We start from the raw sequence: 54833 nt of genomic DNA, 5'->3' as shown, positions 1-54833 counted from the left end.
CCCTGGATGGGAGACCTGGGAAAAACTAAGGTTGCTGCTGGAGGAGGTGTTAGTGGGGCCAGCAGGGGGTGCTCACCTTGCGGTCCATGTGAGTCCATGTGGTCCAACTGAGATCCTGACTCTCTGTGGTCATTAAAAATCCCAGGGCGTTTCTTGAAACGAGTAGGTGTGTAACCCTGGCGTCCCGGCCAAATTTCCCATTGGCCCTTACCAATCATGGCCTAATAATCCCCCTCTGAATTGGCTTCATTACTCTGATCTCCTCTTCACTGATAGCTGATGTGTGGTGAGTGTTCTGGTGCGCTATGGCTGCCATCGCATCATCCAGGTGGATGCTGCACATTGGTGGTGGTGGTGTACGGGAGTCCCCATTATCCGTAAAGCGCTTTGAGTGGAGTGTCCAGAAAAGCGCTATATAAGTGTAAGTAATTATTATTAATCGGTGTTGGCATCGTTGACTGCCGTTCTAAGCATTCTCCCGATTTAGTGCTTTTATTTCCAAACATTACCTGTAACGCATTGTTCTGTAGTTTTTTTTTAAATTAGTGTTACGTCTGCAGCTTGTCTGGGTAGTCTGTCATGACTGAAGTAGTCATGTCATGTTTTGATATGAATATACCATCCCTAATTTCCTTAAGTGTGACTGGGGAAAAAGCCATCAGGCTCCAGCAATTGTTTTTTAGATTCCCTAGCTTATGTAGTATCTCACTGTCAAGAGTAAAATCGCCTACAGTTCAATCAGTTATACGATTATCAAAATTGCTCAACGGTCCTATACTGTCTATTCTTTTACTTTTATCTTGGTTATCTGAAAAGATTAGGTTAGATTAGGTCTTTCCTAGAGAATGTGTTTACAAACTGAGTGAACAAGAGATCAGTAACTATTTTAACTCTATTTCTGCTTATTCAGCATTAATGTCTTGTGCAGATAATGCACTTTGATAGTTGATAAGTAAAGTAACTAACTCTTTACTTTGGAACAGACTGTGCATAAAACTAATTTCCCATGTGTCCACACTGTTACCACAGGATGTTATTCAGTACGACTCCAATCGGTACGATGCACAAAGGGAAAGGAAATGGAGCTGATGTAATTCTGAATGCGTAGTGTTTTCTTTCAGATGAGATTTCCCTAACTTCCTTTTGGCAAGGTCTCTTGTCCTGGGAAAGTCAGTTGTGTTTAAAAGGTTTCATTTTATCTTCACATTTCATTTCTGGCCTAGGGAATATGTAATTCCTGGGTTTTCTATGGTATTCCCCGATGACAGTGTCTGCTAAGATGTACTGTGATGTTTGCGATTCTCACAAATCAGAAATAGCATTTTGAAAGGGTCCCCTAAACTGATTATGAAAGAGAGGAAAGGGATGTTTACCACTATTACTTGGGCTGTACTATCCAGAGTTTGACTAGTGGCTTCTTGACTCTTTCTTTCCTTTCAATGTTTTTTTCAATCAATTGACAGTTATTTTTGTTAGTGAACATTGTAGTAGAAGCAGAAACAAATCATAAAGAATAACCCAAAAAGGACATCAACAATATAAGACAGTATAAATAAACCTTTACTTAGTGAAGCTGCATCTTGTCTGATATTCTGAGAGAGTAAAGCACCAGTAAAATAGTGTGTGTATGTAAAAGTATATGTAACACATTGATGAAAATACAAGAAATCATTAACTGTATACCATGTTGTAATGGTAAAATGCGTACCCAGTTACATAACTAGATACATACACAGTTAAAGAGGGTTTAAGTGCTTAAACTATGATAAAACCCTACAGCCTAAACACTTTAATAGAATAACTAAATTTTATGTAAGCAGAATACTTGATAACACAGATACAATTTTCAAATTATACTGTATGTTACAGTGCAAACTTTGTTCCCAAATAGTTTAAAGTGAATTAAACATCTTAAAAAGCACCAAAGAAACAAGGTGCAACAAACCTTGTTTTTTGTAAAATTACAGGTAGGAAACTGAACATATAAAACTAATTTGGAAAAATCAGTTTGCAAGAAAGTTGACAAGCCATTCTACTAGACCAGTGGGAAATTGTTTTGCAATGGTGATAACACTTATTTTTATTTTGTGATGCAGACTTGTTTTTCCCATTTGGTCTGGCTTGTGTTCCACCTTTCCAACTATTTTGTCTCCTTTTAGCCGATTCAAAGTCTTTTCCATTGACTAACACAACATAATTCTTACTGCAGAGCTTCATGCTGCTGTGACTTTTTCCAGCAGCAGAGGAATTCTGGATCTACCAGATGGCAACACATCCACTATCGGCCATTTCCTTGTACGTGTTTCGTTTAATAAAACAATTGTTTGTAATAACTCATAGCTGAACCTTGTGGATATAACCATTGTATCATGTTTCCTTTTATTTGGGTGCAACAAGAGCAGCAACATTCAAGATCTCATTACAAAGAGTATTTTTGTGGGTTGATAAAATACAGAATTCTCAGAGGTCAAATAGCTGTCTGCAGAAGGATATTTCATGAAGTATTTACTCTGAAACAAAGGAAATGTAAAAATTAAACAAGGTCAATAACAATGGCAGTTGCAAAAAGAAAATCCATGCCACATTGGGTGGATATGACAAGGCATTAAGAGAATGTCACTTACAGGTCACATTTTATTAGCAGAGTAAAAATCAAGTTTGTTTCAGAAAACCAGGTGATGAAGGAATGAAACAGAGCTTAAAAGCAATACAAATTGATGTAATGTTCACCAAGAAGAAATCAACATTTTTTTCAGGATATGGGACAAAGCTCGATATCAAATAATACTAGCAGATGCGTCAGATGTGCTGTTGGTAATAGAAGCTCTTAAGATGAATATATCTCCAGGGTCTTATGGTATTCTACCAATTATATTTAAGAAAACAAGAGATGCAGTTCTTAAGTCACTGAAGACCGTGGTAATTCAGTACCCATTAACTGAGAAATTGCTAATGATAGGCCCATTCATTAAAATGGTAACAAAAGTGAAAAATTCTGTTATGCACAACATTATGGAAATGATAATTAGTATTAAAATAAAGGATAATCAATGTGGAAGTAGGATCCTGGGGGATATACAACGCAGGTTAAGAAAAGGTTTTTGTGGTAGGATGGTCTATAGAGGGGAAGCAGTATCAACAGACCTGCCACTAGAGGCCTCCAAAGGGCCTAAAAAATGATAAAATAGCTTTTCATGGTCTGTTATTATATTACCGGTTAGAGCCATGACAGCATTCTCAGATGGGGTTAATTAGTGATTTGTTAATGTAAGTATATGCAAATGTGGGTATTGGTTGGGTTGAAAGTATTGAGGTTAAAATGCCAGCTTAGTTTAGGGGTGTTTTTTTTAAACTGCTCAATGGACAAATTCTGGCCAAAGATGGAAATTACGGTACAAAACCTGAGTGCTGTCCAAACATCCTGGGACACTTTGGAGAAGAAAAGAGAGTCATTAATGCGTTAGAACCCAACCCTGCAGCACAAGCAATGTGGCGGTGCATTGGGAGATCGGGTGCCCTATAAAACTGCCACGACCTTTGGATATTGTGTGAAAGGGGCAGGGGTCTTGCTCGTCACTGGTTTGAGGCAATTGAAAAGCATTCAGAATAGCGTGGAGTTGAAGTTGCTGTGGCGGGACTGGAGTGCCCCATGACTTCTTCAAGACAGCCTGCAGTAGTACCAGACGTCCCCAGCCCTGAGAAGAGAAGAAGGCTTGCCTGTATTCGCCATTCAAGGGGGCAAGGGGTAAGGGGTAAGGGTTCCACTGCTCACGGACTCCAGTAAACAAATCTCAGACCACTTTCCTCTTCTTGCGAGGGGTACTTGCACCCTAAAACATTTTCCATCTCACAGACAAGGACAGAATGCTCAAATTGGAGAGATGCAATTAGTGGAGTACAACAGGCGTCTGTATTAGGACCACAGCTCTTCCTAATTTATATACGTGATCTGTATTCTAATACAGTTAACAAACATGTGACATTTGCAAATGATACAAGAAACAAAAGGATTAACAATTGCAGTAGACCTTGAAACGGAAATTCAAACATTTAAGATTTAAAAATAATTCAAGACTCAAAAAACACCAAAAACATAACATTTAAAATACAGAGTACTAGAAAAAAACATAAACTATAGCTTTATAGTTATTCATTATATATATTTCTTCAATACAAAATATTAAACCTGGGTAAATTACTTCTAAAAGACTTAATTGTTTACAGTATGTTGACTTTGAGATAATGCGGAGAAGCAAATAAAAAGGTAAATGGGAGATACTGGGAAAATCATAGAATTTAAATCAAGGCATGGTATGCAAAATTGTACATCACTATTATGACTTCCTTTAAAATATTGTGCTCACTTTTAAGGACCGTGTTATAAAAAGAGATTTTGTTGCTTTCTCCAGATAAAGAACAACCAGACACATTTCTGGGCTTAAAGAAATGTCCTTTTAGTCTTTAGACAGAGATGACTATGATGGGACAAATGTTCAAATCTACAAAGGCATTGACATACAGTAGTCAACCCATATGGCTTCTTGAGAATTAACAGTGAACTCCTGTATGAACCAGAGGACACAGGTGGAAACCACCTGAAAGTGAATTTAAAAAAGAACACAAGCTTTTACCCAGGAGAAAAATAAGAGTCGAGGATGTGTGAAACAAGCTACTGAGATGTTATTGAGGCTGATTCCCTCACGTCTTTCAAGAAAAGGCTGAAAAGTATATTTCAGAGAAGGATTTTGGTCTTTCGAGAAGTCTCTACCTTACAACACCAGAGTTAGAAAACCTGAATCAGCAAATTTCAGATTAGGAGTTGAACTATAAGCATGAAAGAAACACAAAAGTTACGCTTTTGACTTTCTTGTCTGATTTATTGAGTGATTATGCTTTATATGTAAGCAATTTATTTAGTATAGGAGTTACTTAGTGATACAAAGTATTCAGTACACAAGCTGCATAATTCTGGACATCCTGAAGCTTTTAAGGCAGCCTTATGACCTTATTTTTTTAAACTTCCCTATGCACTAATGACCTTGAGAGTATGATATAGCCAAATCAATATCATAAAGTACATTCTTGTACACATTTTTATCCAACTCATCTGGGACAGGTGCTGGGGAAGCTTCTGATCAATCCAGAAACCAAACTAAGGGCTGGTAAATCAATAAGATAAATTAACTCCACGTTAACAGATAAACAATAAACAGCCACATAATTACATGCACGATTAAAAGAGAGCTGGAGAGTTTCTAGAGGCCTTATATGTAATAAAGGCATATCTCCTGTTATGCCACATTCTCTAAACTCCTTCAAATCCAGACTCAAAACCCTCTTCTTCAGAAAAGCCTTTACTTGCCTTAACTGGTTCCATTCTTCACCCCTCTGCTTTTCTTAGTACCACCATCCACAGTCTCCTCTATATATAGTAATTGTGTTTTATCTTGTGTATTCTTCTTATTTATTGTTCTTGTCATCCTGTAAATCACTTTGAGAAGCCACCTTTAAAGGCACTATATAAAATAAAGTTTATATTATTATTAATTATTATTATTATTATTATATCAAGAAGAAAGTAACAATCTGTATTCAAGTTCATATATTTAATTCATTTTGGGACATAATAATTGGACCCTTACCTCACAGGAATTCCTGACCCATCCTCCTATTTTCAAACCACTTCCATCCAGTACAGGGTTGCGCGGGAGTCAGGTCCTATCCCAGCAAGCAACAGGCGTAAGAAGATTTACGCCCCAGACGTGTTGCCAGTCCATCACAGAGAATTCCTTATGCTAAATTAAATTTTACAATAGACAGAGAATGGAGATTTGAAAATATTGCAGTGTTTTTAACAAGGTTTCTAGGACTACTTGAACTCAGAGAAAACAAAAAAAACAACAGTAACCTTTGAGATATGCTTATCTGCCATTAAAACATACTTGTATATAGATAGTTCACCTTAGAATGAAAGAATGGGCCTCTAATTTACCTTACATCACCTTATATTTTGTAAGAATGATGTAAGTGCACTGTCTGGCCTCCACTTTTTTGCAAACAAATTTTCAGATGTTTGTTTTTAAATATATGATTTAATTGGTTATTTTCAGAAACGAAAAGTCTACAGCCCTAGGATTTTTGTTTCCACATTTTTTAACAATGCAATACTTTAAAAAACACATCACCAAGTCTAAGACAAAAATAATGTTTTTAAAATAGACATACAGCTAAAGTTATGAAATATACCAAATATTGTAACCATGTTTATTAACGTTCTTTTATTTTCCATTTTAATGTATTATATTGGAAATACATTTTGTTAATTACATTCCGCATAAATGGCAAGAAATGTCGCCGTGATAATATGTGCTTATCAGCTCCTTTTGCACTTAGAGGAAATATAAATTCCTGAAATGGTACTTTACATACCGTTCACCGGATGCGAAAGGAATTTTTAAATTATTTTTACTTGTTTAAGTATAAAACTACATTTATCCCTGAGTCCTTCTTTATAATGAAATGTAAACTCTGGCGAAAAACTTGTCAGACATAAGCTGTTTTTGAGTCTTGAGCTACTCGTCCGGTTTGGCACAACTGTTTCTCCGAATTTACTTGAGACCGCTTTAGGGCGTTTTGTCTGTTGATATTCCCCAGCGCAGATTCTCAACGTAATAGCCCTTTCGAGAACAGAGGAGGAGGAATGCTACCTATCTAGCGAAGGAAAATGAAAGATTACGTAGCAGAGTGAGTGATACAAAAGCAATTCTGCGATTAGAACAATTGTAACAGTAGGTTCGCCCTATATGGAAAAAAGGAAGTTTTCTGCACAGAAGGGGCTGTCCAGCTGAAATAATTGACGCTTTTTCTACCCAATAGCTGTACGCGACCTAGTGTGGCCCCTATGGCAAAATGGAGTGTTCTCTCAAGCGAGGCAGCCAATGTGACAGCTGGAGGGGCGCGGTTTGAGCACGGTACAGGTTATTCCTGTGTTTGGCCAGGGTTACACCTGGCTGAAGAGAACAGATTTCCTCAAAGTTATCAACATGTTGGGTTTGGGAAGCGGAGGTGTAAAATCTTCAAAGCCTTCGTTTGTTTCATATGTCACCCCGGAGGTATGCATTTATTCTTTAAAAATACGTGTATCTAGATTGTATTTGTAAATGTGATTGTAAGGGAGGCAAAATAAGACAACGTTCGTCTTATTGATATTTTATTATAGTTAAATTCTACTTTTGCGCGGGGCTGCATTATAAAGTTACCATCTGCCAGTTGTTTTTTTAAGAAAAACTGAGACCTGCACTCAAAGTTACGATATCGAAATTCAAAATATAAAGCTCAGGGATACATCGCCCGTAATAACCCAAGAGTAGGTTACTTCCCTCATGTTTTGATGTTTGCTCACAACATGGCTTTTGTCAAACTGCATGGCTATACGTACTGTAAACTACCTAATCTAATACTTTTTATAAAAATGTGAATTAGTTTATCCTTGTGCTGTTCTCTCTTTATGACCGCAACTGTAGATCTTTTAGGTAAGGTTAAACTGAAATTATTGTATAATTGTAGACATTAAATGCCCCCATAACCTAAATATTAAAATGTTAATCAGGTTGTACTGTGTCATCATGAAGTTGGATAGTGTAAAGATGACTTGAGCGTCTGGCTGTGTAAACGTGATATTTGTATTTAATTTGGGATTGACTAGTCTCTCTCGTTGTGAGCCGGACGTACAGTAAAGTTGTACAGTGAAACCGTAATGTAAAAAGGAAACTTTTTTTTGCAACTGAATTTTTGTACTGTGTTTTTCTGTATGTTCTGCGTGCGTTGCGGAGCCTTAATTAGTGTATACTTATTCAAGGACAAGTATAGAGATTTTTCACGTTGTTTAACCTTAAGGGAAAATATTTCCACAGAATTCGAGCATTTCTATAGGAAGTTTCTCAAGGAAGTAGGTCGAGAGATTCTTCATGGAAATAAACCAGTTTCTTATTCATATCTTTTAAGGGTTCAGGAGAAGAGGACGCGAATTCTCATAAATGTGATTATCATGGCTTTGGTCGGATACTTTCCTGCGGTTTGTTAAAGTGTGGTAGATTCATTCTATTATGTTATGTAATTATGTTCATTTAGTAGTTAAGAGTGTTTAAGACTTGACCTACACAGTAATAGTAAATATAATTGATAGAGGAAAGAAATCGAGTGTATTTTACTTATGGTAAGTTGTTTGAAGCTCAAAAATGTTCTGGGCAGTAACCAAGAACCCTAACCACTACTCCACTCTGGCACCCTTTACTCAATTGAAGAGCATGCTCTGTAAAACGGGCTCTTAATGAGTGGTGAGATTGTATTTGTAGTCATGGGATTAAAAACCTCCATTTCCCGAAAGTTGAATGTTTGAGATCTGTAAATAATCCTGTTCAATCAGAACTTGAGATAGAAATATTATGGTTTAATTTTTTAAAATGTGACTTGTGAAGGTCCTGGGTGTCCTTTGCAGTTCTGCTAAATGACTGAAAATAATTAGCAGTGTATGTACCTGATCTTTGTCTTATGAACATGTAACCTGTGTTGGAGGGTATATGTTTCATTTCTTCTGTTCTCGAGAAATTCTCAATATAGTCGCAACGTTCAACAGAGGAGTTCCCCATCCACTCTGGTCCTCGTGTTGGCAGGGACATTGCAAGTTTTTAATCATTTTTTAGGCCTAATCAGTAACTCAGACTCTAAGGATGTGCTGCCAAAAACAAAAAGTCTGCCCAGTGAAAACGCAGGAAATGAATTCATTCTCGGTGCATTGTTTTCTTAAAAAGAGTTTATTTTTCCTTACTTGTGCATTCAGGGTATGACATCGACCCTGAGCATATTGAGAGGAATTTAGAAATGCTAGATAAAGGTTTTTGTTATCTGGGACAGAAAAGGGGAGATTGTCATGCCATACAGTATATGGGGACATAAAGGGTGCTTTGAACTTCATTGTGCTTCAAGTCTCTCCTTTTGAAAAAAATATAGAACTTTTTTTTTTACTTTTTTTTACACCCACTCGATAAAGAAAACCTGTTTGAGCACCAGGTAGTTTTTTTTTCCTCTGCGGATGGACGTGGTTTCACTTATAACCTCTATTCCCCTTCAGGGAATATTAACTACTGTAGCTCAGTTATTTAATAAAGAATCAATTTTCTTTATATTAAAAAGACAATTTAATATAAATTTAATTTAATATAAATTTAATTATATCAAATTTATTTATTGATCCTGCTATTTAATAATTAATAATAATTGCTTACACTTATATAGCGCTTTTCTGGACACTCCACTCAAAGTGGAAACTCCCCTCCACTACCACCAATGTGCAGCATCCACCTGGATCATGAGACGGCAGCCATAGTGCGCCAGAACGCTCACCACACATCAACTATCAGTGGGGAGGAGAGCAGAGTAATGAACCCAATTCATAGATGGGGATTATAAGAGGACATGATTGACGCCAGAGTTACACCCCTTCTCTTTTCGAGAAACACCCTGGGATTTTTAATGGCTACAGTATACAGTACAGTGTCCCCATCACTATGCTGGGGCATTAGGACCCAAATGGACCGCAGAGTGAGCACCCCCTGCTGGCCCCACTAACACCTCCTCCAGCAGCAACCTTAGTTTTTCCCAGGAGGTCTCTCATCCAGGTACTGACCAGGCTCACACCTGCTTAACTTCAGTGGGTTACCAGTTGTAAGTTGCAGAGTGATATGGCTACTGGCTTACTGTGTACTGTGAGGGTTGTTCCTGGCTTAATCAGTCAAAGGAGGTACAATGTGAAATTAAATGTGTTATCAGCGTTTTTTAACTAATTGAGAATAGCAAATTGTTATTATTACCCCCCTCTGTCCTCTGGTTTGGAATAGCCAATCAGTTTTTTTTCATGTCTCAGCTTGCAGTTACTCATGACTGCAGGCAGGGGAGAATGAGGAAGTGCAGGCAGTCTGCTCTAACACACAGGTTACAGCCCCATACCAGAGGTTCAGTGTCAAAATTAAGGAAAGGCTTGATCAGCACCACAGGCCTGCAAACCTTCGTGAGGCCATATACTGACCCAGGCTCACATACTGTATTTGGACTGGTGAGTGCTTTTAGTGGGTTAGCCACACTGGAGGCCCAAGCACTGTAATTTCTACTAGACTATTTCATTTTGTGTTCTGTGTTGCCAAATTTGTTTTTTGTTTTTAAATTGACTGCAGTTATCTCCAGGATACCAGGATATAAGCTCTTGTATGGTTTTTGGACAGAAGACCAGCACAGCGGTGTTGGGAATGTTGCTGTGAATGTGTTCCATGAACTGTCATTTAAAATATATTAACCCTGTGGTTGAGCCATTTCAATTTTTAATTATCTTGAGTATTGAATTACTGAAATTTGGATTATTTTCTCCTTTACTTGGTGAAGTGGAACATCCAAAACTAAAGCAAAGCTTACTGTAGGGGTCATATATAAGTTTGGAAAACTGCCTCACTGATTTTAAGGGCTTAAAAAACATGTCTATGAAAGTCAAGAAAAAGTCCAGAAAAAGTCTGGATTTGTACTGGTATCATGGAGTATGAAAACAATCAATACATTCTATAAATGTGTTTTTTAAGGTTTATCTAAAAAATGTTCATGTTGACTGGTGCAAGTGGCAACCTGAAGCATCATCATAAAATAATCAATTGGTAAAGTATTAAGCTATTTGGAAGTCTCTAAAGCAGCAGGTAATGCTTGCTGTGTTCGATTTTGACAGTGGGGAAAATGTAGTCTCTGATGTTTGCTTGTGGGTGGTTCCACATATAGAGACTGGAATCTCCACAGACACCCGAAAGCTAAGGCGAAGTGCAAAAGTGGGTCAGAAAATAACTTGTTCTGTCTTGAACAAAGCAGAGGCTTTTCTTTGTAGCCTTATGGAGGCAGAGATGCAATGACATTGAACTCCCAAGTTCCGATTGGTACTAAATGGTCTTGATTTTAACTCGTAACCTTTTTATTATAACCATTGCCTGTCACAGTGTTGCTGTGGCTGTTGTCTGCCTTCTGAGTTCTGAAGTGTAAGTTGTCATCTTATTTGGTTTATGTGTGAGGGACAGATAAAAAAGATTTAATTCTTGGTATGGTAGTGCTGAATTTGTTCAGTTCTTCCCTCCATTTGCTACAGTGCAGCACAAGATGGGAAGCTTTCAGTTAGGAGAATGCACAGAGGAATGGTTACTAAGTCACTCTCTTAGCTTAAATAAACAAGGGGCAACAAAAGCACTGAAAGTAATAATTTCCTCTCAGTAATTGTTATTTAATGCTTGGTAATTTATTTGCTGCAAGTAACATTAAATCCTTGTAATAAGCTGAGAGTTCATTACACTCTTAATACATTATTTGCAAGGTTCAAGTTTCTTTAGGAATATATGTTAAGTTTCTTTATGTAGCAGCTAATTTCGTACTAATATTAAGTTTCATTCAAGTGTGTCAACTTTGTTTTAGTTGGAAATAAGATGTGTAAAAATATTTTATTTTGCCTGTAATAATTTTTTAGTTTAGGTAAACAGGGGGCAATTAAAGCACTGAAACTTTTATCTTTTCTCTCGATATTCTTTATTTACAGTTATGTGCTTGTATTGCTAGGACCCATAATATTTGCAAAGACAGCCAAACTCTAACTTACTGGCAAGTATTGGCCAGCAAAAGTAATGTGTTTTTAAATAGTGTAATAGGAAAGAAGTGCACTTACTGTATCTTTGTTCTCTAGGAGGACAGCCCCGTGCTCAGATTAGCACTCAATACAGTAGAAAGAATTGCTGATGTACAGTATAACAAGCTTTAACAACTTGCTTATGTGGTGTATCCTAGTATTGTGCTTTTCTGTAAGCCTTTCCCAACTTCTCTTCTACTAATATGCCTTTCATTAAAGACGTGAATCCTAGAAGATACACTAAATGGAGAAATCTGTAAATAAACGTGTCTGAGCTTCAAGAAAAAGTTTAATTTAACAATCTGAATTGCTTACAGAAATATAGAAATTAGAAATATGCTGAGTGCACACTAGAAGATCTGTCTGGTAGAAAAAATAATTAAAATGATTAAGCCTCTTTGATTTCTAGGACTTAATAGTTTCATTTTTTAATTTATGGTAGTAATGGACTTGATACTTTTGCCCAATGTATTTTCCAGCTGAATGAGTCTTATCAGGCAGCAGTCTCAGGAGAAATGAAAGTAGTTTTAAAAATAGCCTCTTTCGCATTTTCATATAGAATTTGTATCCTCAGTGATTTTAATTATCTAACACATGGTAAAGAACTTTATAATTAACTTTTTGATGCGTTGGCATTTAGCTTTGCTTGTCTTTTCAGTGCTTAGTGAAGTTTTACATTTTGTACTCTTATACTTTTTGAAGTATGGCTTAAAATGCACTTTTCTGTGTGGTTTTGAAACTATTTGTTTTTTGTCTCTCAACATTTATTGCTAGATGTGTTTGGCATCCAATTAACACTTTTCTTTTGCTAATGCATGATCTTACTGTAGAGTATCAAGATTACGAACGGTACAAATTTGAGAACGCTGAGAATCGGTGCACCTGAATATCTTGTCAGTTGGAGGTTATTTTTTATATGATTAAATCTCCTCCATTTTGTCATTATATTTCTGCAAAAAAAATTATACTGGCTTAAAATGTCCATTTCAAGGAAATTGATTCATTTGTCTTGATTTCAACAGTGAATAAAGATTAAAAAATAAGCATCCTTTAATAAGAACACCAAAGTGCTTTTGATATATTAGCTGTATTTGTCAATGAAGTGGTTTGAGCATTGTCTTGGAGCCTGTGATTTATTTTGTTCTTTATGTTTCTGTGTGTTGTTATGAGTTATTTCACGAACACTTTGTTGGAAGAAAACAAATGAGTTTACAACTACTGTAGGTGAAATTGTCATCTTGGCTGCTGTCAAGTTGGCAAAGGTTCTGCTTTGCAGGAGCTGGAACGTATTGGCCAGCAAAAGTGTTGTGTTTTTAAATAGTTTGATAGGAAGGAAGTGCACTCACTGTATCTTTTTTTCTCTAGGAGGACAGCCCCATGCTCAGATTAGCACTCAATACAGTAGAAAAAATTGCTGATGTATAACAAGCTTTAACAACTTGCTTATGTCTTATATCCTAGTATAGTGCTTTACTGCAAGCCTTTCCCAACTTCTCCTTTTGGCGTATTAGAAGAAGGGTCTCTTGTTGGTGAACAGATGCTGGTGATTTCAGGAGAGTGTTTTTTTCTTTTAGAAAACATTTAGACGGCTAAAATAAGGCTCTGTGTTTGAGAGAAACAGCTCTCTTATTCTGGTTGTGTGTAAATGTACTGTAGGCTCAATTCAGAGAGGGTCCAGCTGGAACTGCACTTTGGCACGTAATCAGACCTGTCTGTGGCTACAGCTGCTGTGTGGCTTCATACAATATGTTGTATTCCAGTATCTGTACATCAGGAGCCCAAACCCAGCCTTGTTATCTGATGACGTTCATAGTTTTCCGCAGTCAGTTGTAGCTATAATGAAAGATTTTTGTGTAATATTGTACTCGTAATGCCTACAGAAACTATGTGAATGTATCCGTCGATCCCAAACAATATTGTTCTCTGTGCAAAGAGAAGATGAGAGACTAATATCGTTCATTTGTTTTCACTGTAATTCACTAAAAACATTTCCTCCTTTAAAATCTTTACAATTATTATATATAAGGGTTTGTACAGAGAGACTGGTGGGAGTGTTGGCAGTTCTTCACTCACATCTTCTCATCAGCTCCCCTGAACAAACTGCAGCCCATTTAAAAACAACGTACAGATATTGTTAATTAAGTTGTCTTATAAATGTGCTTGCAGTAAAATATATCCTTCTTGTAGGTGGAAAGCTTTACTGAGTGCAGTGTGTTGACTGGGTATTCATATACTCTAATATTTTAAATGTTTTTAAATTAATTAAAAAAAATTTAAAGATGTAAACTGTGGGAAATGCATAATTTTACATCTAATTAGAAAGTAACTTGCATTATCCATGTACCCTGATAGATGAAATGTTCACCACTGCAGTTGTATAACATTCCTAAAAAAGGAGAACATTTCAGGCTGCCATTGCCTGAAATTACTGCCATTTTCAAAGTGTCTGCTGTACATTATAAAAGAGAAGAAAGGTATTGATTGGCCCAGCAATGCAGAGACATTCATCTAGGGAATACAGTGAAAAATATTTTGTACATAAGAATTTCCATAGTCTTGAATGGTACCTTGTGCATGCACACTATCTATAGCATTATTATTCTTAAATGAATATATTGAATTTACATGTAGATGTTAAATCGAAAATATAATTGTAATTTACTGTTGTACAGTATCCAACTGTACAAATGGCTTTGAACTATGGGCAGAGATGAAGACTTCATTTTCTTTCATCTCTATCCTCTTAGGTTAAGTCAATTAGTATAATTGCTAAGTTCTGTGAATCCTTTATAAACTGATCAATGATTGTCTCTGATTCCATTACAAAGATAAAAGATTTGTTGCCAACTATGTTCAAGATTGTATTCAATGCATGGGGATTTTCATTAGCGCACCTTCGCTGACGTTTGTTCTGAATAATAAAACAAGGAAATGTGTTTTTAATTAAATTAGAGACTTTAAGGTAATGAGTGAAATGAACAAAAGTACAGTAGATTCCATTTGTCAACTTGACAGTTAATTGATAGCATGGCTGAATGAGATTTTGCAAGATCTGGAGCTTAAAAGCATGGGGTCTTGTAATAATTAACAGCTTTATTTGTTTTTCTGAGGGGAATGTCATTTTATATAAAAAATAGAACAGCCACAATGGTTAGAAAATTAGAACACTTCTCATACGTTTCCTCTAGCTTTTTCCCAGTGCTCTACATGTCTCTCAGCAGTGGAGTTTAAATTAATTTTCAGCCTCTTCAGAGAATTCTGAACCACTTTGCATGGTCCCATTCTAATCACTTCTTCCACCACATAAACAGCACTTCCTTGTCAGATTTGACTTCTCCCTACCATTTCTCTTATAGACATATTACATTGGCTGTATTGTCTGTACTGCAGGCTCACTGGAACTGTAGGCTGCAGGGATTTTGTAGAGTTTGTGAAGTGAAATTTTCCAAATCATTTTGACTGCTCCAAGCTGGACACCTGACACTTATTGGGATATTTGAAAGTGAATCTGGTATTCTAGCCAAATGTCTCAGGTACTTCTTATACACAAGAATACTTCACATATTGACTCATTAGAATCCTTGTAGACATACAGTATATGCAGCATTTTGTGAAAATCACAGAAGAGACTGTTTAAAATGATATATTTTTAGCTGCTTCTGTGTAACTGAAAAAAGGAGCATTAAAGATGCTTCCACCATCTGCCTGTAAGAATCTATTTTTTCACTTTTCTGTTAGGAAGTGAATTGATTTTTCTTTGGTGGTTAGGCCTCAGACATGGTTGTGTGAGTCTTTCACAGTTTTGCACAGTACTGTATTGTTTCCAATACACATTTTTCTTAATGTCATGCCCAAGAAATGAAAGTTTGCTTCATGGCTCTGGAATGTAGTATCTTGAAAAAATATAAGGAAGTAATTTCTTTAACCAGGTTTTTATTGTCTCAGCCTTAAAGTATATTTATTAATAAACTTCTTTAATCTGTTTCTTCTCTGCTTGTGTGCATTGAATCAATCCACTGATAGATTTCTCTACTAGCATAGTGTGTTATACTTTGTTTTTTGTTATTGTAATCTGCTAAGTACATTATAAAGTATTAAGTACAAATCTAAAAAAATGTTTAAAAAGTACATTACTTCCAAAAATATCAATATTGAGAACTTCATGCAGTATCTCTACAAATTGGAGATCAAAATTTAGTCCCTCTTAAAAGCTCTTAATATGTGACCAATTCATGATGAATAAACACAGATGGGAATGACAACATACTGTATCAGACATTCCCACAGTGGGGTTTTTTATGCTTAAGTCTAATTGGCCACACTTCAGCTTACACACCTGAATGAGGGCACTTTTGAAATTCACTAAATAGTATGTGGTTGATACCAATGGCCCATCCCATTTAACATTTTAAAACCCTAAAGCTACATTTTCATGTGGACCTTAAACAGACAAATCAGTTGTCAGGTGATTAAGAAATTGGCTGGGATTGAGAACTACTGTTTTTGAGGTTTCTGCTATATGTATAACACCAAGAAAGAATGAATAAACTAAAATCAAATGTAGTAGTTTTACAAATGTTCTGGATTATAATAATAATTCCTTACACTTATATAGTGCTTTTCTGGATACTCCACTCCTAGGGCATCACAGGTAATGGGGACTCCCCTTCACCACCACCAATGTGCAACACCCACCTGGATGATGCAACAGCAGCCATAGTGAGCCAGTACACCCACCAAACATCAGCTATCAATGGGGAGGAGAGCAGAGTGATGAACTCATGGGGATGGGTTTATTAGATAGGGATTATTAGGAGGCCATGATTGATAAGGGCCAATGGGAAATTGGGCCAGGATGCTGCGGTTACACCCCTATTCTTTTGGAGAAATGACCACAGAAAGTCAGGACCTCGGTTTTATGTCTCATCCGAAGGGTGGCGCCTTTTTACATTATAGTGTCCTCGTCACTATACTGGGGCATTATGACCCACACAGGCCACAGGGTGAGTGTCCCCTACTGGCCCCACTAACACCACTTCCAACAGCATGTTTTGCCCAGGAGGTCTTCCTTCCAGGTACCGGAGAGGCTCACACCTGCTTATTTTAATCCTCCTTCAATTTTGTCTTCATTCTTTTTTTAACTAACTGACTAATGATACACGTTATAGTGTTCTTCATAGAAGACCATCTTTTACTAACCGTTGCAATTACTCATAGGGCACTGAAATGTATAATATGAATGGGATTACACAGTCCTTCTAAACTTGTATCTATTTGGTCTGGTTTGTGAGGTCCCAGATTTTTCACCTGCAAGGCAAAATAATTCATATTAAAGTAAGACTGAATGAAACTCAAGCATTGTACAGTCAGGCAGCCTTTTGTGTTTTTTTTTATAAATTTGAATTTCAGACCTCAAACCTTTTGTGATTTAAGACTTGAAGCTTAATTCAGAAAACATGAATTAACATGAAGTTAGTCACATTAGTGTCTTATTAGAATGTATTTAAGATTTAGATGTGATGTAGAGTAGTGAGCAGGAGAGATAGCCGTATGAGTCAACATTTGACTTTTCCAGGGTAACTAATATGAGTTAAAGGATTTTTTTCTTTATTTTCTAGGAAATTAAACCAGAAAGAGAGTCTTCAAGAAAAGAGAAACATCCAGACTTGTTGCCAGGTAAATATTTGAAAAATGTTACATTGTTAGTGTTCCTGTGTTTTAATACAAGCTTATTTTTTGTGTGAATCTTAGTAAGATGCATGTTTCAATCTTTGCAGATGAATATATGGGAAAATCGTGCTCTGTTTGTTTTAAACACTCTTTTTTATTTGGTATTGTGTTAATGTTGATGCTAACAGTATTCATTTTTTCAGCTTCACAAACAGAAACACAAAATACCAAAAGAAGGGAACAGATAGAAGTGAAAATGAGGGTTAAATTGCTTTTTAACAATCACTCTTGATCTTGCAGGAGAGGTAGTTTTCTGCAGTGCCACCCATGTCTTGAAGTACACACAGGATGATGCATCACAGCGAGGAGTATATGGGACCCTCGTCTGCACCAACTTCAAGATCTCCTTCGTTAGTGATGAGACCCCCATGGAGGAGATGGTAAGTACTCTTCAGGAAAAGAGCTGGTAATCCTATATGATCAAATATCTTTGTGTTCTTATCTGTAAACTCTCTTTTCATTAATTAATGTGCCATTGCACAACTGTCCTGGTAAAAGGTGTACAAATGAGTGTGCCATCACAATTCAGTTAACTTCCTCATAAACCGCTTTTGTGTATATACAGTATATGTATTCCTAGAATAAAGGGTTATCGGGACACTTGAGTGGCTCAACCAGCAAAGGCACTTGCTTAGAGTGATTTCTCAGCTTTATAGCCCAGATGTTGCCAAGTTTGAGCCTGAGTCATGTCACTAGCTGACTGTGACTGGGAGCACACAACTTGCAGAGTGGCACCCGGAGTACGAATGGGATTAGTCGGCCAAACCTCTCCGTTATTCGTGAAACTTTAAATCCTGCAAGTTTCTGGCCACCTGCAGATTTGGGTGATATCAGTCAGAAGCACCATTCCTGTACCTGACTCCAAATCTTTTGTCAGATAGTATGGAGCTTTGACTGTGTTAAAATATGAAAGGGTTGATGGGTTGGGGGTTGGAGGAGGCTCTCTACACTTCCTTAATGTCTCTGTGCAGGACAGGGTTAATCCTGTGGCCTGAGCCATAAAGGAACTGTTATTGATTCCATATTGGCTGGGTATAAATGTAAATACAATAGAATAAATAGAATAAAGGTTATTTGTTCAGAGGTACAAATATACTGAGTGAAGAACAAAATGCATTGTAAAATGCAGCATTTCCAATTAAAATGACTTCCTTTAAAATTCTGCATAGGTCAGATCGAGAGCTCTCAGTGGTCACAGACTAGGAAATATTTTCTTTGAAAAAGCGTTGCAGAAGAGACTATAAATTGTTTCGATGTTTTAACGGAACTTGCTTATTGGTTTTGCAAGATATGCTAGCTTGTGGTGCTGAATTCTGCAAACGCAGGCTGTGGAGACATCATAACTCTCCAGTTACTTCCAATTAATTACAAAATGCAAATGAACATTAAAACTAACTTCACAAAGCAACCGTTGGAAATATTAAATTAGGCCATCATAAAATAGTCATTTTTACTGCTACATTGGGATATTACTGAGAAAAGGTAATTTGTTAAATTAAAATGGATTTTTGCGTTTTAATGAATCTTTACCTCTTTTAAACACCTTCATTCATACTTCTGAATAGAAAAAATCTCTCTAGAAGCCTATGTATTATCAACCCAGCAAAGGTTGCAAACGGTCATTTTATAGAACCATTATGCATTTAAGAGGAAGGAAAAGGAGGCCTGTTGACACACTAAAATCGTCAAAAACATGGTGTCAAAATTTCTTTCACATGTTCAGCTCAGTTGCAGTATGGCGCACACTGCTGAAACTTCCACTTCTTGACAGCTTTCATGCCACGGGAAGTGCCTCATATTACATTTTTGTTTCGATGTAATCACATGCATAATAGAAGTAGATTAGTGTCTGATGCTGACAATGCTCAGTAAAGACCAACTGCTTATCTTTAAAGTCTACCAGTATGATGTGTTTTTGATATTCGTGAGCCTTTTAAAAGAAACTTCACAGTGGCCTAGGAACTTGACATGCAAACTTTGGAACAGGATGCAGATGCTAGTGACAAACTCGGTAGAATGAAGCGATACATTTTGATGTACCTGAAGGATTTGCCAGGTTATGTGTTTTTGTCTCAGTATACACCACATGTACAGTATTTCACCTTGTTAAGAGTATTCTTAGAACACATGCTTCTTTTGCATTTTCACTGTGGTGCTAATAGTTTTACAGTAGTTGGACATTTTATTTAGCTACTGTACCTTGTTTTATTTTATGATTTTACAATTGATTGCTGCCGAAAAAGCTGCTAGCTCATCAGAGATTACATCCTTATAATGCCGCAGCGTTTCTGTGAAAGAGCAGACTTTGGGTTTCCAATGACTTTGTTTGTATGGGAAGATCCTGGCTAGATTCAATGATGATATCAATAGTGTAGTCATGCCTATTCATTGTAATTGTTAGATGAGATGTAGCAATTGCACCTATTTCAATGCAAGTCTTGTAGCATCTGATATGACCAGCTTGACAGTAGTATGAATCGGATTTGTCTGTTTTGGTGGGGTGACAGCAAGACAGGTTTGCTAAGTACATACTTTTGATAAACTGATTATACTGCAGCATTCTAAAATTCAGTTTTGCTCTTGCAATTCATTTATGTCACATTTGCATGTTTTTCTTACGTTTGATAACAATGCCACTGATGTGAAAAGCATTTTCATTCATTGGCAAATGAGGGCAGAAAACAGGTGAGGAATCATAATGAGAGCTTATGCAGCCTGGGGCCTACAACACAATGCCACATCTTTTGATCAGGTGATGCATTATCATGACTGTATTTAATACTTGTTTAACTTGTTGATAGCCTATCTAACATTTAAATATTAAAATGCAAGCTTTATGCATATTTACAGTGTACAACAAAAAAATAACAGAACTAACTATTCTTTAGCTGAAATATCAGCTCTAAGGGGCTTAATTTCTATTTTAATGAATAATGTTCTACGTTCAGCCAAAGCAGACAGGATGTGGATTTTCTGGTTCCTCAAATGGTCAACGAAGCTGCTACTCTCTAGACCCATTTGTTTTGCTGTGGATACACAGCATTTATAAATAAATATAATTAATTTCTGTGACTTCTTGTTTCCTGTCAGCATCTCAACAGTGTAGTGTGAATTGAAGCCTTCTATTTTAGTACTATAATTTTTGCTGCAGCTGAATAGAACAGGATTAAATTCTAATTTTGACATGGTTGGGTCATTGACATGTCATAGTTCTGTAATTGAGCACAGAAACTTAGTAAATCTCACAGGTTCCTTTTCTGTCAACTTTTGGAAAGGCTGGCTTGCTTTACTATTTTTGGGAGTTTAAGGAACCTGACAAAAGAGTTATAGTTTGTACCAAATAAAATGCAGAACATAAAAAAGAGCCAACAGTTCCTGAGTCCACTGTGATAGACTTCACCACAGCGCCACAGCGGGTAGTTAAGTGAGATTGCTCTGACTGATTTTCTTCTGAGAACAAAGATTCTGACGTAATTTTTCTGTCGATGAAAAGGTGGCACATCTGGGAAATGGGGTTTGAGGACAGACTTCACTTTCCTCCCTCTGTGGTTTGGTAAAGTTTGAAGTGTGTCTGAAAACACTATAAAATGAAAGGCAAGCCCACAGTGATTACAGTGAGTTGTAAATGAGAGCATGCACCACCATGCTAGAGATTCTAATAGCATTTCTTTTCTTCTCAGGGGTTCTTCTTAGAGGTTGAGAGCCAAATGGATGCTTTTTGTAATTAGTTTTTTCTCTCAATGTTTAGGTAAAAAGTGGATAATATCAAATATAATTTTATTTTCTAGCCTCAGCTCTTCAAGAATAAACTTTATGGAGAAAACGACATCCCTCTGACATGTGTGGACCAAATATATGGAGGTCTGTCTAAATGTTGCCCAAAATCATTACTTATGTCTATCCATTTAATGCTTTGGTCCTTCTTATTATTGGCAGATGTAATTTTTACCTGCTTAAAACTCAAAACACCCACCCCGAGTTTACAAACATTCATATGTTTTGCTATAACAAAGCAAGCTTGTCATTACCTGTTCTTCTTTGTTACAGTGTTTTTCACTACAATGAAGACATGTCCTTTGTCCTTTTCATAGCATAAGCTTTCACAACACGGGTTTTTGGTGCATCTGTTTTCTTAGAATTGTTGTACATTTGATCTACTTTACTAGGGTAAATAATAATTACAAAAAAGCAAAGGGGTTCGTATTCTGACGATTTCGCTCATTGGTTTAATCCAAGTAATGGTGGTAATGGTTTTATGTGTAAGGTAATGAGCATTTTGTTTTTACAAATTTTCACCTTATGAATAGTTTTCAAGGGACAAATTACAGCTGTAAATCAAGAGATGGGTGTATACTATATCAAAACGTTTCAGTGATTTTGAGCATAGTTAAAGGCTGAATCATTTTTTCAGGAGTTTCATGATTTCCTAATGAAGGAAATCTGAGCTTCACTTTGTGCCCTTGTCTTTTTTCAGTGAATGATGAAAAGAAAAAGCTGGTAATTGGTGGCCAAGTAAAGAACAAGAGCCCATCAAAGCTTGTTATTTACTGCAAAGACCTGCGAGTCTTTCAGTTCTGTTTGACGTATGCAAAAGAAGAGGAAGCTAAAAAGGTATTTATTCAACTGCTGACCACGGTTTGTTTTCTTACTGTGCCTTATATGCTTCACTGGTGTATTACATCTTTTTTAAATCACTTCCCCATTTTTGTAATTATTGCAATTCTATGTCCAGAAATTAAAATGAATGAATGTAATTATTTTACTGCTTTGTTTTAGATCTTTCAGGGAATTGTTCACCACAGTCTTGAGCCCAAGTCACTAAAATGTATATTTGCCTTTTCCTATTGTGAAATGACAGCAGCAGCTCCAGGTAAGAAGCTACAAAGAGATTTGATTTGCAGAAATGGTTATGGTTGTAATAGAATTTCACTGGGAACTCACTGAAAAGAAGGTGAATCCATATAAGTGCAGGCTTGTGCTTTATTTGAGCTTCCTTTACAAAGGGGGATTTATAAAAAATAATATAATGCACTAAGAATGTTAAATGTACAGTAAACTGAGCATTAGAATAAACATGCATGCTTTTCGTGAAAATAGTTTACAGATTTATGGATACTGATTACATGTTTTGTCCTTATTTTGATTAATTGAGTCTGGGATTCTGATACTCTTGAGTGTCTTTGACTGTTTCATATTGTAACGCTTACGGCCGACAGGCACTGTGTAAGAGCCGGCGTACCAGAGCAGGTGACGTCACCGCCCTTCCCTGTGATAGCAGGACTACAGCTACTGGGCTGTAGAGAGATTTCTCTTTAGCTCACGGGGCTAGGTCGCTGCAGAGAGACGCGGGAGTCCCGGGTTCGAGCCTCCAGTCGGGATGGGGCCGACCAGATGCGGCAAGGGCGCCCGCCTGAGCCCCCGTTGCGTTACATTGGTGTCAGAGCGGGGTGGGATAGCCCTTCGCCAGGGACGGCGATTTAAGTGGTGGAGAGTGTAACGCTTATGGCCGACAGGCACTGTGTAAGAGCCGGCGTACCAGAGCAGGTGACGTCACCGCCCTTCCCTGTGATAGCAGGACTACAGCTACTGGGCTGTAGAGAGATCTCTCTTTAGCTCACGGGGCTAGGTCGCTGCAGAGAGACGCGGGAGTCCCGGGTTCGAGCCTCCAGTCGGGATGGGGCCGACCAGATGCGGCAAGGGTGCCCGCCTGAGCCCCCGTTGCGTTACAATATGTACAGAATCACCTCTTAAGTTGATTAGGCATAGTTCATCTGGTGATTTAACTTGATGAATGTATAAGTCTGCTGAAAATCACAATGGAAAAACACAGAAAGGAACCTTGCTTGGCACCAGTAGACTGAGACTTACTAGCAGTAAAGTCCCGTTTATCAATGATTCACCATATGTCACCTTTATGGAAGTCATTTTATGGACTATTAATGGTGAGGTCCAAGGTTCATCTGGACAGGAGTGATTAGACTCTAGAGAACCATGGCTTTCTTGCATGATGAGAATGTGGCAGAGTTAGGGTAGATTGCCTACTCACCAGACTTGAACCCATTGAACATTTGTGGGATGAGCCGGGGAGACTTGTACCAGTTAGGGCTCAGCGACCAGTGAACAGGAAATACTATTCTATAGCATATGGTACAAGACTAATGTTACGGAATCATTCAAGACAGAATCAGAAAGCGTGTCAGTTTGCTGATTGGCAAAATGTTCATTTGTGTAATTTACCTGTGCCATTTCAGTTCAATACAAAGTCAGTGCACCTCCTTCAAAAAGTCATTTTCCTGATGTACTGTAAATTATGTAATTTATTCAGATGTTCAGTATATATGTTATAATTTACATTAAAATAATATCCCACAAATAAAATTGACACTTTTTTGCCTAAAATGTGACCATTTGTAGTAACTGGGTTTGAGCGTTTTTTGTAAATTCTGCTGTACATTACTATGTTTCTTAAAGTTTACATTACTATGTCAAAGAAGCATACAAGGTTTACTGCTGAAAGAGGTTCTTATTAGAAGGTTTTAAAATGTAAAACATTTAATTATTACAGTGTTCTTCAAATACTGTTTTCTGTTGTGCTTCTCACACTTTTGTTTTCTAGAGCAACCAACAAACCAGAAAACCATAATGTTTGAAAGTAAAGATGAGTGGGAGATGGAAATGAAACGTACTAAAGGAAATTGTCGATTAGCGACTGCCAATGAAAATTATAGCATCTCTGAAAAGTATGTTCAGTTTTTTATTCTTATGGTTTTGTTTCTTAATGGGAATGAATATTGGAAGCACAAATGTATTGCTTTTGCTTTGAGGCTACTGTATTCCAGGGTTGTGTACTCAGGTTGACCATGTTTTTGCAGCTTGGTAAACATGTCCTTTTTGCTTATAACCACCCATTGATTTTCTAATTGCTTCTTTCAATTTAGGGTCATTTGGGAACCAAAGTCTATCCCAGAAAGCAATGGGTGTGAGGCAGAGTACACCCTGGACAGGATGCCAGTCCCTCGCAAGGCAGACATACAGACACAAACTTACTCACACCTAAGACCAATTCTCTCAGAAGCCAGTTAACCTAGCAGTACATTTTTGGACTGTCAGACTGCCATGTGAACACAGGGCGAACATACTGACTCCACGTAGATAGCACCACAGGTCCGGATGTGAACCATAGGGCCCCAGTGCTGCGAGGACTCAATGCTAACCACTGGTCATCATGCTGACCCATTTTCACTTACAGTTGTTCAGAAATGTCCCTGCTACAGGTTACATTTCAGTAGTTGATTCCTGGAATAAGACGGATATTATGAAAAAGTAAAAAAGATCACCTGGTTACGGTATATTCAACTTAGAAAATAAAACTTTCTGCCACTGAGACAGTATGACATAGCAGCAAATGGACCAACTTGTGTTGTGCAGATTGTTAGAAATGAGTGGTGGCACCCCAGCTACAGTCCTTTGTCTAACATGCATTTTCTGACCATAATGTAGAGTATGTTGTATTGTTGAAGGGGAATAGTTTAATTTTGCATAAACAAGTTTGTATTTTTAACACAAGAACTATAAAGACCTTATAAAGATTATGTTCTCTGTTCCATAGGCTGCCACAGTTTTTCATCGTCCCTTCAGCTGTATCGGAGGAAGACATTGTAAATTCCCATGGGAAAGGAATACCAGTACGTATTTAAATGTTGTATTAATAATATCTTGATCATCTTCCATGTATGTTGATAAGGTTTTTGGTCAAGCTTCAGTTGTTTTGATAAGATAATCTTTTCTCAAGGAGATCTTGGTTCTTGGCTCACTGAAATAATTTGTCCCCCTGATGCCTATTAAAGACACTAGTTCCATGCCTTTCCCTGCATTAAGCAGGTTGGTCTGTGTCCTCCTCTGGAGCAAGAGATGCAACTTCAGATTCACATGGCTGTGTTAATACTCTGTCAAAAAGAATATATTTTAAAACTTATGCCAGAAGATTTCCATCTTTCCATATTTCTTGTACATCGTTCAGTGGTGTCAAGACTTTACCGTCAGAGAGGCAGCCAACAGCACATATGTTCCTCCATTTGAAGGAAAAGCTTTGAAGTGTAAAGTATGTAGTGCTTTGAAATCCAAAACAAAACAAAGTATATGTAATGGCTGTGTAAGAGAGCTGGAGGGTGGTATGGTGGCGCAGTGGTTAGCATTGCTGCCTTGCAGTGCTTGGGCCCTGTGTGTTCTCCTCATGTTCACGTGGGTTTTCTGGCTTACTGGTGGGTTAATTGCATTCTGGAAAACTGTCCCTTGCAACTGTGTCCTGCAAAGGACTGGCGTCCTGTTAAGAGTGTATTCTGCCTTGCTCCCGTTGCTTGCTGGGATAGGCTCTGGCTACCCCATGACCATATATTTGATAAAACAGTTGGAAAATGAATGGATCCTTAACTAATGGTAACTAAAAGTCTGACATAGAAGGATAGCCTTTATTTTGTGGGAAATTATTCATGCTAAATGTAGACTCAGAATGGTAATTTCTGATTTTGAATCATCTTCCGTTTTGCAGATCTGGTGCTGGTCCCATCATAGTGGCTGCGCACTCTTTAAAATGGCATCTTTACCTTTGCCTCAGGATGACAGTGTTGCACAATTGCACAAAAAGTACATGGAAAGGTTAGTAGACAATCTAGAAATTAATTTTTAAGGCAATATTATGAGGACCTAAAATGCATATCAAATATTCAGGTACAACCTGTGGTTTAACTTAATTTTAGCCTATTGTAGTAAAGGTCATGCTGCTAAACTTGAAAAAAATCTGTAATGTACAGTATCTGTTATTGTATCTTAAAAGATGTAATATTATTTCTATACATTTTCACTGTGAAAAAGTTTGGTTTTCAGTGTGATAAATACAAACCCAAAGTGTTAAAGACTTGCTTCTAACACAAAGTCTGTATGAGACTGCATAAGTAGTCAGACATGAACGCTATTTGTTAGAAGTACCTTTACATTTGGATTTGTTACGGGTGTAACACTTTGCACTAGGTCAAAAACTTTCAATTTTGGCTTCCAATTCCATATAAGCCCCCTTTGTGTCATGATTGGGAAGTGGTTGGCCCATGGACACTTTCTCCAATCGTAGCCACTGCAACTCTTTCAAAGTTAGCCTTACTGTATAGTGGCATCCTTACCAGTTTGCCTCTTGCCCAGGTACTACTGTACGTTTGGGGGGACAGCCTGATCCAGGCTGTGTCTCGATGCCTTCTATTTCTTAATGATTGCCTTCGCCACTCTTAAAGAGATATTAAGGGGCTCTGAAATATTTTTATACCCTTGTCTATAGCTTTATACAAGGAGTTGTTTTGAAAGCTCATTATTTTTGATGGTTGAATCTACATACAACTGTATGCCTGAAAATCACTTCAGACCAAGAGACCTTACAGAGATGGCTGTATTTACTCTGAAATTCTGCTGGCTACTGATATTGCACACAGAGGCTACTCAACTATTTGTGTAGGTCATTATGGTAATTTAGTGTACATGATTTAGGATTGAAGTAGTTCGAGAAGAAGGCTCCACAGACGAAAGGTTGTGTTTCTTTTCTTCTCTTTTCAGCATGGAATAAACCTTTACTTGTTCCATAATTTAGGATTGCCACAGCAAGGATGTTTGTACTTGTACAATCATTACTTTCATATTATTTTTTTGTTGTAAAAACTGTGCAAGGTTCAGAGTACTTCTGCAAAGCACTGCATCTTACAGGAAATGCCTTTCCATGTTTGTGTGTTTTAATAGTAAGCAGTCAGATCATCAGCTGTCCGTAGATGCTAATTTAAACATGTTCTAAAAGCAGAATTAGAAATCTGTTTTGTTGATTTTCTACTGTTGACAAATGTCCAAAGCTACAGTGGCTATAAAAAATATTCACCCCCTTGGACTTTCACATTTTACGGTGTTACAATGTAAAATCACCATGTATTTATTTGGGAATGTTTTTGGCATTGGTCAACTGAAAATATTCTTTAATGTCAAATTAAAGAAAGAAAGGCTTCAATTCTACACATCATCCTAAATTAATTAAAAATATAAAACAAAATATGTGATTGCATAAGTATTCACCCCCTTTTTCTATGACCTACCTAAATTGGCTCTGCTGCGACCAAAGGTCTTTAGAAGACATAATTTGTTGAATGGAGTCCACCTGTGTGCAGTTATGGTGTTTCAAATGAAGTCAGGATAAATATGCCTATCTCTGGGACATCCCACAGTTGATTAGTACAGGTCCCAACAAAAACTACATCACAAAGACAACCCAGCTTACAAAGTAAATCTGGGGTTATTGAAAAGCACTAATCAGGGGAAGCGCATAAGAAAATTTCCAAGGTAATACATGTCCCCCAAAGCTCAATAAAGTCCATTATAAATACATGTAGAAAATATAGCACAACTGGGAACCTGTGAAGAACAAGGTGTCCTCAGAAACTGAGAATCCAGGCAAGATGTGCACTAGTCAGGGAGGCTGCAAAGAGGCTAGTGACTACTGTAAAGGAATTAGTCTTCCCTGGCTATGATGGAGAAAGTGCATTTGACAGTGCTTTACAAATTTGAGTTTCATGGGAGAGCGACAAAAAACACATGAAATCTTGACGATACTTTACCAGAAGGCATGCAGAAGACACTGAGACCACGTTGAAGATTCTATGGTCTGATGAGAAACAAAATTGACTTTTTTGGCCTTAATGGTAAACGTTACGATTGGTGCAAGCTAACAGTTAACATAATCCTGAGTTCACCATCACTACTGTGAATCATGGTGGGGGCAGTAGCATGATGTGGGGAAGGTTCGTTGCATCAGGGCCTGTAAGACTTGTGAAGACAGAAGGAAAAATGGATGCAGCAAAGTACAGAGGAATCCTGGAGGAAGACCTGCTGCAGTCTGCAAGGGACATGGGACTTGGGAGAAGATTCATCTTCGAGTAGGACAATGACCCTGTAATATACAGCCAAAGCCACCCTGGAGTGGATTAAAATGAAAACAAGTCAAGCCTAGACCCCAATCCAATTAAGAATGTGGCAGAAGTTCAAAATTGCTGTTCACCCTTTTTTTCCATCCGACCTGAGGGAGTTTGAGAAAGTTATGGGCAAAAATTGCAGTGTCCAAATGTGCAAATCGAGTAGAAACTTATCCAAAAAGACTCAAGGCTGTAATTTCTGCCAAACCTGCCTCTACCAAATTAATTTAGGAGGATCTGTAGAATTGTTTTTTCATTTTGACACTTTATAGACTGTTTTCTGTCCATCAATGGCAAAGACTCCTAGTTAAATGCATTGATTCCATACTGAAACACAAAATGTAAATGTCCAAGGAGGGAGAATACTTTTAATAGCCACTGTAAATATCATTCACATTCTTTTTATTCACAGTATTTTAAAAGATAAGACCCTAAGTCTAAAAGCTGTTCCATTTAAACAACACATACTGTATAAACCTCTCTAAAATAGTTGTCTGTGGCTTGTAACTGACTTTGTTTACACAAAAACAAAACTAGTTCTGCTTTCCTACATTGTGAATCTAGTTAATAAAGCTAGTATTCACATTTCCATTATATTTACACATTACTAAGAATGGACATCTTTCCAGGATAGGGTGTATAACGTATGCTCTTATGGGAAAGGATATTAATTATCTCTAGTTAGTATGTTGTTGTTAAATGTGCATCTTATTGTGTAAGAGACCCCATTTCACACTGCTTCAGTGCAAAACTGCATGAAATTACATTTTTCAATAATAGACCCCTTCATACAACTTATGATTCACAGCATTCACATTGGAATACCACAATTTAAAATGACAAATCTTGTCATAGGATCATGACCTAGATTTTCCAGTTGTTTGAGTATGTTTATCATTTTCCTCTTAAGATGCTGTTTGGAATATTGTATCTTTTTACGTAAGTTTCTTTTCAAATAATTTAAAATGATTTGATTCATCTACTCCATGCATGGTTCTTTACTCATTATGATATATAACAAAAGTCAGTATTGGTTTTAAGCTAATGTTTAGTGCTATGGTTCATCTCAAAGTAAGTGTTGTTTCTCAGTTTGTTTGCCATGTCTCATCTTGAACCCTGAAAAACTGGGTTAGAGTAATGAGTAGCATGACCAGCGTCGTCGTGTCTAGCTGTGGAGTACAAACTGCTCTTCAGATTATTTATGGGAAGGCACGTAACACTAAAATCTGATTTTATGTGCTGCATTTACTGTGGTGCTATTTAGATGGGATTAAATTCTGATTTTAAGGTATAAGTTTATAGATCACAGTTTTTCTTACTTGTGTTTGTTCTGTTGTCTTTGAAGGGTTTAATGTTTCTGTTTTCCATTGCATTTATAATGCTGTTGTGGAACTGTTACTTTAGAAGGAACAACTACTGTTAATGTTTTAAGCAGTTTGGCAGCTGGAAACATGCTGGGAAAGAGGGAATAAGAGGAATTGTCTTTCTACTTTAGGTAGAAAGTTAATATATAAATGACACTGGACAAAGATGCAGTGGTGTTACACATGGACCATTTCTTCACACAATTTGATTGGCAAATTTACAGTTACAAACAAAAGAATATCCATCACTTTGGAGTGATGACCTCCTAAAAGTTTGAGTTTCCTGCTGCTTCCGATTTCTGTCTGCTTCCATTATCCACAAAGCTTTTTCATGGTCATTGGAGTTGAGGTATGGTGTGTTTGCTTAGTCATAAGAAGGCAGATTACTGCAGGTCCTGAAACAAACGTATTTGTGTGCATTTGCACTTGGTTTAATGAAACAAACATTGATCTTTGTTTTTAATTGTTTTTGTAATTTTTTAGTACAGTGCTGGCAGAAAATCATTATATGGATTTGTAGACAAAAGCATTGGGATCAGTAAAATGAGAAGAACTACAAAGAAAGTGACTTAATAAATCCTAGTTGTGCTGTTTAAGTATATCTAAATCAGACATGACTTGGATAAAATATTAGATAACACATTAAACAGACATAAGTAAAGCTAATTTCACACTTAGTACTTATGCACTCTTCCTTCTGTGCTTTGTTCAGATGTTTTACTTTATAAATCATAGTTTTTTTATATCTTAAAACATGTTTATAGCATCCCTTTGGTGATATTTTGTCTTTGTCTTCAACACGTACAGGTTTAGGAGCCACAGTTGACCTTGATTCCTGAGATGATAGTGCAAAATCTTAGTTTTTAAGCAGAACCCATAATTGTATAGTGATTTGATTATTTAAGGCTGTATATACTGTAGGGGAGTACATGAAGGCTGCTAGGAATCAATTAGAACAATGGTAATATTGACATACAGATTCAAAGACTCCAATATACAATCTTATTAATATGCAAACTAAATCATTACAAGAATAAATCTATATATATTAAACAATCTACTGTGATGGGTGGCACAGTCAAACAATGGTTAGTATTGCTGCCTCGCAGTGCTGGGGCCCTGGGTTCAATTCCAGATCCGGGGTGCTGTCTGCACGGAATTTGTATGTTCTGGTGTTTGCGAGGGTTTCCTTCAGGTACTCCGGTTTTCTCCCACAGTCCAAAGACATACTGTACTGGTAAGTTAATTGGCTTCTGGGAAAGCGGCCCTAGATGTGAGTGTGTGTGTCTGTTTGTCTCTACAGTATGTGTCTGCCCTGTGATGGACTAGTGTCCCATCTAAGATGTATCCTAGGGAGCTCATCATATACAGTAACTTCAAAGGAAATCTTGAGCACAATTTATTGTTTTATATGGTCTCTCGGCAATACAGTAGCAGTTATTTTCAGCTACATTTATTTCAGTTATGGTTGACAGTGTTGGTCATGGATGGATGGATGTTTGCCTGTTATACCTTCCGGCATGTAGGGGCAGCAACATCCTGTTGCTGTTTCCTTAACATTAGTATTTTACAGGGCAGGGTGCGCAACCTTCAACATGGAGGACTTGGCGCCCGACGTGGGACATGAACCCACTACCATGAGATTATGAGTCTCATGCTCTACCAACAGAGCTAGTCTTGGGCCTGTTGGTTATGGTCACATGGTTAATTAGCTACAGATGGATAATAGGGTTTTACAGAGGGCACACACAGCATTAAGCTGTGTTGTCACGGGTGCAATGTTGTGATGTTGTCAGGTGTAGTGACCTTTCCACATGCCAAGTTCCTCATGGGTGTTTTTTCTAGCCATATCGGTTAGTTTCAGACTTGTGGCCTCTTCGTCTGTTTAAGGGAAATACTGATGTGTATCCCTCTTAGAGTTGCAAGCTATGTGGCATTGAAGTGGGCTATTCATCGCTGGAGGTGTCAAAATGAACCCAGTCTATGATGTTATATTTGTATCAGAGAGTCGGTACATCCTACTTCTCTGATCTTATCCCATCACTGCAGCATTCCTAAGAAACAAACTCAAAGGAGTTATTAAGTAGTTAAGTAGTGCTATGGTTTATTTTCAGTCAACTGTAACATTTATATCCATTAAAATACATTTTTTTCCATTAAAATTTTACCCCTTGGTAAAGTGAGTATAATTTATTTACTTTTCTATTTATATTATTTTATGAAAATTTATATTATGTTATAAAAATGTATTTATATTTTTATAACATTCATTATATTTTTAACAACATAAAGGTCACCTTTGTCTAAGGAAGAAAAGCAAGTCCGTACCATCATACTACGTGTATCCCTAATGTCTGGAACCTTGGATTAAATTCTTCTCTCCGATCAGAAATTCTTGGTGGAAAAACATTCAAAATAGCCTGATAATTTCTTCAATTATTTATGTTCAGTGAATGATGCCGACCTGGAATCACATTCACAGTCTCATTGCATTAAAGAAACTACAGTATATTCTGTTTTTATTACACCCAGGCCAATTTAATTACTGGTAGATATCCTTTTAGTTATATCAGTATTGTTTTTTATGATGGTTGAGCCACCTCTTCCTTTTTTCATTTGCTGGCAGTTTCCATACAAACAAGTTAAACTTCATATAAAATATGACTCAATTTTCATCAATTAGCATGTAGTTTGATTAACCGTTTACTATTGGGTGGTATACTGTGGTGGTGTACTACTGGTGGATGCTGCACATTGGTGGTGGTGGAGGGGAGTCCCCATTACCTGTAAAGCCCTTTGAGTGGAGTGTCTATAAAAGCGCTATATAAGTGTAAGCAATTATTAATTAATTATTATTATTACTGTATGTGTTCTTTGACAAGCTTCTTATTGGAAAATGGAGTTTGTTAGTAACCTAATCAACTGAATATCAAAGCATGACCACAGTTATTATATTTAAGAATTGTTTTAATGGCACTTATTGCTGAATTCATTACTGTTGGGTCATGTTTTGTAAAGCCTCACTGAGAGCATTTTTCAAAGAAGATAAGCAGTCCGAGAGGCTAACATTGACTTTTTTAAAACAGTTACAATATTATCAACATTTAAAACATTATCAACATTATTATTGCTTTGATAAATGTTAGTGCTTGTAACTTATTGATGGTACATTTGATTGATACACTGTATCATCTTACTTTCTTTTACAGTCTTTTAAACATAAACATCAATGAAAGCAAAATGGAACAGCTGATGTAGATCAGGTGGCTGTAACAAGTAATATCTGGTGTGATTCTACCTCAGCATATCCCAAGACTTTGTAGCTAAGAGAATTATGCATTACCAAGAGAAGATTGATCTTCTATAGTCAAATAATGAATCATAGGAGACAAATAATCTACTATTCACAATTCAGGTGTTTTTAGCACATGCTGTAAATCAGTTTAGTCTATGCTCATGTACAGTACTGTATGCTTCCCAATTTGAGTCTCCTGGTTTATAATTGTATTTCTTGTTTTTCACTCAAAATAGTAATTTAAAGAATATGATAATATTCAAAAGTGCAGTCTTGAAATATGTTTGCACAATTGAGGGAATGTCTGAAGCAGCTTTGTCACTCAGAGACATTGGTAGTCCATTTCAAAATATTTGTGCTGTGGCATTTGCTCACACCTTTCAGGCTAGTGGTTTTGCTGCTGACATACAGTAGGACCAATGCAGGAATGTCTGTACAATAATTTTCTTTTGACTTCACATTAGATTTTTTGCAGACTAAAAACAGGTTATCTAAACCCTCAATTTTAAGAGAAAATGATATTCCAGTCATTATACCAGTTATGTCATTTCACCAGAGAACAGGTCTTTCAGTTCCAGGAAGTGTAGCAAACTCTTTTAAGAGCCAAGTCTTCTTTGCAGAAAAGAGAAGTTAACTTAGTGAAAGCTTACAAATGTTGCAATTTCTTGGTCTTTGTAGTCAAATGATTAGAAGTACTGTGACAAAACTGCTTGTTTAAAGGGTTCTAAAGATATTTAAGCACAAAGGCCAGGGTGTGTTTAGTGCTAGATACAATGAGGAGTTAGGGAGAACCTGGGAATGCTGAAAGAACTGTGATACCATTGGGACTGTGATAAAAGTGATAACACCCTGGCACCCTGTTGACACTCAATCCCAACAATAAACCTTCATCGGCACATCCCCCGATTTCTACACCTTCCTTTATTGGTGTGAAAAATGATATGATCAGAGCCAGATGCCACTATACTACCGTTATTCTGTCTCTTAGAATATCCTGTACAGATCACAGACCATACAGATTCACCAAACTGTATGTTTATTGTCTGGGTGAGAAAGACCACAGTATTTTGTGGCCACACAAATTTCCCATTGGCCCTTACTAATCATGGCCTCCTAATAATCCCCATCTATGAATTGGCTTCATTACTCTGCTCTCCTCCCCATTGATAGCTGGTGTGTGGTGACCGTTCTGGCGCACTATGGCTGCCTTCGCATCATCCAGGTGGATGCTGCACATTGGTGGTGGTGGAGGGGAGTCCCCATTACCTGTAAAGCGCTTTGAGTGGAGTGTCCAGAAAAGTGCTATATAAGTGTAAGCAATTATTATTATTATTATTGTAATCACTTTTAAGCAATTTTAGGTTTTAATAGTGTAGTTGATAGTTGTTAGGAAATTATGCAGACAGCATGGGTGACTCTTTTTGTGAATATTATCCAAGTACAATAAATCAATTTGAAACTCAAAAAGGCTTTAATGCCTCACTTGTGTTAGCAATAAATTGAATCATCCTTTCCACAGATTTTATATGAAAAGGTTTAAAATGTGCAAATCTTCTGTGGTGTTACAAAGCAAAGGTTTTTGGAGTTTATTTGTATTTACGGAGACATGAGAGGAATGACTGTACCAGATACACAGCCCAAAAAGAATCGGTATGGCTATCTGCACTGTAATACAAACCATCTGAAACAAATTGCTTCAGTTAAATGACTTATGAATGACTAAATGACTTGTTAACAGTTGAATGACTTTAAAAAGATGACAATGCTGAGCAGCTCTGTGTGCTTTATATTGAATAGAACAGTATGTCTTTCATTCCTGTTAAATAACCTTTGATAATACTTTTTAAAATTGGCATAGATCAAACATGATTACATGTTATTTATAAGATAAGGCGGGGTGGTGCAGTGGCTCTGTGGCTAAGGATCTGAGCCTGTGGCTGGAAGGTTGCCGGTTCATATCCTGAGGCTGGCAGAGGAATCCTATACGTTGGGCCCCTGAGCAAGGCCCTTAACCCCAACTCCTCCAGGGGCACCATATAAATGACCCTGCGCTCTGACCCCAAGCTTCTCTCCCTGTCTGTGTGCCTCAAGGAGAGCAAGTTGGGGTATGCGAAAAGACAAATTCCTAATACTAAAATTGTATATGTCCAATAAAGTGATCTTATCTTAATAATTGGGTAGGTTCATAGGAGTAAAAAGGAAATTGGTGGTAGTTTAACCTTTCTTCATATTCTCCTAATAGCAGGACAGAATCGCATCAAATCAAATCAAAGTTTATTTATCAAATGCACAACAATACGGCGTTCAGCAGTAGTTGCTGGCAATTAAATGTCTTTTTCTGCGAGCTCACAAAAATTACAAGAATCACAACAATCACAAAAATTCACAAGAACACAAAAATCACAAAATTGAGGCTACATTTTTTAAATTGAATAAAACTCAATGTGAGTAGAGCTGTTATGTGTCTATGGTGTATGCAATATATACATGTAGTGCAGTTATGCTGGATATAGTGAGAATTGTGTGTCCATGTAGCCATTACAGGTGATTTGCTAAGGTGCCACAGGTGGTTATTTAGCAGTCTTATTGCCTGGAGGTAGAAGCTGTTCCGTAGTCTGTACATGGCCAAATTAGTCAAGAAACATGTCTGAAAATGTCTCAAGCTGACATGAAAAACATCACGCTAGACGTACATTCTAAGGTACATAAAACACAAATTGACCCCGTGTTGAAAAGATGTGAAAAGTATTGACTCTTACTTCTGTCATTGTAACTTAGTTGTAAATGTAGTTATCGTTTACTAAACATAATGCAACCTTTTTCAAATGTGCACCTAGTCTACGGCATTTATTCTTGTTCTATATAATAAAATGGTTAATTTGCATAAACACCTAATTTGCTTTGAAACCCTGAAATATTTTTAATCTTATATTTGAGTTTTGATTCCTTCTGTGTTTTGTGATCTGTTTCAGAGTGTACAATGCTGTTGCTCAGAATCACCTTTTCTCCCTGAAAACAGAGGACCTTTCTGCCACACTTCCTTCTGTTCAAGACATACAACAATCCTACAACAAATTCAAACAGTACTTTCTAATTGGTAGGTAGCCTTTACCTTACCCTTGTACCAGCTCTTATCTTTGAGGTATGCTGGTGTCAGGCCTCGTTCATTATAGAAAGCTACAAAAGCAATTAAACATAAAATGTGCATCATTAAAGCAAATGAACAAAATATATTTCAGCATTCCTGAGAAAAGAGAGATGTGCTGTAAAAATGATCAGTGTCTGATTAGTTTGTGTAAACAGTACACACTGGCTCATCTCTGTTCTACAGACTATCTAATAATACGTACATACAGCAATTATTGATATATACTGCCATAGCAAAAAACAAAATAGTCTATGACCTGAAATTTAAAATAACCATATTACAAAATAATATTACATAATGAACTGCAGGGTCAGATAATTTCAGAGTAGGTGATGATGTGGAAAGGACAGGATTTATGTGTGTATTTGCATTTAATGTACTGCCAGAAATTAGGAAACACTTAACCTCCAGTGGCAATTACAGTAGTAATAAATACAAATATAGAATATAATGTGGAAGGTTTAATTTCCTATAAGCATTTAATATAGTTCCTAAAAAAGATCAATTCTTAAATTATGGATGGTAGACATTCTAGGTAATACAAGTATGTGGATGAGAATGTGTTAAAAGAAAATAAATTTCAGATTTTAGACTGGTTTTACCCATTATTGAAATATATTTCAATTAATAATTTATATAAATTATCTGGAGTCTGGTATTCCTAGTACACTAGTCTAATTTGAATTGTTACATGTTCTGTAGGACGAAAAGCATAAACTAAATATAAGATGGAAAATTCCATCTTGTGGAAAAGATGTTGGTGACTGTGATGTCATTTTCATCTTGAAGCAATAAAAACACGAACAAGGTGCGAATATTTAGTTAAAAAATATAAATTAACATCATAGGGTGTTATATTACCCTAACTACATAACAATGCATTAACTAGTAAGATCTCATTTTGTCCACAGAAGAGCAACCAGATACACTCCTTTAAATGAGTTAAATTAAACTTATTGTTAACACTAAATACTGGTGGGACCTGATTCAAGTAAGAACAATTAGTCAAAGTTAATCCAGTAGACTTCTGAATCAGAGGACACATGGAAAACTCAGGGAAGGGCATTTAAGCTGATAACAGGAGGCCCTTTTTCACACAAGATCTGGAATAAGTTCAAATGTTCATGGGCATATGGAAGCACTCAACAAAAAGCAGTTGAAACAGTTCAGCACTAAATGAGGTTAGAGATTCAGTAGTGACTTGCAGCCTGAATTGCTTTTCCTTTTCATTTGTATTCACCAACCAATTAATGCAGAGACATATATAAGAGCCAAATGTCCGTGAGCTTGGCCAGTGGCATGAACCATGAGTATCTTGATAGTGGAGGAGAATGTGAAAGACAGCAAGAGCAGACGGTATTTGTTGTGATTAGAAAACAAGATTAGAAGTATTTAGGATGCTAAATGTCAAGAGATGTTAGGCTTGCTGGAGATGAGGCAGGAAGATTAGGAATAGTAGGAAAAGGAAACCTGACATTTAGAACACCTGCCTGGATCTGAACCCAAGTCGGGCTACAGGTGGCACATCTGCAAGTGGAAGGGCCAAAGTGTGACTGAGAGAACTAGGGCTGCCGCTTAGAGTGAATGTACAGATAGGACACTAAACCACTGAGGAACCAGTAAGAAGAAAAACAAACAAAACATAAGGAAGGAGTCCTACTTTTCCAAAAAGTAACGCAGATACCTGCTGGATTTGTAGTACCGAAGTACTGTAGAGACTGAAGGGGTCAGAACAACACAGATCACAAAGCATAGCTTATTGATGTGTGGGGGTTTAAAATGGAATCCAAGTTAAAAAGGATGCATGGACACCTTAGAAGACAAATTAGAAGAGAGCATAAACTGTCAATTCAAAATCATGCTCGGACCACCGAGACAGTGAGATAGATACCTGAACAAAGCAGTTGAAGAGAAACTACTAGACTTTGAAGAATATTATGATCTAGAAAGATCTTAGAAACTGTGGAATGGAAAAAGAAGGAAAAAACAGCAGGAACAAAGGTTGTCAAATGTAGCAGTTGAAGAGGGATCATGCAAAGTGATGGATGCCCGCAGAGGTGTGAGCTGAATGTATATAAATCCATCAGTCAGTCTTAAAGCTGTAAAGGGAAAACAACATAGGCTTGCCTCTGTTTGGGTTGTTTCTCAAACATGGACAACATTTATATTTATTTTTAAGTTTATAATGTATTTCTAGCAGTCAATTTAAATAAAACTATCTGAACACCGAAACTGGAAATGGCAGAATAGAGGTATTGTTACTGTCCAGTTGAAGTCGTGGAAGTGAAGATTCTGGGTTTTAAGGCTTACTGTCCCAGAGGAGTCTGGTAATCCACATTGTGATCAAATTCTCTGTAGAGTTTGCTCTTGGCATCCTCTAAAGGAAAGATAATACAAATGTAGTGTTGAGTGAATTTAAAATGCAGATGGTGAAGATTCGAACAGAAGGAACTGGCAGTATCTCTTGGAGAGCAGCAAGCGTGGTAGGGGTGTGGACACGACAGTGTTAGGAATGTAAACCAAATAACATTGGGGAAAAAGTGAGAAAGAGACCGATATTTATGTAACCAAGGTTATGTTAAGTGTCTGTCTTCTCATAAACTTGCTGTATGTGTGTACTCTGTACACATGTGAATATGTGGGTTTCACAGAATGAGTTGTGCCTGAGAACTGCCTGGAACAGTCAAGGCACATAGTTTGGGAACCCCTGCTTTAGACAATAGGATGCTGTTGTAGTGCTGCTTGTTTAATGCCTTCTAATTCTATTATTCTAAATACATTTAATTGAAAATGCGTGACTTACTCCACTGTTTGGCAACAGCCTTAGTGAAGCAAAAATGCTGTAACTGGCATTAAACGAAAAAACTAGGGGCTTATTATGTCTTTTCTGCCTCTTGAGGAACAACAAATGTCAGTATTTTGCTCCTCGTGGCTGCCGAGCCACCATGTACAATTTATAGTATCACAAGTTAGACTGGAACCATCATCACAACCTATGCACTGTTCTCATATTTATGCGACAGTGTCATTTGCAAGGATGCATGCTTAGAATTCAATGGGATATTGAAATGTAATGTACAAAATGATGATGCACATCCAATCTAATTTACCTCCACAGTTTAAATAGGGACATACAAGGCAACTTAGGCATTTAATGGGTCTTACTATAAATTCCTAAACATATTCACATAGACCTCTTACATTGTAATGCATAATAGGTTAATTGCCTGGAACAAGTTTTATGGTATGTGAACATAAGCCTTTGGGGTATCTCCTAATCTGACAAAGTGGTGGATTATAACCTGTGAAAAGAACTTTGATACAGTGCGTTTGCTGTGAGTGCTCAGGAGAAAGTTAAATAAGAAACTAAACATGTTGTGGGAATGATTGTGAAATATAATTATGTAAGCTGTAAAGGATCTAATTTCATCACCTGTTCTTTTCTTTTTAAATAAGAAAAAATTCTGACCAGATGCTTGTTCACTTTTGCAGTTGCCAATTTACATTTACCTTTTTAATTGGGGTTATGGTGAAAATGACATCACTGCATTTTTTTATACAGATAATATTACTGAATTTTGGATGTCAGATATGAAATGGCTTTCTTCTTTGGAAAATTCTGGATGGTTAGACCATATCAGGTTAGTTTTTAAAAAATAAAAGTTTTAAAATATATGCATGAATGATTCGTTGATTACAGTATGTTACTAATAAGTCAGTTCAAACTTAAATGAACAGATCTACTGTATGTTCCCGATTGCAGACAGTGTCTTACAAAAGCAGTGGAGATAGTAGAGTGCTTGGAAAAAGAAAACACAAATGTTCTTATGATGGGTAAGTGTACAGATTTTGGATTTTATTGATCAAAATATCAGAATGGTAGTATTTTATTTCAGGTTGTATAGTATTCGAGTACAACTTCATACTGCATGTTTTTCAATGACTACGAAAATTCATATTAATTTAGTGGCATAAATCTGTACCTTTTTCCATTTTTGTATTCATATTACCTTTTGTACCTTTTGTTTAATTGATGAGCATCTGGTTATTAAATTGAATTGCTTGTTTAACATTGATACAGTGCAACACTTGTTGGTTTTGCTCTGCTGCAGAGGAGGATGGTTCTGACCTTAGCTGCATAATCACCAGCCTGGTACAGCTGATGATGGATCCCTTTTTCAGAACTCTCTCAGGTTTCCAGAGTTTAGTGCAGAAGGAATGGGTGGCTGGCTGCCACAGCTTTCTCGATCGCTGCAACCATCTTCACCAGAGGGACAAGGAGGTACGTCAGGCCAACAAGTGTGGGGTTGGTTGTATCTTGGGATACAGCTTCTATCTTGTACAACACTGAGATACATAGATCTTGACAGTTGGAAATACTAACTGGCCTACACTAAAGTGTATTAGTCTCAGCAGTCCTCTATATCAGGGGTTCCCAATCACAGTCCTTGGAGGCCCACACACCTGCAGGTTTTCATTTCCGCTAAGTTTAATTACCTAATTGCAGCCTAATTAAACAAACAAGATGCTTGATTGGAACACTTGCAATTTTCTTTCTACTGAAAAGTGGGATTTTGTAAATTATTACATTTAAATAAGTAAAAATGAAGAAATGTAAACCATCACAGTTCAAAGTAATCCAGTTATGTCGATTAAAAGCTCAGCTGTGTACCTGAGAGCTTGGCTGGAGCAAAAAACAACAGGCGTTTGTGATCCTCCAGGACCAGGAGTGGGGAAACCCCCCGTTCTACATGGTGAGCAGCACCTTTGTGCAGTTGGGCAGGGTAGCGAGTGACATCGTCACTTGTACAAAGTTTTCTAAACACATATATCCATCATTCTGATTCATCTGTTATTTCTTTTTTGTTTTGTGCTCTAACTGCATCTTCTGACATGAAGAAATCTTTGGCTCATGTAATGGGACCCTCTTGCTGGGCGACCATAGGACCAGCTATCTTAGAGCCTCCTTCTGCTGCCACTCTTATTCTACACGTTTAAACTTAAAGGGAAACTACAGTCCCAATTTCTCAGACCAGTTATTAAATCTCAGTAACAAAATACATTCATTGACATGAATTACTAATGACGTAATGACTAGTGCAATGTGATGTACGAGAGAATAAATACAGGTTGTGCAGGAAACGTTTCACCACAGAAATGTTCCAATGTGATCTGCAGGCAGAGTTAACAAATACGTCTCGAAATCAAAAGCAATATTTCTGTTTGATTTAAAGAGATGTATTCACAAGCCTGTTTGTTTACAAAGGCCTCAACACGTCACCGAATGTTTTGTTGCCTCGTTCTAAATTGTAGAACGTGGGTCTGCTCATACCTGGAAATTGTCTATTTTGTGATGTAAATTGGAGGTTTTACAAGTCACTGTATACATTTTACTTTTATTATGGTTTGAAATGCACTCATCAATACTGATTCTTTCTAACCCCAAAATATGAAAATAGCAGTTCCCCTTTAAAGTACCAAAGACCTTCTGCAGCAAAACTGAAAAAGTTGTTTATTTTCCCTTTAAGAGACTCTAGTAGTTACTATGAGGAAATAAAGTATCACATTTTTCCTGTTTACTCTAAACAGCTATTTTGTTTTACCCATCAGATGTATGACACTCCTTTGTGCTACAAACTTAAATCTTGATTTGTATGTTTCAACCAGATGATGGAATAAAGTCTTATTTTGATTTCTTTCAGAAAATGATTTTTCACTCTTCTGACACACAATTCACACTCCATGAGTCATTAAAATAATTAAATGGACTGTTATTTTATGTTTTTAAAATATGATTTTTTTTTAATAGTCCTACATTATTATACAGGTTGTTTAATAGGTGTTATGTTCTTAACACAACATGTACTTTTTAATCTCTTTTCAGTCACAGTCTCCTGTTTTCCTGTTGTTTTTGGAGTGTGTCTGGCAGTTACTGCAACAACATACTCCAGCATTTCAGTTTTCTGAAACCTACTTGACTGTCCTGTCAGATAGTATCCATGTTCCTCTCTTCAGCACATTCCTCTTCAACTCTCTGTGCCAGAAGGACTCTGCCATGAAGGTAAGAAGAGCTAAAAGTTAATATCCTTAAAACTGATGTTCCAGACAGAGCTGGATTACCAACATTAATAAATCCATTTTCTCACCCATTTGAAGTACCATGCTACTTTACTTATTCATCTTCAGAGAAATACAGCTTTCAGCAAGAATTTAAGCAGTCTCATTCGAAGTTAATGTGCAAACCATCATAAGACTTAGGTTATTAAGCTAAAATCAACCTTGGCATAGCAGAACATTATTCTTTTCTGTGATGACTCATGATGCAGTTTGGAAAATGATGGAGGAAACATGGTCTTCAATGTGGCATTTGAAATAAATTCATATAGGTGTTTCAACCTTTTGTTATATGAATGGGGCAATCATGGGTGACTATACTCAGATCCAAATGATGGGTAGAAAGATGTGATTCTTTTTTGCAACATCTGTTGGTGCAAATATTTTAGCAGACTTGTTTAGCTAGCCTGGCCAACTGCTTTTACAGAGAAAGATAGTAAAATGGATAGGCCATCAAGGCTGTTTGTGATCAATGCCATTCAGCATGACTGAGATGCGCTTTAAAAAATGGAAATAAATTTACAGCTGGCTAAAATCCTGAAAAAAACATTCCCCTCCTTATCAGCTCTTGGATTTTTAACATACCCTACTATTATTGGGTTGAATGTGTAGCTCAGGGTGATGAGTGTTTTAATGCCACTGTTGAAATAAAAAAGTGGTGATCCTATTTTGTCCTTAATTAGGGCCCCTTTCCCATTTGACAGTAAGTTAAAGTTGTTGTTGTTTTGATTCTAGAATTAATTTAATGTTCTAGAATCCAGGCCTTTATAAGGTATCAGAGACGTTTCACATTGTGTTTTGAGAGCATATCTGTATGATTTATGGAATCATCTATGGTGAACATGGTTTGGTTGTTGGGTGTCCAACAAACACTGTGATTGTTTTTAACGAAAAGTCCAAGCCTTATGGGAAAACAAAAAGTTTGCCCCTTGAGCATTTTAGAATAAAAGAAATTGCCCATAACCCAGAATGACTGATGCACATCTATTGCAAGAATAACCTAGTTGTACATTGACAATGGAGCAAAATTCTGGATTCTACAGAATAGTCTGTGATCCGACATGAAATCCAGAGCTAACCGAAAAGTTCTGATGGGTCCTGAAAGCTGGTAAGCACAGAACTCTTCAGCACAGAATACACCAGATACAAGTTTTCCATCTTTTATGTACCCCAGCTCACGGAGAGGCAAATACTAGACAAATCTTTAACACTATCATACTGCTATATATAGCAGAAAAACAAATCTTCTGGAATTGGTGGTATGCCAAAATACAATAAAAGTACAAGAAAAATGTTACGAAAAGATGTATATCGCCTTCATAGACCTCACCATGGCACTGTAAGCCCCGACAGCCTGAGAAGATTCTTCAGAAGTCTACATATCTGCCCAAATTCCTAGCCATCATCCAGTAAATGAATGCAACAGAACAGGGTCAATAAAACAGTGATGGCTTTTTTTGTCATTAAGTAATAAAAAAGAGGGCTATGTGCCCATTTGAATTCTTCTGACAGTTTTCTTCAATGTGATGCTGGAAGAAGTAACCTTATAACTCAAAGACAACCTAACAGCTCGTCCATGAACTACCGTTTGTGGACATTTCAGTCCTGAGGGATTATACTCGGAGCAGAGCTTTCCAACTTCACAGTCACCCTAAGGAAAACATGAAATTATGCACCTGCCAGTGCTGTGGCAGAACTGCAAACCACCCACAAATTAGCCATTGAGGGAACAAAGTTGAGTGGTTCACATACCTGGACAGCTTTACTTCAGTGATTTAAGATACAGGTACTGTAGAAGTAGGTACTGAAGTTTTACTTTTTGTCCTGTATGCTGCATTCTTCACTTACTGTTATCATCCTGAACATCAGCTGCAAGAACTGGTCGGCAATGTGGAGAAACAAGCCAATGTCAGCAGCTGAGAAACCAGTCTTTGGGGAATCCAGATGTGTTGGGCATGAAATGTAAAGTGGATGGCCAACTGCTGTCTTCCTAAGATTATTCTAAAAAACTCCTATAAGCACTCACTGAATGTCTAATTGCGTTTGACCTCTATTCTTGAAAAATACAAGCAGCAGTGACCCCTGGTGACAGTATGTGCAAAGCCTGTTTTCAAAGCCATTACAGAACCAGACTAGAAGAGAAGCTGGAATTAACCAGCTCTCTTTGTCTGCAGCCAACAATATACAGTGCCTTGCGAAAGTATTCGGCCCCCTTGAACTTTTCAACCTTTTGCCACATTTCAGGCTTCAAACATAAAGATATAATTTTTTTATTTTATGTGAAGAATCACCAACAAGTGGGACACAATTGTGAAGTGGAACGAAATCTATTGGATTTTTGAAACTTTTTTAACTAATAAAAAAATGAAAAGTGGGGCGTGCAAAATTATTCGGCCCCTTTACTTTCAGTGCAGCAAACTCACTCCAGAAGTTCAGCGAGGATCTCTGAATGATCCAATGTTGTCCTAAATGACTGATGGTGATAAATAGAATCCACCTGTGTGTAATCAAGTCTCTGTTTAAATGCACCTGCTCTGTGATAGTCTCAAGGTTCTGTTGAAAGCGCAGAGAGCATCATGAAGACCAAGGAACACACCAGGCAGGTCCGTAATACTGTTGTGGAGAAGTTTAAAGCCGGATTTGGATACAAAAAGATTTCCCAAGCTTCAAACATCCCAAGGAGCACTGTGCAAGCGATCATCTTGAAATGGAAGGAGTATCAGACCACTGCAAATCTACCAAGACCTGGCCGTCCCTCTAAACTTTCAGCTCAGACAAGGAGAAGACTGATCAGAGATGCAGCCAAGAGGCCCATGATCACTCTGGATGAACTGCAGAGAACTACAGCTGAGGTGGGAGAGTCTGTCCATAGGACAACAATCAGTCTTACACTGCACAAATCTGGCCTTTATGGAAGAGTGGCAAGAAGAAAGCCATTTCTCAAAGATATCCCTAAAAAGTCTCGTCTAAAGTTTGCCACAAGCCACCTGGGAGACACCCCAAACATGTGGAAGAAGGTGCTCTGGTCAGATGAAACCAAAATCGAACTTTTTGGCCACAATGCAAAACGATATGTTTGGCGTAAAAGCAACACAGCTCATCACCCTCAACACACCATCCCCACTGTCAAACATGGTGGTGGCAGCATCATGGTTTGGGCCTGCTTTTCTTCAGCAGGGACAGGGAAGATGGTTAAAATTGAGGGGAAGATGGATGCAGCCAAATACAGGACCATTCTGGATGAAAACCTGTTGGAGTCTGCAAAAGACCTGAAACTGGGACGGAGATTTATCTTCCAACAAGACAATGATCCCAAACATACAGCAAAATCTACAAAGGAATGGTTCACAAATAAACGTATCCAGGTGTTTGAATGGCCAAGTCAAAGTCCAGACCTGAATCCAATCGAGAATCTGTGGAAAGAGCTGAAAACTGCTGTTCACAAACGCTCTCCATCCAACCTCACTGAGCTCGAGCTGTTTTGCAAGGAAGAATGGGCAAGATTTTCAGTCTCTCGATGTGCAAAACTGATAGAGACATACCCCAAGCGACTTGCAGCTGTAATCGCAGCAAAAGGTGGCTCTACAAAGTATTAACGCAAGGGGGCCGAATAATTTTGCACGCCCCACTTTTCATTTTTTTATTAGTTAAAAAAGTTTCAAAAATCCAATAGATTTCGTTCCACTTCACAATTGTGTCCCACTTTTTGGTGATTCTTCACATAAAATAAAAAATTTATATCTTTATGTTTGAAGCCTGAAATGTGGCAAAAGGTTGAAAAGTTCAAGGGGGCCGAATACTTTCGCAAGGCACTGTAAGTGTAGTCACTGCTGTCCAGCTTCCTGTGCTGCCTTCTCAAATCTTTAGCCATTAGCAAGCCTTCAGTCAGCAGGGACATTTACCTTCATAACAGCTTTTCTGTTTCATTGAGTTTCTTGGACATTGGCATACTTTCAGTATTTTATTTGTAAATGTGGAATTTGTTGTATCTGTGTCCGGAATGTAAATGTATAATGTTAACTTGAATGTGAAAACTGTGTTTTAAAAGTTTTGTCACTTAATTATTAATTAACCAGCTTTTGGTTACATACCTTAGTTAAGGTTCCAAGCAATAGATAGAAGTCTTTACAGTTGTAAGGATTTTAATTATGCGGCAGTGACTGGAAAAATATTCCAATTTTGAGGATCATTTTCTTTCTGGTTTTGGAACAGCTGCTGTTCAAAGACTGTATAGTCTTGACAGAAATTCAAATCCTTGAATTTCTGTCAAAACCATGATAGTGGCCTAAGGTGTTTTCAAAACACCTTTCAAACTCTTGTGAACTGCCACATCACCTGAATTGAAAATTGGCACACTTCAACAACAGCCAAAGACTTGCACCTGAAATGATTTTAATTTTTATGCTGACTGCACGTCATAAAGTTGTGTGAAATATGGCCCATTAAGCAAACTAATTCTGCTCAAACACTGTGGGGTCTGTTAACTCCAAGTTTTCAAGGTGTCACTCTGGTGTCAACATGATGAATATCATAGACTGCAGATGGCCACCTGGCTGCTTTTTTATTTCATTATTGATATGTGTTTTGTAGTACTACTGTAGTTCCTGCTGTAAAAAATGCACTTGCCCAATTCCTTTCAAATATGGTTACATTTCTCTCTGGGAAGAATGCCATTATTATCTGATGCACTTCCGTTCCTGAGTATGTTGAGATGCCTCTGCACATTGGAAGACATTTTGTTCTGACACTTCAAGGTGTTTCTGTCTTGGCAGCCACTACACAACACTCAATGATATGAAAGTGATCAGATTTAATTAATGTGTAGAGCTGCTTAGAATTCTCACCTAAAAATCTGTTGTAATAAATTTTCCACCTATAGCACATCCTCAGATGGGAGCTGTTATGCAAAAGGCACCTGTTAAGGACTTATTGATCAGTTAATTCCAAATGTAGTAGTTTCTGGTGACCCCCTGGACATACCAGTGTTGACAGGCCGCCAAGTGTTTATAGAGTTCAAACTGCCATTACACTGACTGACATTACACAGGTTTTCATTACACCTACTGCAGATCTGCTTCAGAACTGCATCCCACAGGCTGCCGAAATATTGCACATGTCCAGACCAAGTCACCATGTGCTAGATGAAACACTATGTGATGTTAACTGTTCTACAAAAGCTGTTTAGCCAATTAACTTTGACAAGCTTGAATTAAGTTTGACAGGTGTCATTCTAATGACACTGCAATGACAATATAGTGAAAGTTCCCGTCAACCACATTTTCTTTCACCAGTTAATACATATCTACATTGATCTTTCTTAAAAATGTCTCCACAACTGCTATTTTTTTCTCAAGATTCTGACTGTCACTGATTTAGATTCCTGTATGTGACTTCAGACTTGCATTTTGCATATTGCAACCCACAGTTTTAACACTCACAATGAGTCATCGCACACTCGGCAAAACACTCCCCATACTGCTAACTACTCTCCAGAAATTGTTTGGCCAATCAGCTGTAAACATAAGATAAGATCACTTTATTGGCCATATACAATTTCTTGTATGAGGAATTACATGAGACAGGGAGAGAAGCTTGGGGTCAGAGCTCAGGTTCAGCCATTTATACGGCTGGAGCAGTCGGTGTTAAGGGCCTTGCTCAGGGGCCCAACAGAGTAGGATTCCTCTGCTGGTTGCGAGATATGAACCGACAACTTTCCAGCCACAGGCACAGAGTCACCGCACTGCCCCCATGATAGGTATCATTCTAGTTTTCCCTTAATGTACTTGCAGTCCACTCTCTCTGTCAAAGTAGCGGGTATGGATCCTGGTTGTAGTGGTTAAAATGCTCCCTTGAGTAATGAGGGAAAAGTGTTCCTGGAAATCTAGTGCTTCATAAAATCTTAGATTTAAGTTGCTCTGTATAATGTCTACAGTTTCACTATTGTGCAGTTACAGAAGAAAACACATCTCCCATCAAATGATCAAACATAAAATGGAAAAGCTGCCTTGAGAAATAACTGGAAGCAATAACCTTTTGGTAAAACAACTACATATTAATGACTGCTCTACTAAATGTTTAACGCTGAAAAGTTACAATCTTTAACTGCTGTCACACTTAGTGATTTTTTTTCCTCAAGTATTCCATTAAAATGAATAGCTTTTTAAGTGCCATACACTCAAGATACATTATACAGGCCTTTTCTGTAAATCAACAGAAAAAAATGAAAACTGTCAACGACAGTTTACTGACTATATGATTGTATTTGGAAATTGTTTTTTTTTTTCATGTAAGCGCAATCATTTATCTGGACTTCTCTACTAAAGTTTTGGACATTTTTTTAAACTTTCCATTGGATGCTGCTGTGCAGCCTGTGAATGAATACTTGCTTATTTTAAGGCTAATTTGTCTATGTTGTGCAGATGTTTGGAGTGAGCTGCCTGGCAAACCCTGCTTGCCAGTTTACAGTCTCTGCTTGTTTTGGCAGTTTGAGTCTCCAGAAGCACAAAGGAACCCCTTGACATTTCCCACAGTATGGGATTGGTCACTGCAGTTTGATTGCAAAGCCCAGGATTTCTTCACTAACCCTCTTTATGTGGAGAAGCCAAAGCAAGAGAAAGCATCTAGGAAAACGCATCGCCCGAAGGTAAATGTTACAACAATAATGTGTGTTTTTCAGGAATCCAGTCAGGTTGACTTAATGTAGTAGTGCGCCATAGGAGCATTACAGTGAAGTTCTGATTTTGTTTAAATCACTAATTTATTGCTTAGTGTTTGTATAAAGGTCCAGCTTAATCAAATTTGATCTAAATAAATAAGAATAATCTGCCCTTCTACATTAAGTATGTGTATCTCAAATCTTTAATTACTTTCACTAATATATTTGTCATTACTAAATACAGTATCTTGTACTGTATATATTTCTGACTGCTACACTTTAGTACATCTGTGGTTAGAAACTTAAAATTGCAGTGAAAATAAGCAGTAGTGCTAAACATTTTAATGAGTGTTATTTGGCTCAGTTCCTTTAGATTACTCTGTTTTTTCCTTTATTTTTCAAATAATGTTTAGTATACCGTAACACTTTGGAAGCTAAATGTTTATTTTGAGGGATTTTCAAACATTTTCCAAGTGTGGCAGACAGAGCATACGTTTCCCATTATACTTCCCCCCCGAATCAGAAGCCACTCAGCAAAACTGAGGATATAACCTCTACTTGTAAATTCAGGGAGGATAACTTTACTTTAGACTGATGCTGCAATCCTTTTACAGTCTCTCCAGCAGTGAAACAGAAGTCAGGCCCATTGGGGTGTTCATGTCTGCAGTGTGATTCTTCAGGAACACTCTGCACTGTTCAGATACCATCCTGATCACTGCTAATACCTCCTCTGTTCTCCAAATCAGAGACTCTAGTGTTCCTTGTTAAAACATGAGTTAGAGAATCTGATCTACTCAGGGGAGCTAGCTATTGCCCAGCAGCACGTAAAAGGCTCCTAATATCCTGCTGCTCTGCATACAGTATACTTCAATATTGTTAGTAGTAAGTAGTTAAGTTGTATTTTTAAATGACAGGACTTTTCAGCCTGGGATTTTTAAATCCAGTTTAGGGAGCCTGCTGAAATAGGGAAACTACATCGCTACATCTCTAGATCTAGTAACTCTGCATCTGCTGTGACCATTTGAATTGGGCTTTTGGTCTTTGTTTTGCTTGTGACATTTTATTAATAGTAGCACTATTTGGTTTGAATAGTTTTTATAACAGAATCTCTTTAGACAAGATTTGAAAGTATGTACTGGAACTCCAGACACCACTGGTGGACTTTAATTCCTTGCTTCTGATTATTAAAAATCCTTTGCCCTGTCTGAGAAATTATGAGAAAATATTCCTGTGAATTGTTTGCACTCTGTTACTCCCTGGTGAGAAATAAAAATGTAATCTCAAAACATGTATTCATAGTGGTTGGATAACAAATGTATGAGCTCTTTAATTCTTTCTCCTTTTGCTTTTGCCTATAAAGCACCAGAGACAACTGTCTTTGCCAGCTACGCCTTTCAAGTCCTCTCCAAGAAGAGGTTTCTTTAAAGAAGAAACTGACAGCCTGAAAAAGATACTGCTAGGAAAGAGGATCACCAAATGGATACATTCCCCTGAGGCATCTGCACTGACAGCCAGAGACTTCTACCAATCATGGCAGAGGAAGCCTCTTGACTACCATGGCCTCCTGCTCCCATGTCTGGATGGTCCTGCCATCAGAGTCTGGATGCAGAGATACCTGCGCTGGATTCCTGACTTGCAGATATTTGGAGGAGGCTCAGTGTCCATCATGACCAAAATCTGGGATCTAGTAACTGAGATCCAGGTCCTGCGGGATGAGTTAGACTGGTGTACTTCTAACTTGCAATTCAGCAACCAGAAGAGAGAGGTGTGCCCTAAGTTTTCTGCCCGTATGTCCTCCTCTTTTCCATTTTTTTCTTCACACAACAGGTCCTTCAAGCCTGTCATTCCCACAAGCCTTCTCCAGAGCATGATGATTGGGGGGACCTTGGTTGATAAGGAGGATGAAGACACCGAGTTTTTAGGAGTTGTTTAGGACGAACATGTGAATCCTGTGTTATTCAACCATTGTGACAATCGCCTCAATAGGTTTTTATCTCTAAAAGGTGTTATCTATAGGAATTCTTTGTACTGGATATGCAGTTTGTACCCTGCTGTACAGAAATGAGGTTTGAAACCACAGATGCAAGCATTAATATTTTAAATTCATAAAACAAAAAAATCTTAATTTCTAGGCCTTCTTTGCTATACTTTTTCAGAAATAAAGTAAATCTTTGTCTTGATTGTCAACTAAAAGATTTACCAAAAATGTGTCAGTAGAAAATTCAGATATTATTTTAGTAAAAATGGCAGTTCTCTAAGATCAGTAGAATCTTGTATAACCAGGGCTCTCAAACACTGCTCCTGCAGAGCCCCTATCCCAGCTAGTTTTATTGGTAGCCATTAAATCAGAAATGTCTGAAGACCTGGAACAATTTAACTGTAATCTCACAAAGTTGAGTGGTTTTTACAGTAGAGATGGTTTTTACAGTAATTTCAGCACCAATTAAAACAAAACAAGACCCTTAAGACCCTTGTTCCCTAGGGGTCTAAAGTTCCCTTAACAAATTTCTTGATAATATATCAATAACCTACAAGTGTACCTCATCTTAAAAAACAGGTGATTTGGGGTAAGCTACCACCTGTTTGACCAGGATGTTATGATGTTATGACCAGGATAGAGACTCTTGCATTAAACCATTACAAAATACTCCACAATCTCTTAACTGCAACACTTTTTTCAGCATACTTAGTTCAAAGGCAATTTGAAGTCCATCATCCATTTTCTAACTGCTTTGTCAAAATCAGGATCTTGAGGGAGCCTGAGCAACATCCTGGCAAGCAGCGAGAGCAAGGCAGGATACACCCTGGGTGGAAAGCCCGTCCACCTCACAGACACAGACACAGACATGCAGACACTCACACCTGGGCTAACTTTCCTAGAAGCCAATGAATATACCAGTATGTCTTTAGACTCTGTGAGGAAACCGCAGCACCAAGCTAAAACCCATGCGAATGGGGAGAGAACATGCAGATTCCTTGCAGACAGCACTCCAGGTCCAGAATCGAACCCTGGGCCCTAGTGCTGCAAGGCTGCAATGCTAACCTCTGTGCCACTGTGCTGCCCTCCAATTTGAAATGTTTTTTATAACTCTTGGAGATATTCAATTGTTTTCTGGTGCTGACAATCAGGAAAGAAGATAATTGACCAACATGCTTCATTACTACCTTTTTTAACTTTATATGAGCTCTGGTTTTACCTGGTTTTTACCTACATTCTTTCATTAGAAGCAGATATGTTCTCGTCATGTAAGTGTGCAAAGCAAAAGCTGAGCCTAAGTGACATACATTGCAAAGCAGATAAATATATAACCGTGATAAAAAAAAAACATTTTTTTTTTCTTTAAATGTTAACTTGCAGGGAAGAGGCGATCATTGTTGCTTTGAAAGAAGTGGTCTAAGAAGAAATTACACCATATCCACAAACTATTCCATACTTATTTATAATAATGCTTATTTGTAATACTGAATGTAATACTATGTAGAGCGGTTGCAGGCAGCTGCAAGCAGATTAAATTGATGCATAAAACTTTCACCCTTTCCTAAAGTTGTTTTAAGTAAAATAAATCTCTTGACAAACTAGTCCAATCTGTGAGATTTCTTACTGTATAGCATGGATCAAACAAGTATTTACAGTGCATTTAAATATTGTCTAATAAGGTTTTTGATCCTAAAGAAGCTGATAAAGAAGCTTAATGTATTGAGAGTACTTTTTATTTATATAAAGTGTCTTGATTTTCACATCTTTCTTGAATAAATATGAAAATAACGTGGCTGTTGCGTATATTAAATATTAATGTATATTTATGGGAGTTGAAAAAGAAGAAATAGAATAGACTCTCTTCTGCTCCTTTTCCAGTGAATGGAGCTAGAATATAGTGGCTACCTTTTTTACATCCTGTAGTTCCTGTTGTGCCATCTACTGGTTGTTATTGTGAACTGCTAAAATTTAAAGTTAAAGGAGGTAACTTTGTTCAGGAGATTTTAACTGGTGTTCAAACTCAAACATATATTGCAAAAGGAGGTTTAAATAAATTGATATTTGTACCATTTGTCTCCAGCAAACTAAACATTTTGCACTGAATTGTTCCAAATAATGTCTGGTCATTCCCTTGGGTGGAAAATGCCCTCTTAAGAATTGTTTTTATTTTTGTTGTTCATTGTTTCAGGTTTATTTTCATACTCCTCCAAATGTTTACGCTGAAATCTGCAATAAGACTTCAAATCCTCTGGGGTAAATGTTGTAAAAAATACATTTATGGTGTAATGTTACTTTTTTCATATGTAGTAGGAAACACGACATTAGCAGGGAACCAAAGCTTAATTGCCATCTTACTGTCAAAACACTGTACGGAAAATTTCAGCTGTCTTACTACTGGAGGATGCAGCTACCTAATTACCAAGGTTGATGCACTTAATTGCGATGCACAATCAATATTTCTTTAAAGTTGTGGTGTCTTTTTAGCTGATTTTATGTCTGTTACATATTTGTAATTTAATGATGTAGCCTTAATTCTTAGAGCACTGCAACAAAATGAGGATTAAATGTATTTATGTTTGGCACTGGTATTATGACAAAATAAGCTGTTACTCTACATTTTCTTATAGCTCTTTTAATTTTATCTATCTTGTGCCCTGCTGTTCCCTGTCAGACAGTGACACACTGAAATTACTGTTTTATACTGTAAACAGGGATGCAATTAAATGTATTGAAATGTGATCTATATTGAGGAAAGTTACTTCATGATATTGAAGGTGAAGGATATAATTTAACTTAATTTTTTTATTTTAACCGCTGATGTTGAATGCTGTTATTACGTATTTCTGATCTTGAAATTAAAGTGAGAAATTTGTTTTTTTTTCTGTTTCTGTGCATTTGAAACTTAAAAATCCTTTTTGTAATAAATTCTGACCAGTGATTACAGCTATTTATTTTCTTTGTTCAGTTACTTTAAAATTTAAAGCTTATATTTACATTTATTGGACTTTATTTGCAAATGGATTCACGTTTGTATAATGTGGCTTTCGATGTGAATGTTTTTAGAACATTGTAGGATAATTTTTGTAGAAAGAAATTTGTAAAGAGTTAGTATTAAGAGAACACTCAGTTGCACTCAGTGGCTAAAAAATAGGGCTGAAATGTTGAAAATGTTTACAGTTATAGTGTCTTCATTATATTGAAAAACATAATAAAAAAAGAAAGACTAATTAATTTTTCAGCAGGCTTGCATTAGAGTTGGTGTGGTGGCTCTGTGGCTAAGGATCTGTGCCTGTGGCTGGAAGGTTGTCGGTTCATATCTTGTGGCTGGCAGAGGAATCCTACTCCGTTGGGCCCCTGAGCAAGTCCCTTAACCCCAACTGCTCCAGGGGCGCTGTATAAATGGCTGACCCTGCACTCTGATGCCAAGCTTCTCTCTCCCTTTCTGTGTGTCTAATGGAGAGGAAGTTAGGGTATGCAAAAAGACAAATTCCAATTACCTGTACAAGAAATTGTATATGGCCAATGAATTGATCTTATCTTAAAATTGATCTTAGTTTTGATTTTCTGACAGCTAGTCCTTTGTTTTAAAACCTACCTTCTGGAAAGAGATCATGACTAGGGTATAACATGGTGTTGTTAAATCTTTTCTTGTAGGCATAACTCCCACTTTATAGTACTTTTTCAACACCATGGGGAAAATATCCACTTCAAATGTTAATGGATCCTTCAGCTATATTTCCCTAGTGAACATAAAATTTATTGGATCTAATTTCCTTTGTAACACAAAACAAAGTCTTTTCCATTCATCCGTTTTCTGACTGCTTCATCATATTCAGGGTTGAGGGGGGGAGTCG

At 37.3% G+C, this 54833-nt stretch overlaps 1 protein-coding gene and 1 long non-coding RNA gene across 2 annotated transcripts; one reads left to right on the top strand and one right to left on the bottom strand.

Annotated features, from left to right (window-relative positions):
• Positions 1 to 5024: 5024 nt before the first annotated feature.
• On the bottom strand, positions 5025 to 6793 carry LOC107079628 (uncharacterized). The gene is made up of 3 exons (XR_001480582.2): positions 6430 to 6793; positions 5643 to 5795; positions 5025 to 5516 (listed from the first exon to the last, which is right to left on the bottom strand). It is a non-coding gene; the product is annotated as an uncharacterized lncRNA (long non-coding RNA).
• Positions 6794 to 6919: 126 nt separating this feature from the next.
• On the top strand, positions 6920 to 54210 carry mtmr12 (myotubularin related protein 12). Its single transcript, XM_006626788.3, has 16 exons — positions 6920 to 7112; positions 17320 to 17377; positions 17672 to 17811; positions 21220 to 21292; positions 21906 to 22042; positions 22208 to 22301; positions 24048 to 24171; positions 25041 to 25116; positions 25980 to 26086; positions 36057 to 36181; positions 39795 to 39873; positions 39996 to 40066; positions 40345 to 40514; positions 42117 to 42293; positions 48831 to 48989; positions 50362 to 54210. The coding sequence occupies exons 1-16, from the start codon at positions 7044 to 7046 to the stop codon at positions 50932 to 50934; spliced, it is 2232 nt and encodes a 743-aa protein (XP_006626851.2). The 5' UTR covers positions 6920 to 7043; the 3' UTR covers positions 50935 to 54210.
• The last annotated feature ends 623 nt before the right edge of the window (positions 54211 to 54833 follow it).

The sequence above is a fragment of the Lepisosteus oculatus genome, chromosome 3 (assembly GCF_040954835.1).
Source record: "Lepisosteus oculatus isolate fLepOcu1 chromosome 3, fLepOcu1.hap2, whole genome shotgun sequence".
Lineage (NCBI taxonomy): Eukaryota > Metazoa > Chordata > Actinopteri > Semionotiformes > Lepisosteidae > Lepisosteus > Lepisosteus oculatus.
The sequence above is the reverse complement of the archived record's forward strand: the minus strand, read 5'-3'. Positions and strand labels throughout refer to the sequence as shown.

Excerpts from the sequence above, each read along its gene's own strand:
- mtmr12 (XM_006626788.3), top strand. The coding sequence starts at position 7,044 with ATGTTGGGTTTGGGAAGCGGAGGTGTAAAATCTTCAAAGCCTTCGTTT. Across the intron at positions 22,043-22,207 it reads AAGAAGAGGAAGCTAAAAAG|ATCTTTCAGGGAATTGTTCA; the intron begins GTATTTATTCAA and ends GCTTTGTTTTAG. Across the intron at positions 48,990-50,361 it reads GGAAAACGCATCGCCCGAAG|CACCAGAGACAACTGTCTTT; the intron begins GTAAATGTTACA and ends TTGCCTATAAAG.